General features: G+C 38.5%; 1 pseudogene; it reads left to right on the forward strand.

The window, feature by feature from the left end:
- Window positions 1-40,056: 40,056 nt before the first annotated feature.
- Window positions 40,057-41,180, forward strand: LOC118654696 (annotated as a pseudogene).
- The last annotated feature ends 30,909 nt before the right edge of the window (window positions 41,181-72,089 follow it).

The raw sequence follows: 72,089 nt of genomic DNA on the forward strand, positions 1-72,089 counted from the left end.
TACAATATCTGCAAATCAATAAACGTGATACATCACACAAACAAATAGAAAGAAAAAACCACATAGTCATATCAAGTGATGCGGAAAAAGCATTTGACAAAATCCAACACCCATTTCTGATAAAAACTCTCAGCAAGGTGGGAGTAGAAAGATCATATCTCAACACCATAAAAGCCATATATGACAAACCCACAGCCAACGTCATACTCAATGGACAAAAACTAAAACCATTTCCCTTAAGAACATGAAAAAGTCAGGGATGCCCACTCTCACCACTCCTGTTTGACATAGTACTGGAAGTATTAGCCATTGCTATTAGACAAGAAGAAGAAATAAAAAACATCCAAATTGGAAAAGAAGAAGTAAAACTCTCCTTATTCGCAGATGACATGATATTGTACATAAAAAAAAACCCTAAAAACTCCATCAAAAAGCTATTGGTCTTAATAAATTAATTCAGCAATGTAGCAGGAATCAAAATTAATGCCAAGAAATCTATGGCATTTCTATACACCAATAGTGAACTTACAGAAAAAGAGTCTAAAAAGCAATCACATTTACCATTGCACCAAAAAAATTAAGATACCTAGGAATAAAATTAACTAAAGAGGTAAAAGACCTCTACTCAGAAAAACTGCAAGACGTTGAAAAAAAGAGATCGAGGAAGACATAAACAGATGGAAGAACATACCATGTTCTTGGATTGGTAGAATCAGCATCATTAAAATGTCCATACTACCCATAGCAATCTATAAATTCAACTCACTTCCCATTAAAATACCAATGGCATATTTCACAGATCTAGAACGAGCTCTCCAAAAATTCATCTGGAATAAAAAAAGACCCCGAATAGCAGCAGCGATCTTGAGAAAGAAGAACAAAGTAGGTGGGATCTCAATACCAGATATCAAACTGTATTACAAAGCCACTGTTCTCAAAACTGCTAGGTACTGGCACAAGAACAGACATATATATCAATGGAATAGAATAGAGAACCCAGAAATCAACTGGAACCAATATGCGCAATTAATATTTGACAAAGGAGCAAGAATATACAATGGAGTCAAAACAGTCTCTTCAATAAATGGTGTTGGGTAAATTGGACAGATACTTGCAAAAAGATGAAACTAGACCACCAACTTACACCATACACAAAAATAAACTCAAAATGGATAACGGACTTAAACGTAAGAAGGGAAGCTATAAAATTAATAGAGGAATCCAAAGGCAACAAAATCTCAGATAATGCCCAAGAAATTTCATCACTGATACAGCTCCTTAGGACAATGGAAACTAAAGAGAAAATAAACAAATGGGACTACATAAAAAAGCGCTTTTTCACAGCAAAAGAAACCATCAACAAAACAACAGGAATGCCCACTGAATGGGAGAACATATTTGCCAATGTTATCACCGATAAGGGTTTATACTCCAAAATTTATAGGGAACTCATACAACTTAACAAAAGGAAGATAAACAATACAATAAAAAAAATGGGCAAAGGACCTAAATAGACACTTTTCAAAAGAGGACATTCAGAAAGCCAAGAGACATATGAAAACATGCTCAAAGTCACTAATCATCAGAGAAATGCAAATCAAAACTACAATGAGGTACCATTTCACACCTGTCAGAATGGCTATCATCAACAAATCAACAAACAATTGCTGGAGAGGATGTGGAGAAAAGGAACACTTGTGCACGGCTGATGGGAATGCAGACTGGTGCAGCCACTATGGAAGACAGTATGGAGTTTCCTCAAAAAGTTAAAAATGGAACTCCCATTTGACCCAGTGATCCCACTTCTAAGAATATATCCCAAGAAACCAGAAACTCCAATCAGAATGGATATATGCACCCCTATGTTCATAGCAGCACAATTTACCATAGCTAAGATCTGGAAACATCCTAAGTGCCCATCAACAGATAAATGGATTAGAAAACTGTGGTGCATCTACATGATGGAATACTATGCTGCTGTAAAAAAGAAGGAACTCTTACCATTTACAACAGAATGGTTGGAACTGGAGAGCATTATGCTAAGTAAAATAAGCCAGTCAATGAAGGAAAAACACCGCATGATCTCACTCATTTATGCATAATAAAGAACTGTATAACCTGATGAACAAAAGTAGATACAGAGGCAGAGCAACATCAAACAGCCTGTCAAACTACAGGGGGAAGGCCGGGGAGGGTGGTGGGGTTGGGTAAAAGATCAACTGAAAGACTTGTATGCACGCATATAAACATAACCTATTGACACAAGACACTGGGGACGTATGGGAGTCTAGGGGAAGGTAAAGAGGAGGAAAAAAAGGAGACATATATAATACTCTTTGTAATACTTTAAGCAATAAAACAATTAAAAAATGATTATAAAAAAAAACAAAAAAAAGTAAAAAGAGGAGAGAAATGTGAGTGCCAATAGTTATAAATTCATTGTTAGTAATGGCTTCATGGGAGTGATCACACTTGTGTTGAGTCTTGAAGTAGGGATGAAAGCTGTATAGGTATGGAAGAGGAAATGTTGCTCTAGGAAAAAGAAATGGTGGGAGCAAAGCTGCAAAGACAGGAATGACTATTATTTGTGTGTGGTGGGGTGTGGTGAAAAGGCCTAGATTAAGAAACCCATTGGTTATCCTTGAAGCAAATAATAGGAGATACATTTGGCAAAGAGGGGCCAAATTAAAATGGGTATTAGATGATACCCAGAGGATTTAGGCTTGAGAAACAAATGAAGGCCTTGTGATGATTCTCAGAGGGAAGGTGGTGAGTTGGACAAGATTAATCAAATAACTTACATGCAAAAATGCATAACCCATGACACAGACAATACTACAGGGAACACGCCATCTTGAGAAACAGAGCTGCTTGGGATTAGGATCCTGGCCTAAGCACCACCCAGTCTGAACTCAGATGCAAACTAGGACCCTGCAGCCATTGGGGCCAGAGACTTGTGACCACAGCTACAGACCCAAGACACCAAGAATCCAGACACCTCTGCGGCAGATTTCTGTAACAGAGCCCATCCCCCTCCACGCAAGCTCATGGGCAGTGCCATAGTAACTGATAGACACGCCCCTCCCACAGTGTGTGCTGCTGCAGAAATTTGAGCCTGAGAGTTTTTAGACACTGGGAATATGTTCCCCATAGCACCTCTGCAGGAAGTTGAGCCTAGGAGTGCTCAGACACTGGGAATTTGTTCCCCATAAGGCAATCGGGCGACCAACCCTGAAGCCCATGCAGGGTGGTAGTGCCACCAGACTTTGATTCTGGGCAAGCACACACTGAAGTCCCCCAAGCTGACCGGGACCCTGATTCAACAGGCAGGAGGTAGCACTAAGCACCAGTGACTTGACTCTGTTTTTTATCTTGCGCTCCTGGGATCCCTGATTCCCAGTGTATTCACACCAAGAGCCAGTAACTCCAATTCTTGGTGATGTGCATACGGGGACCCTGAAGCTCAGCGCGAGGCTGAGATACTGGATACTTAGGGAACTCCAACTCTTGGTACACGTTAGGGGGCTCTGATTTTCAACACACACCAAGGGGGTCTCTGTTTCAGCGTGGTGCAGGTGGGGTCCCTGATTCTAGGTGCGCACAAGAGGCCACACTGAGTGCTGGTAATGCTGCCTCTGGGAAAGCCTGGTTCCAACAAACCCATGACAGTCACATATCTTAGTGTCAGAGTTCTTCAGTGACACTGGGGTGGTGTGAAGCTCTCACTGCACATGGCTCAGGCCCACACAACTCGACGTTTGAACCATCAGGTGATAGTCAAAATGGGGAGACGACACAACCCCCAGAGGAAAGAAAATGAGGAGTTGGCAAGAGAGGAAATGAGTGAAATTGAAGCATGCAACATGACAGAAAAAGAATTCAGAGTAATGGTTGTACAATTCATTCACCGGATGGATGAGAAAATCAACAACCTATGCAAGAATCAGGGAGAAATGAAAAGTGATATAGCTACAATCAAAAACACAATGGAAGGTTTCAACAGTAGACTAGAAGAAGCAGAGGACCGGAATAGTGAGTTAGAAGATAAGGTAGAGAAACAAGCTCAATCTGAACAGCAACTGGAGAAAAAAAATTAAAAAGCAGGAGGAGAGCCTAAGGGAGCTTTGGGACAACATGAAAGGAAGTAACATGTGCATAATAGGGCTGCCAGAAGGACAAGAAGAGCAGCAAGGATTAGAAAATCTATTTGAAGAAATAATGACAAAAAACTTCCCAGATATGGGGGGGGGGGATAGTTACACAAGTACAGAGAGTCCCAAGCAAGATGGATCCCAAAAGACCCACACCAAGACATATCATAATTACAATGGCAAATCTTCATGACAAATAGAGCATCTTAAAGGCTACAAGAGAGAGACAGAGAATTACCTACAAAGGATCACCCATCAGATTATAAAATGATTTCTCAACAGAAACACATCAAGCTGGAAGGGAATGGAAAGAGGTATACAAAGTGTTGCAAAGCAAAGGACCGAATCCAAGAATACTCTATACAGCAAGACTATCAATCAAAATTGAAGGGGAAATTAGGAGCTTCTCAGACAAAAAAAGGCTAAGGGAGTTTATCACTACCAAGCCAGGAATGCAAGAAATTCTAAAGGGAATGCTGTAAAAGAAGAAATAAAAAGGCAAGAAAGAACACAGGCACAAAAATAGAAATGACTACAATCAAGTACCTTACAAGAATAACTTTAAACGTAAATGGAACTAGACCACCAAATTACACCATACACAAAAATAAACTCAAAAATGGATAAAGGACTTCAATGTACGACAGGAAACCATTAAAATTCTAGAAGAATCCAAAGGCAACAAAATCTCAGACATATGCGGAAGCAATCTCTTCACTGATACAGCTCCTAGGGCACTTGAAACTAAAGAGAAAATGAACAAATGGGACTACATCAAAATAAAAAGCTTCTGCACAGCAAAAGAAACCATCAACAAAACAACAAGAAAACCCACTGCGTGGGAAAACGTATTTGCCAATGTCATATCTGATAAGGGCCTAATCTCCAAAATTTATAGGGAACTCATACAACTTAACAAAAGGAAGATAAACAATCCAATCAAAAAATGGGCAAAGGACCTAAATAGACACCTTTCAAAAGAGGACATTCAGAAAGCCAAGAGACATATGAAAACATGCTCAAAGTCACTAATCATCCGAGAGATACAAATCAAAACAACAATGAGGTACCATCTCACACCTGTCAGACTGGCTATCATCAACAAATCAACAAATGACAAGTGCTGGAGAGGATGTGGAGTAAAAGGAACACTTGTGCACTGCTGGTGGGAATGCAGACTGGTGCAGCCACTATGGAAGACACTATGGAGTTTCCTCAAAAAACTACAAATGGAACTCCCATTTGACCCTGTGATCCCACTTCTAGGAATATATCCCAAGAAAACAGAAACACCAATCAGAAAGGATATATGCACCCCTATGTTCATAGAAACACAATTCACCATAGCTAAGATCTGGAAACAGCCTAAGTGCCCATCAGTAGATGAATGGATTAGAAAACTGTGGTACATCTACACGATGGAATACTATGCTGCTCTAAAAAGGAAGGAACTCTTACCATTTGCAATGGCATGGATGGAACTGGAGAGCATTATGCTAAGTGAAATAAGCCAGTCAATGAAGGAAAAATACCACATGATCTCACTCATTCATGGATAATAGAGACCATTATAAACTCTTGAACAATAATAGATACAGAGGCAGAGCTGCCTCAAACAGATTGTCAAACTGCAGGGGGAAGGCCGGGGAGGCTTGGGGGGCAGGAGGGAGGGGGGTAAGAAATCAACCAAAGGACTTGTATGCATGGATATAAGCATAACCAATGGACATAAGACACTGGGGGATAAGGGAGGCTAGGGCACTGTCAAGGGCAGGGGGGAAAAAGGACACATATGTAATACCCTTTGTAGTACTTTAAGCAATAAAAAAAACACGTAAATCGACTAAATGCTGCAATAAAAAGACATCGAGTGGCTGAATGGATAAAAAGACATGACCCATATATATGATGTCCACAAGATACCCATCTCAGAACAAGGGACACACAGAATGAAAGTGAAGGGATGGAAAAATATCTTTCAGGCAAATGGAAATGAAAAAAAGCTGGGGTAAAAATACTTATATCTGACAAAATCGACCTCAAATTGAAGGCCATAACAAGAGATAAGGAAGGCCACTTCATAATTCCTAAGCGATCAATACAACAGGAGGATATAACCCTGATAAACATATATGCACCCAATGCTGGCGCATCCAAATACATTAAAAAACTCCTGGAAGATATCAAGGGAGAGATTGACAACAACACAATCATAGTAGGGGACTTAAACACACCACTGACATCATTGGATAAATTCTCTAGACAAAAAATCAGCAAAGAAACAGCAATCCTAAATGTCTCACTAGATCGGATGGACTTAATTGACATCTTCAGAACATATCACCAGAAAGCCACGGAATATACGTTCTTCTGAAGTGCAAATGGGACATTTTCAAAAATAGCCACATATTGGGTCACAAGCAAAGTACCCCAAATTCAAGAAGATTGGAATCAAACCAAGCATCTTCTCAGACCTCAATGGCATACTATTAGAAATAAACTACAATAAAAACAATCCAAAAAAACTCAAACACTTGGAAGCTGAATAGCATGCTATTAAATAATGATTGAGTTACCAATGAGAACAAAGAAGGAATTAAAAACATCCTGGAAACTAATGACATTAAAAACACAACAATCCAAAATTTATGGGACACAATGCAAGCAGACCTGAGAGGGAAGTTTATAGCACTACAGGCCTACCTCAAAAAAACAAGAAAAAATGATAGTAAATCATCTACAACTCAAATAATTAGAAAGAGAGCAACAAGAAAAGCTCAGAGTGAGCAGAAGGAAGGAGATAATAAAGATTAGAGCAGAAATAAATGAAATAGAGAGCAAAAAAACAATACAAAAGATTAATGAAACCAAGAGGTGGTTTTTTGAAAGGGTAAACAGATTGATGAGCCTCTAGCCAGACTCACCAAGAAACAAAGAGAGAGGACCCAAATAAACAAAATCAGAACAATAGAGGCAAAATAACAGCAGACCCCACAGAAATACAAATGATTGTTAAAAAATACTATGGACAACTCGACTCCAACAAACTAGACAACCTGGAGGAAATGGACATATTATTAAAAAATTCAACCTTCCAAAAGTCAATCTGAAAGATTCCAAAAATCTCAGAAGGCCAATGAATATGGAAGAAATTGAAGCAGTTATCAAAAAGCTCTAGCAAACAAAAGCCCAGGGCCAGATGGCTTCACAGGGAGTTTAACGAAACATTCAAGGAAGAACTAAAACCTATCCTCCTCAGACTACTACAAAAAATTTAAGAGGAAGGAACACTTCCAAACTCATTCTATGAAGCCAACTTCACCCTAATACAAAAACCCGATAAAGACAACACAATGAAGGAGAATTATAGGCCAATATCCCTCATGAATATAGATGCCAAAATACTCAACATAATTCTAGCAAATCATTTCCAGCAAAACATCAGAAAGATCATACACCGTGACCAAGTAGCATTTATTCCGTGGATGCAAGAATGGTACAATATCCTCAAATCAATAAATGTGATACATCACATAAACAAATTGTGAGATAAAAATCACATAGTCGCCCTAACCGGTTTGGCTCAGTGGATAGAGCGTCGGCCTGTGGACTCAACGGTCCCAGGTTTGATTCCGGTCAAGACCATGTACCTTGGTTGTGGGCACATCCGCAGTGGGGAGTGTGCAGGAGGAAGCTGATTGATGTTTCTCTCTCATCGATGATTCTAACTCTCTATCCCTCTCCCTTCCTCTCTGTAAAAATCAATAAAATATATATATTTTTAACAATCACAAAGTCATATCAATTGATGCAGAAAAAGCATTTGATAAAATCCATCACCCTTTCTTGATAAAAACTCTCAGCAAGGTAGGAATTGAAGGATCATACCTTAATATAATAAAAACCATATATGGTAAACCCACAGCCAACATCACACTCAATGTTCAAAAACTAAAACCATTTCCCCTAAGAACAGGCACAAGACAGGGATGCCCACTCTCACCACCCACTCCTGTTCTACATAGTACTGGAAGTACTAGCCATTGTGATCAGACAAGAAGAAGAAATAAAAAGGATCCAAATTGGAAAAGAAGAAGTAAAACTGTCCTTATTTGCAGATGATATGATACTGTACAAAGAAAACCCTAAAGACTCCATCAAAAAAGTATTAGACTTAATAAACAAATTTGGAAATGTTGCAGGATACAAATTAATGCCAAGAAATCTATGGCATTTCTTTACACTAATAGTGAACTTACAGAAAGAGAAACTAAAAAAGGAATCTCATTTACCATCGCACCAAAAAATTAAGATACCTAGGATTACTTAACTAAGGAGGTAAAAGACCTATATGTGAAAAACTAGAGGACACTGGGAAAAAAAAGATAGAGGAAGACATAAACAGATGGAAGAACATACCATGTTCATGGATTGGTAGAATCAAGATCAGCAAAATGTCCATACTACCCAAAAAAATCTGCAGTTTCAATGCAATCCCTATTAAAATACCAATGGCATATTTCACAGATCTTGAACGAACGTTCCAAAATTTCACTTGGAATAAATAAAAGACCTTGAGTAGCTGCAGCAGTCCTGAGAAAGAAGAACAAAGTAGATGGGATCTCTATACCAGATATCAAGCTGTATTACAAAGCCACTGTTCTTAAAACAGCTTGGTACTGGCACAAGAACAGACATATATCAATGGAATAGAATAGAGAACCCAGAAATTGACCCAAACCACTATGCACAATTAATATTCGACAAAGGAGGCAAGAGCATACAATGGAGTCAAGGCAGTCTCTTCAATAAATGGTGTTAGGAAAATTTTACAGATACATGCAAAAAGATGAAACTAGACCACCAACTTACACTAGACACAAAAATAAACTCAAAATGGATAAAGGACTTAAACGTAAGATGGGAATCCATAAAATACTAGAGAAATCCATAGGCAGTGATATCACAGATATATGCCGAAGGAATTTCTTCACTGATACTGCTCCTAGGGCAATGGAAACTATAGAGAAAATAAACAAATGAGACTAAATCAAAATAAAAGGCTTTTGCACAGCAAAGGAAACCATCAACAAAACAACAAGAAAGCCCAATGCATGGGAGAATATATTTGTTAATGTTATCACCGATAAGGGTTCAATCTTCAGCATTTACAGGGAACTCATACCACTTAACAAAAGGAAGATGAACAATCCAATCAAAAAATGGGCAATGGACCTAAATAGACACTTTTCGAAAGAGGACATACAGAAGGCTGAAAGACATATGAAAATATGCTCAAAGTCACTAAGTATAGGAGAGATGAAAATCAAAGCAACAATACGGTATCATCTCACACCTGTCAGAATGGCTATCATCAACGAGTCAACAAATAACAGGTGTTGGAGAGGGTGTGGAGAAAATGGAACCCTTTTGCACTGCTGGTGGGAATGCAGACTGTTGCAGCCACTGTGGAGAACAGTATGGAGTTTCCTCAAAAAACTAAAAATGGAACTCCCATTTGACCCAGTGATCCCACTTCTAGGAATATAGACACCCAAGAAGCTAGAAACACCAATCAGAAAGGATATATGCATCCCTATGTTCCTAGCAGCACAATTCACCATAGCTAAGATTTGGAAGCAGCCTAAGTGCCCATCAGCAGATGAGTGGATTAAGAAACTGTGGTACATCTACACAATGGAACACTACTCTTGGATAAAAAAGAAGGAGTTCTTACCATTTGCAACAGCATGGATGGAAGTGGAGAGCATTATGCTAAGTGAAATTTGCCAGTCAGAGAAAGATTAATACCACATGATCTCACTCATTTGTGGAATATAGTGAACAACATAGGCTGATGAAAAGGGATAGATCCAGAGACAGAGAAACAGGGATAAGACTGTCAAACCTGAGGGAAAGTAGGGGAGTGTGGGGGTAGGGTGAGAGATCAACCAAAGGACTTGTATGCATGCATATAAGCCCAACAAATGAACACAGACAATAGGGGGGTGAGGGCATGAGTGTGTTGGGGGGGTTATGGGGGGAATGAGGTCATATATGTAATACCTTAATAAATAAAGAAATTAAAGATTGAAAAAAAGATACCCACCTCAGAATGAAACACACAGACTAAAAGTAAGTATATGGAAAATGATATTTCATACAAATGGAAGAGAAAAATAGCTGGGGTAGCAATACTTATATCGAACAGTATTGACTTTAAAACAAAGTCTATAGTAAGATCCAAAGAATGACACTACATAATAATAAATGGAGCACTCCAACAAGAGGATATAACCCTTGAAAACATTTCTGCACACAATTTAGGATAACTTAATATGTAAAGCAAATGTTGATGGACATAAAGGGAGAGACTGACAGTAATTAAATCATCTTAGGAAATCTTAACACATTGCGGACCAGTAGTTTTATTGCCAGCTTTACCCAGTGGCCAGATAAGTTTATATTGAATGAGTACAAAAGAAAAAAAAAGTTTTAGGACAGAACCTGGCTGGGGAACCTACACAGAACCTGGCAGGAGAACCAGCTATGTTGATCGACTGAATGCTGCCTCCGTGTCCTTCCTTCCTTCTTCTCTGACTCCTTCCATACCTTTAGGAACCCCTCTACCTGCTGGGGCAGGACCCCAACAGATGTCGCCTGAACAGGGACCCTTAGAGGGCACAGCTGACTCCTCCCCAGACACCGACACCACCATCAAGCACGGCCCTGATGGACCCTTTGATGTAGCCCTTCAACTCGCTGACGCTTCGGGAAGCCCATCGCCAATGACGCCGCCCACTAGCCAGATCAACAAGGACAACCAAACCACTGACTTGAGGAAAGCTGAAATCCCTTGACTGAAGAGGCTAGCAACCTTCTACAGGAACAAGGCTCCTTGTGCACTCCATCCACTATGTTTATAGCTATGCTCGCTATCATTGCTTGTCAGTCTTCTTCCGAGCCTTAAACAACCCAATCCGAGAGGTGGCCACTGATTTACATGAGCTATCATTTAAAAAATAAAAAAGGGGGAATTTGCCAGAAGCCTGTCCGTCCTTGCTGCTTGACACAGTCACTGCAGGTAAGAAACATCTGCACAGCATATGTTTCAAGGGACCTGGCATATATGGCATACTGTTCTTAATATGTTTGCTCCCCTTCTTGGCGCTTTGTGTTTTAACCAAGGTCACCTCTCTGAGAAAGGTTGTTTCCCAGGTAGGGATTTTTCCCTGAAGTTAGGGAGGGAATAAAACCCCTTAACTAAGTGCCAGGCGGGTAGTTAGTCACTTTAACTAGGAACAATCATGCTTAAGCTACATACTCTTTACTCCCTGGTATGGAGATAAGAAACGCCCTAACCTTTGGAATAGAAATTGATAGAATTAAAATCAACTGGTATAAATGCAGATGTAACAAGACAATAAAACACAGAACCTGGCTGGAGATCCTGGCTAGAGAACCTGGCGAGGCTGCTGATCAACTGAAAAAAAAAAAAGTTTTACATAAATGTTAAAGGCACACTTTAAAATTAAATACCTATTGCACTTGAAGTTATTTATTACATGTCCTTACAAGCTACTATCTTTTTAAAGTATGATACTTTGTAAAACACTGTGTAAAATGAAGCGAGAATTCTCGTAATCTGTTTGCAATGTATTAACACCCTATTGACATCAATGGATAGATTTTTCCAGACAGAAATCAACAAGAAAACTTTGGTCTTCAATGAGACACTAGATCAGATGGATTTAACTGATATCTTCAGGACATTTTACCACAAAGTCACTTAATATACATTCTGTTCAAGTGCACATGGCACATTTCCTAGGATAGAGCACATGTTAGAACATAAAAGAAATCTCAATGAATTTAAGAAAAATAATTTCAAGCATGTTCTCTGACCATAATTCTATGAAACTAGAAATCAATTACAAGAAGAAAACTGAAAAACACACAAATACATGGAGGTTAAATAATATGTTATTAAACAATGAATGAGTTAACAATGATATCAAGTAAGAAATCAAAGGTACCTCAAAACAAATAAAAATAAGTAATAACAACCCAAAGTTTATGGGACACAGCAAAAGGAGTACTAAAAGGTAAGTTCATAGCATTACAGAACTATCTGAGGAAACAAGAAAAAACTCAACTAACCAATCTAACTATATACTTACAGGAACTTAAAAAACAAAAACAAACAAACACAAAGTGAGTAGAAGGAAAGAAATAATAAAGATCAGAGCAGAAACAAATGAAATAGAGTCTAAAATAAATATAAAAGATCAATGAATACAATATTTGTTTCTTTGAAAAGATTAAAAAGGTTGATGAACCTTTAATCAGACTCATCAAGAAAAAAAGAGAGATGACCCAAATAAAGAAAATAGTCAACGAAAGAGGGAGTAACAATTGTCATTATAGAAATTCAAAGGATCGTAAGAAAATACTATGGACAACTATATACCAACAAATTGGACAATCTGCATGAAATGCACAAATTCCTAGAGATTGTATAAGCTCTCAAAACTAAATAAGGGAGAATCAGAGGATCCAAATAGAAAAAATTACATCTAGTAAAATTGAAAGAGTAATGATAAAATAAACCAATAACATTTAACAGTCCTGGAACAGATAGCTGCACAGGTGAATTTCACCAAACATTCAGATAAGAACTAAAACCAATCCTCAAACTTTCCCAAAAAATACAAGAGGAGAGAAGGCTTTCAAGCTTATTTAATGAGGCAAGCATTATACTAATTCCAAAACCATATAAAGAAACTACAAAGAAAGAAAATTATAGGCCAATACCACTGATAAACATAGATGCAAAAATTCTCAAAAATATTAGCAAACCAAATTCAGTAATATATTTCAAAGACTATACACCATGACTAAGTGGGATTTTTGTCTGGGAATGCAATATCTGCAAAGCAAAAATTGTCATAAACCAAATGAACAAAATGAAAGATAAAAACCACATGACCATATCAATATATACAAATAAAAACATTTGACAAAATCCAATATCCAGTTACAATAAAATCTCTCAGCAAAGTGGGGATAGAGATAACATACCTCAACATAATAAAGGCCATATAGGACAAACACCAATCATTATATTCAATGGGAAAAAAACTGAAAGCAGTTCCCTTAATATTTCTAACAAAACAGGGATGTCTGCTTTCACCAGTCTCACTCAACATAGTGCCAAAATCCTACCCACAGCAATCAGATAAAAGAAGAAATAACAAATAAATTGAAATTGTCATTATTTTCATATGACATAATACAGTATATAGTGAGCCCTAAAGATTCCACCAAAAATGTATTAGAAACAGATAAATGAATTCAGTAAAGTAGTAAGATACAAAATAAATATCCAGAAATCAGTTGCATTTCTATACACCAATAATAAACTAACAAAAAGGGAAACTGAGAAAACAATTCTATTCACATTGATTCAAAAAGAATAAAATACCTAGGAGTAAGTTTAACCAAGGATGTAAAAGACATGTCTGCAGAAAATTATAAGACATTGAAGACAGAAATTGAAGGAGATACACAAAAGTAGAAGCATATATTGTATTCATAAATAGGAAGAATTAACATAATTGAAATGTCCATACTATCCAAGGGAATCTATATATTCAATGCAATTTCTATCAGGATACCAAAGTAGTATCTCACAGAACAAGAAAAAATATTTCAAAAATTTACATGGAACCAAAAAAGAACCTGAATAGCAATATTTATCATGAGAATGAAGAACAAAGTTGTAAGAATCACACTACCTGATATCAAACTATACTACAAAGTGATAGTAATCAAAACAGCATGCAACTAACATAAAAACTGGTCAATGGACCAGAATAGAGAGCCCCAAAATAAACCCACCTCCTCATAATTAATTAATATTGACAAAGAAGGCAAAGTATACAATGAAGTAAAGATAGTCTATTCCATAAATGGATTTGGGAATATTGGACAGATAACTCCAAATAAATGAAAACATACCACCTTCTTACAAAATGCACAAGAAGCAGCACAAAATGGATTAAAGAGTTAAATGCAAGTTTCAAACCCATAAAAATCCTAGAAGGAAACATAAGCAGTAAAATATTGGCTATTTCTAGTAACAATACTTTTTTCTGATATATCTCCTCTGACCAAGGAAATAAAAGAAAAATAAACAAATGGGGTTATATCAAAGGAAAAAAAGTTTTTGCACAGCAAAGGAAACCACTAACAAAATTAAAAGACAACACACTTAATGGGAGAGCATATTTGCAATACATCTAATAAGGGGGTAATATCCAAAATTTATGAAGACCTCATAAAACTCAATAACAAAAAAATCCAGTTTAAAAATGGGCAAAGTAGAGATAAAAAATGGTGACAGAATAAGTGGATACTCCCAGGACCAAACTGAAACTACAACTAAAATACAAAAATAACAAACAAACAAAAAACTGCTTGAATAATCAAATAAAGTCTAGCTGGAGAGAACACTGATAACTAAGAACATAAATTGGAGACTGCATACAAGCTGGTAGGAAGTATGGAGGAGGGATAGGGCTGGGTAGCCTCACACAGAAAGCAGCTGAAGTTTCAGAGAGATATCTCAGGTGTGGGGAGTTCCGACTGAGAACTATGAGGTCTAAACCCCAAGTTGGGCCCAGCAGCAGAGAGCATCAGAAGTGAGAAAGGTGCCCACATAACATCTGGCTGTGAAAAGCATCAGGCTGGCTGTCAGACAGGAAGAGACTGCTGGAAATGCAGTCATCCTCTTAAAGGGGCACCATGCAAAATTTCATGCGCAGCCACTCACCTCGGGCTCTGGCAGAAGAAGGGCAGAGTGTAATGCAGCTGTGTGAGCAGAAGGCAGGATTGGAGCCTCTGGAGTTAGAGCTCAGAGGGTAGAGCCACCACGGTCCTTTGCTGAAGCATTCCGGCAAGTTGCAAAGGACATCCTCCTCAGGCAGATCTTGCTATCCAGGTGGTATTGCCTGGAGGGGAAGACAATTCCTGACCCTATAGGAAAATCCCTTATCCCACCCTGTGGAGTTTTTGAGGCCCAGTAAGAAACTTAGAATAACAATTAGCCTCCAGGCAAAAGCAATCGCCCCACCCTGTTGGAAAACCGCTCACACCACTTGTAGACTATCATCTTAGGCTACTCAAGACAAAATCCAATCAGTCTTCAGGCAAAGACTGGTTTCTGGAGGCTTTGAGTGTTTGCCTGATCTAATTAGCCAGAAACAGGGTTTGACACTGTCCTGCACTAGAAATTGGGAGGTGTCACAGATCTATCTAATGCATAGTCACAAACCCAAACTGGCATCAGAAATAGGTAGACGAAAACAACAACAACAACAACAAAACAACTCCCAAATGAAGGAACAAGAGAATTCTCCAGACTAAGAGCTAAAGGAAAAAGAGGTAAGAAATTTATCAGATATACTAGTAGAGTTCAGAATAATGATGGCAAAGATGCTTTACAGCATGTGAAAAGATATAGTAACTGTGAAGAATGACATAGCCCTAATAAAGAACACAGTGGAAGGAATACACAGCAGATTAGGGGAAGCTGAGGATTGGATCAGTGAATTAGAAGATAGGATAGAAAAAAAATCACACAATCAGAGAATCAAAAAGAAAAAAATCAAACAATTAAAAAACAGGACCGCTTAAAGGAGCTGTGGGACAACATGAAAGGTAACAATATTATCATAATAGGTGTATCAGAAGGAGAAGAAAGGGAGAAAGAGCTAGGGAATGTGTTTGAAGAAATAAAGGTATAAAACTTCCCTAACCTGATGAAGAAAATAGCCACACAAGGTCAGGAGGCACAGAGAGTCCCAAGCAAGAAGAATTTAAACAGGCCCATGCCCAAACACATCATAATTAAAATGCAAAAATTAAAGGCAAAGAGAGCATCTTAAAGGCAGGAAGAGAAAAGTAATTTGTTACCTACAAAGGAGCTAACATAAGGCTGTCAACTGATTTATCACCAGAAAATCTACAGGCCAGAAGGGAATGGCATGAAATACTCAAGGTAATGAAAAGAAAGGATCTTAATCCAAGATTACTATATTCAGCAAGGCTATTATTCAAAACAGATTATGAAGTAAAGAGCTTCCCAGAAAAAAAAAAGACTAAAGAAATTTATCACCACCAAACCAGCACTACAAGAAATGCTAAAGAGACTGTTGTAGAGTGGCCAGATTATTATAACTGGCCAGATTATTGTGACCACCCCATCAGTACTTCGTTGAGCCACCTTTTCCTTCAATACTGCAGTGGTTCTTCTTGGCATTGACTCCATGAGATGTTGAAAGGTTATGCGAGGAATCTGATACCATGCCTGATGAATAGCACTGTCCAGTTCTGTGAGATTTGATGGTTGTGGAACCAGCTGCCTGATGGCTCTTTTAATTTCGTCCCACAAATGCTCAATTGGATTGAGATCTGGTGATTTTGGAGGCCACCTAAGCAAGGTAAAGTCTCCCTCATGTTCTTGAAACAACTCCAGCTCCTCATGTTCTTGAAACAATACAACCACCATGGCATGGAACATTGTCTTTTTGGAAGAAGCCATCTCCATTGGGATATGCCATCAACATGATAGGATGAACTTGATCAGCAATGATACTTAAGAATGTTGTGCTATTCAGACGTGTATAATGGTCTGGCCCTCTAGCAACTTCAGGGCAAAATTATAGCTAATTTGCCTACAGATGTCAGATGATCATAATAATCTGGCCACTGAATGAATATATATATATATATATATATATATATATATATATATATATATATATATACAGAATTAAAATCCTAACAAATAAATACCTATCAATAATAACCTTAAATGTAAATGGATTAAATGCTACAATCAAAAGACAGGGTAGAGGAATAGATAAGAAAGCATGACCAAACTCTATGCTGTCTACAAGAGACCCACCTCAGAACAAAGGACTCACACAAGATGAGAATGAAAGGATGGAAAAAATGTTTCCATGAAAATGGAAACAACAACAAAAAAAGCTGGTGTAGCAATACTCATATCTGATAAAATAGCCTTCAAAACAAAGGTCATCAGTAGAGATAACCAAGCTCATTACATAATGCTAAATGGATCAATCTAAGAAGAGGATATAATACTGGTAAACATATATGCACCCAATATAGGAGCATGTAAATATATAAAAACTTCTAGAGGACTTTAAGGGAAAATTGACAACAATGCAGTCATAGTAAGGGACTTTAAAACCATGCTGACTTCAATGGATAGATATGGATAGATCTTCCAGACAAATAATTAACAAGGAAACAGTCTCTGTAAATGACATACTGGATCAGATGGATTTAATTGACATTTATAGAACATTTCATGACAAATCTGCAGAATAGACTTTCTTCTCAAGTGCACATGGGTCTTTCACAAACGTAGACCACATGTTAGGAAACAAACCAAGTCTCTACAAGTTCAAGAAGATTGAAATCATATCAAGCATTTTCTCAGATCACAATGGAATAAAATTAGAAATCAACTACAGTGAAAAAACTCAAAAACATGCAAACACATGGAGGCTAATTAGCATGTTATTATATCTATGAATATGCTACCAACAACATCAAGAAAGAAATAAAAAAACTTCCTGGAAACAAATGAAAATGAACACACAACAACCCAAAATCTCAGGGACACAACAAAAGCAGCCCTGTGAGAGAAGTTCATAGCACTACAGGCCTACCTCAAAAAATAACAAAAAAATAATAATAAACTCTCTATATATTTAAAGAGCCAGCGACCAAAATGCCGTAGCAACCAGAATGACTGGTCGCTATGATGCCCACTGCGGCCAGCGAACCAGCCTGATCGGGGATAGGGACCGCCAACCAACCTCCTGCAGCCCCCCCTCTCAGCTGGCCATGCCTCTGATCAGCCTCTCCCACCCCGATTGAGGGAAGGGCAGCTGGCCAACCCCCCCTGCAGCTCTCACCCCTGGCCAGCCCTGCCCTGATCAGGGCCCCTACCCCAATAGGGGGCGGGACCAGCCAGCCAACCTCCTGCAGCCTCTCCCCTGGCTGGCCCTATCCCTAATGCACCCCTAACACCCCAATTGGCCTGCAGCTGCTCCCCCTGGCCAGCCCTGCCCATGATTGACCCCCCCATTCTGATCAGGGTCAGGGCCAGCTGGCCAACCATCCATGGCCCCTCCTCCAGGCCGCTGGCCCCCGATCGGACCCTCAGACCCTATTCTGTGGCTGAGCCAGACAATCCACTGCCGACAGCCCCTCCCCATGACCAGCCCTGACCCTGATCAGCCCCCACCACCCTGATCGACTCATAGCTCCTCCCCCCAGCCATCTCCACCCCCGATCAGCTCCCCACACACCAATTGGGGGTGGGGCTGGCCAACCAACTTCCCATGTCCCCTCCTCCAGACACTGACCCCTGATCAGCCCCCCCCACCACATTCGGGGGCAGGGCTGGCTGGCCCAGAGCCCCTCCCCACAGTTGGCCCTACCTCCAATCGCCTCCCACCCCAATCGTGGGTGAGGCCCGCTAGTCAATAACCCTCTGCCCCTCCCCCCAGTCCACCCAGCCCTGATAAGTGCCCAATTGGGGCAGGCTGTCTGGCCAACCTCCTGCCATCTCCTCTTCCCAACAGGCCCGGCCCAATCTTCCCTCTTTGGGGCTGGGCTGGCAGGACCCCACCTGTGAATGAATTCATGCACTGGCCCTCTATTTAATAATAAAGAATTAGAAAGAGAAAAAAAGAAAAGTCCAGAGTAGGTAGAAGGAAAGAAATAATAAAGATTACAGTGGAAATAAATAATATAGATACTAAAAAAATAATAAAAAAATCAATGAAACTAAGAGCTGGTTAAAAATAAACAAGATTGATGAACCATTAGCCAGAATCATCAAGAGACAGAGAGGACCCAAGTAACTAAAATCAGAAAGAAAAGCAGTGAAGTAACCACTGACTCCACAGAAATACAAAGGATTGCAAGGAAATATTATGAACAACCATTTCCAACAATCTGAACAACATGCATGAAATGGAAAAATCCCTAGAAAAAATACAATCTCCCAAAACTGAATCAGGAAGAATCAGAAAACCTGAATAGGCAAGTAACAACTGAGGAAATAGAGGCAGTTAAAAAACAAACAAAGAGAGATGAAATAAAACTCCCAGCAAACAAAAATCCTGGTCCACATGGCTTCACAGGGGAGTTTTACCAAACATTCAAAGAAGAACACCTATACTTCTCAAACTATTACACAAAATCCAAGATGAAGGAACACTTTCAAGCTCTTTTTAGGAGGCCAGCATTGTCCTAATTACAAAACAGATAAAGACACTAAAAAAAAAAAAAAAAAAAAAAAAAAATTACAAGCTGATATCTCTGGGACACAACAACCCAAAATCTCTAACATATGCTAAAATCCTCAACAAAATGTTAACTAATCAAATACTACAATATATTAAAAAGATCATAAAATATTACCTAGTGGGATTTACTCCAGGGATGCAAGGCTGGTACAATAATCACAAAACAATAAACATGATACGGCACATAAACAAATTGAGAGAAAAAAATCACGTAGTCCTATCAATTGATGCAGGAAAGGCATTTAACAAATTCCAACACCCATTTTTTTGGTAAAAGCTCTCAGAAAAGTGGGAATAGATGGAATATATCTCAACATAATAAAGGCCATATATGGCAAACCTACAGCAAATATCATACTCAATGGGGGAAAAAACCCATTTCCCCTACGAACAGGAATACAACAGGGATGTCCACTTTTACCACTCTTACTCAACACAGTACTGGAAGTCCTAGCCACAGCTATCAGACAAAAAGAAGAAATAAAAGGCATCCAAATTGAAAAGGAGGAAGTAAAACTCCCATTATTCCCAGATGATGTGATATTGTACAAAGAAAACCCTAAAGACTGTAAAAAAAAAAAACCCCACTAGATTTAGTAAATTATTGTGTTAATGTAGCAAGATACAAAATCAAAGCCCTAAAATCGATGGCTTGTTGTTATACAAATAATGAGTTCTCAAAAGGAGAAACTAAATAAACAATGTAATTTACCATTGAAAAAAAAAACATTAAGATGCTTAGGAATAAACTTAACCAAGGAGGTAAAAGACTTTAACTCAGAAAACTATAAGATATTGAAAAAAAGAGACCGAGGAAGATATAAAGTAAGTGAAAGAATAGACCATGTTCATGGATTGATAGAATTAATGTCATTAAATTATCCATACTACCCAAAAACAATACACAGATTCAATAGAATCCATATTAAAAATAAAAACAGCATATTTCACAGATCTAGAACAAATACTTCAAAAATACATATTGAATCAAGAAAGATCCCAAATAGCTGCAGTAATCTTGAGAAAGATTAACAATGCTGGAGGAATCACAATATCAGACATCAAGTTATACTACAAAGCTACCATAATAAAAATAGCCTGGTACTGCCACAAAAACATGAGTATGGATCAATGGAATAGAATAGAGAACCCAGAAATTGACACAAGTCATTATGTTCAATTACTATTTGACAAAGAAGGCAAGAACATACAATGGAGTCAAGACAGTATCTTCAATAAATGGTTTTGAGAAAATTGGACAGATACATCCAAAAAAATGAAACTATACTACCAACTTACACCATACACAAGAATAAACTCAAAATGAATAAAAGACTTAAATGTAAGTCAGGAAACCATAAAAATCTTAGTAGAAACCATAGGCAGCAAAATCTCCAACAACTCTTGTAGGAAAAAAATTTATGAACACATATCCTAGGGCAAAGAAACTAAGGAGAAAATAAACAAATGGGATTATATAAAAATAAAAAGCTTCTGCTCATCAAAGGAAACCAGCAACAAAATGAAAAGGGAGACCACTGTATGAGAGAACATATTTGGCAATGATACCTTTGGTTCATATCCAAAATATATAAATAGCACATACAACTAAACAAAAGGAAAAAAAACCAATCCAATTAAAAAATGGGCAAAGGAACAAAATAAACACTTCTCCAAAATGGGCATACAGATGGCCAAGAGACATATGAAAAAGTGCTCAAAGTCACTGATCATCAGAGAAATGCAATTTAAAACCACAATGAGGTATCAACTCACACCTGTCAGAATGGCTACCATCAACATTTCATCAACACCACCAAAAAAAAAACAACCAAACAAAAAAACCCCAACAAGTACTGTTGAGCATGTGGTGAAAAAGGAACCCTAGTACACTGCTGATTGGAATGCAGACTGGTGCAGCCATTATGAAAATTCGTATGGATTTTCCTCAAAAAGTTATAAATGGAACTCCCATTTTATGTGATCTCACTTCTAGGAATATATCCTAAGAAACCCAAAACACCAATCATAAATAATGTATACAGCCCTATGTTCACAGCAGCACAATCTACAATAGCTAAGATCTGGAAATAGCCCAAGTACCCATCAGTAGATGAGTGGATAAAAACTCTGTGCTACATTTATACCATGTAATACTATGCACCAGTAAAAAGGAAGGGTCTTTTACCCTTGGGATGGCATGGAGGGACCTGGAGAGTATTATGCTAAGCAAAATAAGCTGGGGTAGTACTACTAATATTTGACAAAATAGATTTCAAAGTGAAGGCCATAACAAGAGATAATAAAGGCCAATTCATAAAACTGAAGGGATCAATACAACAAGAGGATATAACTCTGGTAAACATATATGTGTCCTATACATGAACATCCAAATACATAAAAAACTTCTGGACAATATCAGGGGAGAGATCAAGAGCAATAAAATCACAGTAGTGGACTTTACCATCACACTGGCATCACTGGATAGATCCTCTAGAGAAAAAATCAACAAGGAAACAGTGATCCTAAATGACACACTAAATCAGATGGAATTAATTTATGTTTTCAGAACAGTTCACCCCAAAGCTAAAGAATACATATTCTCCTCAAGTTCACATGGGACATTTTCAAACATAGACCACATGGTAGGACACAAACTAAGACTCTACAAGTTCAAAAAGATTGAAATCATATGAAGCATGTTCTCTGATCACTATGACATGAAATTAGAAATCAACTAAAATAAAAGCAATCAAAAACATTTGAACACATGGAAGCTAAATAGCATGTTATTAAACAATGAATGGGTTCCCAAAGAGATCAAAGAAAAATTTTTTTTAAATCCTAGAAACAACTGAAATTGAACACACAACAACTGAAAATCTATGGGACAGTGAAAGCAGTCCTGAGAGGGAAGTTCATAGCATTACAGGCTTACCTCAAAAAAAACAAGAAAAACACCCTTGCTTGTTTGGCTCAGTGGGAAAGTAATGGCCCATGGACTGAAGGGTTCAATTCTGGGAAAGGGCCTGTACCTAGGTTGCAGGCTCAATACCTGGCCCTGGTGGTGGCACGTGCGGGAGATAACCAATTGCTGTTTCTATTGCATTGATGTTTCCCTCTGTCTCTCTCCATCCCTTCTACTCTTTCTAAAAATTAATGGAAAAATATCCTTCAATGAGGATTAAAAAAAAATTAATAAGCCATCTTACCCTAGAAATTTAAAAAAAATAGAAAGAGAACAGCAATAAAAGCCCACTGTAAATAGAAGGGAAATAACAAAGATCAAAGTGGAAATAATTGACATAGAGACTATCATATTAATACAAAAGATCAATAAAACCAAGAGCTCATTCTTTGAAATGATAAACCTCTAGCCAGACTCATCAAGAAACAAAGAAAGAGGACCAAAAAATAAAAACAAAATCAGAAACAAGGGAGGTGAAGCTACAACTGACCCTACAGAAATACAAAGGATTGTAAAAAAAAAAAATGCTATGAACTATAGGTATTGCAACAAACTGGACAACCTGGACTAAATGGACGTATTCCTAGGAAAATACAATCTTCCAAAACTCAATCAGTAAGATTCAGAAAATCTGAATAAGCCCATAACTACCAATGAAATTGAAGCAATATAAAAAATAAATAAATAAAATAAAAACTCCCAGCAAACAAAAGCTCTAGTCTATATGGCTTCACAGGGCAGTTTTACCAAACATTCAAAGAAGAACTAGCACCTATCCTCCTCAAACTATTCTAAAAAGTTAAAAATGGAACTTCCATTTGACCCAGTGATCCCATTCTTAGGAACATATCCTAAGAATCCTGAAACACCAATCAGAAAGAATATATACAGCCTTATGTTAATTGCAGAACAATGTACAATAGCTAAGATTTGGAAGCAGCCCAAGTGTGCATCACCAGATGAGTGGATAAAAAGCTGTATTACATTTACACAATAGAATACTATGCAGCTGTAAAAAAGAAAGAATTCTTACCATTTGCAACAGCATGGGTGAACCTAGAGAATATTTTGCTAAGCAAAATAAGCCAGTCAGAAAAAGGTAAGTAACACATGATCTTACTCATATGTGGAATATAATGAACAAAATAAGCTGATGAATAAAATAGATCCAAAGATATAGAAGCATGGAACAGACTGATGAATTACAGTGGGAAGGCAGAGGTGGGGTGGGGTGAAGTGGGATGTGAAGGATTAACTAGAAACATATGAATATATGAATAGCCCATGGATACAGACAATAGCGTGGTGAAGGCTTGGGAAGGGCGGGTGTGGGGTACAGGATCACTGTGAAAAAAACAAAGGGGACATGTCTAATACATTCAACGATAAAGATAAATTAAAAAATAAATATCAAAGTGAATTTCCAATGACATTAGGAAAAAATAATAAACACAAGCATGGAGCTTCTGAACCCTATTTAAGGTTACTCTCTTGTCATGTCCAATGGCCATTGGTGAGTTCCTCTGTTTTTCCCACTCCTTTTGTGATCAAACTCCCAATCTAATCTGCCTTTCCTTCTAGGTTTAGTGGTTCTTCTTGGCAGACAGTTTTATCTGTAATCCAAATTTCCTAGTCCTTGGTTCAGTCTGCATTTCCACTTTGGAAGAATCCCTTTCCCAGTTTCAGTTTGCAGTCCTTGGAGTTCATTGATTTAATCCACACTGGTGGTACCAGGTGAAGTTTGATTAGATCTGACTTAAAAACAGACTGGGTTCAATTTAGTCTACAGTAGTGCTTAAATACCAGCTCTTTGTTTTTCTCTAGATTCAACATTAGAAACTTCTGGTGGCAGTTGCCATTCTCTGGTTGCTTGGAATCCATTCACAGTCTCCATTCTTTGGGAACTGATCATTCAATCCTATCCCTCTTTCCAGTTTGTAAGTTACAGCTGGTTTCCACAGTTCTTTGTACTCGGTTACTGTTGGCTTATGTCAATGTACACATGAGGTAAAGACTAACTCTAAAAGATAATATTGGAATCCAAAGACCTTAGATATTAGTTGATTCTAAGGAAACCCAAAGATCTAGCTAAAATACATGTGATTCATTATATCCAAAGATATGAGTGTGCCACACTCTAACACATCTTATTCTCTATTTACTAACTATAGTCTCAGAAGCTTCAGGTATCTAGAAAAATGGCAAAATTTTACTAAAAATGACCTAGAATCTAACAGTCATTATAAGATATGTGCCAATTAGATTAAATTTCTCAGTTAAGAAATACATTTTGAGACCAAGGTATTACAAGAAGAATAGGCAGAATGGGATGTTTACTTAATTGATACACAGAAACTTACAGAATGCTTCCAGATTCCAAACTAGGTTATATAAGATACTAGAAGCTTGGTGCACGAGATTTGTGCACTGGGTGGGGGGGGGCATCGCGCTTTCCACAGCCCAGCCTGCACCCTCTCGCCTGGGACCCCTCACTCCTTACCGCCCATCTGCTTGCTGCTCCTTACTTCTTGGCTCACTGCTCCTTAGCACTGCCATGGAGGCGGGAGAGGTGCCCACCACTGCTGCTGTGCTCACCAGCCATGAGCCCGGCTTCTGGCTGAGCGGGACTCTCCCTGTGGGAGCGCACTGACCACCAGGGAGCAGTGCCTGTGTTGAGTGTCTGTCCCCTGGTGGTCAGTGTGCATGATAGCAACCCATCATTCTAGTTGTTCCACTGTAATGGTCTCTTAGTATTTTATTATATAGACTAGAGGCCCAATGCATGAAATTTGTGCACAGCTTGGGGAGGGGGGGTGTCCCGGGACCGCGGGGCATGTGGCTTGTCCTTCTCCTGGGCCACAGGTACAGGTGCAGCCACTGGTGTCCAGAACAGCAGAGCACGTGGTTTGTCCCTCTCCTGGGCCACAGCCCCAGCCATTAGCACCTGGGACCATGGGGCAGGTGGCTTGTCCCTTTCCCAGGCCACAGGCACAGGCACAGCTGCTGGTACCTGGGACTGTGGGGTGGGCAGTCTGTCCTTCTCCCGGGCCGCAGCCTGGCTGGTCCCCATTCCTCTCTCCCCAGTGTTGAGTGTCTCAGCTGTTTTAGCATGACAGCATGAGGGTGTGATGACAATTTGCATATCAGCTCTTTATGTATTACTAGTGGTCCAGAGCACGAAATTTGTGCACATTAAATGGGAATTAATTCGAGGAAATATTTTAATATTGCTATTTGCCCTTTCTCTATAATAGAATTGTCAGAGATGAAAGAAAATTAGTAAAATGTATATGAAAATAATATATAAATGTATTAATAAATAAACAATAACATATGAAAACAACAAAAACATTATATAAAAACAACAAAAACATGATATAAAACAACATTGATACAAACAATAACTGATAAACAATGACTAATATCTCCTTGTATACCACATTAAGAGTGAAAACACTTTCAGAGTGCTTGACTAATTACCCTTGTGATGAAGTATTTAAAACTTTAACATCACATGCTCTTCAAACTCGAGAGAAAGCAACATATAACTGACCATATCTAAAAACGGGTTCAGGTAAGACCATTCCTACTCTGTCTAGAGTTTGTCCTTGTGATTTATTAATAGTCATCGCAAATGTTGGCATCATGGGAAACTGTCTTCAAATTAATTTAAATGGGAAGCCAATGTCAGACGGGGACAAATAAATTCTTGTAATCAGAACAACCTCTCCTTTTACAGATCCTGTTAATACTTCAGCTTCGATAATGTTAGGCCTCAATCTTTTGATAATAAATCTAGTACCATTACAAAGACCCCATTTACTATTAAGGTTTCTCAGTAGCATGATGATTGCACCCACTTTTAATTTTAATTTATGACATGGCATTACCGAAGGAGTAATACTATTAAGAAATTAAATGGGAAAATTTTCCTTTTCAGCATCATCTGTTGAATCAAAGGAATCATCACTCAAATATGTGTGAAAATCTCCATCGAGTATATCCAAGATTTTTTCATTTAACTTATAAATGTGCTCATTTTTAGGAAAAAGGACTGCAAGTTTAGATATATTTTAATATTATCTATGGATATAGTATTTCCAAAGGTAGCTTCAATAATAGATCCATTAGAAATCATTTCACAAGGGCTTTCAATAATATCCATTCGTAAATGAAAACTGCTATCAAGTTTGCCATCTCCAAGTTTACTAAACATTCACTATAAACATAATTCTCTGATCTCATATTTGTTTTAAGAGACAACTTTCTGAAACATCCCCAAACATTACAGTACTTTAAACTTGTTTGTACTACGGCTGAACACATAGCATTTGGCACAATACTGAGACATTGTCAAAAATCCCCTCCAAGAAAGAGAACTTTCCCACCAAATGTAACATTCAAATTCATAATTTCTCTTAATAATCTGTCTATGGCATTTATAGCATGACTGGATGCCATGGTGCATTCATAATAGTGAGAAGTTTGGCCTTTTAAAATGTTTTAGCAAATTCATTCTTTATATCAAGTCTAGAAATTGAAGTTTCATTTAACGGAATTGGTAATTTATATTGGGAATGAAAGGTTCTTCCACCAAGAAGTAAATGTGCAGCAATTCCTGTAGATGCTGTGGGTAAAATAGTACCACCAAGACCTCTAATATAATGTATTAAAACTTTATAAAGACATGTTTTTCCACTATCACCTGGAACATCCAAGAAAAAGCATTTGGGGTGTACAGTTTGATCTTCGATGGCTGAAGTTATAGTCTGAAAGGCTGCCAACTGTTCATCAATCAGAGAATTTATCAAAACCTCTGCCTGTTGTCACTCATACGATTAATCACATGTATTTGTACTCATTAATAAAAGATAGACAGGAGCAGCGGAGACCGCGCCATCTTGAGTGGCTGTTACTGGCATCCAGAGATTAGCTACTAACCTGGAAACAAGGGATCTCAAGCAGTGTGACTGCGTGAACTCAGACGAGCACTGCTTCTTCTCATGGAAAGCAGAGAGAGAATTACATAACCAAACACCTGGAGAAGAGAGATCATGGTGAAACAAAAAACCAACACACATATTAAAGAAAAACAGGCATAATCAGAAAAGGAGGTAAATGAAATGGAGGCAATGGAGGCAAGCAACCTGTCAGAGAAAGAATTCAGAGAAATGGCCATAAGGTGGATGAAAAGAATGGAAGACAAATTCAACAATATGTGTAGGAAACAAGAGGAAATGAAGAAAAACCAAGAAGAAATGAAAAATGACATCACTGCTATAAAGAAGTCAATAGAAAGCATCAACAGTAGACTAGAAGAAGCAGAGGACCGCAACAGCGAGCTAGAAGGCAAGGTAGGAAAAAATACCCAAACAGAACAGTTTCTAGAAAAAAAAAATTAAAAAGCAGGAGAAGAGCCTAAGAGAACTCTGGGATAACGCTAAACAAAACAACATCCGAATAATACGGGTGCCAGAAGGAGAGGAAACTGAGCAAGAAATAGAAAAGCTGTTTGAAAAAATAGTAACAGAAAATTTCCCTGATATAGGGAAGAAAAAACTCACACAAATCCAAGAAGCTGACAGAGTCCCAAACAAAATGAACCCTAAAAGAACAACGCCAAGGCACATAATAATTAAGTTGGCAAACACCAATGACAAAGCAAGAATCTTAAAAGCAGCCAGAGAGAGACAGAAAGTTACCTACAAAGGATCCCCCATCAGACTAGCGACCAATTTCTCAACAGAAACACATCAGGCAAGGAGGGAATGGAATGGAATATACAAAGTCATGCAAAGGAAGGTTCTGAATCCAAGAATACTGTACCCCGCGAGGCTATCAATCAAAATTGAAGGTCAAATCAGGAGCTTCACAGACAAAAAAGGTCTACGGGAGTTTATTACAACCAAGCCAGCAATGCAAGAAATGCTAAAGGGTCTGCTGTAAATAGAAAAAATAGGAAACAAGAAAGGAACGCAGTGGTAAAGAACAAAAATGGCGACTAACAAGTTTCTATCCATAATAACTTTAAATGTAAATGGATTAAATGCCCCAGTCAAAAGCATAGGGTAAATGAGTGGATAAGAAAACATGACCCATATATCTGCTGTCTACAAGAAACCTACCTCAGAAAAAAACATGCACACAGACTTATGGTGAAGGGATGGAAAAAGGTTTTTCAGGCCAATGGAAGTGAAAAAAAAAAAAAAAAGCTGGGGTAGCAATACTTACATCTGACGAATTAGATCTCAAAGTGAAGGACATAAAAAGAGATAAAGAAGGCCACTTCATAATACTAAAGGGAGCAGTCAAACAAGAGGAAATAAATCTGGTAAATATATATGCACCCAATATAGGAGCACCCAAATATGTAAGAAATCTTCTGGAGGAGATCAAGGGAGAGATTGACAGCAATACAATCATAGTAGGGGACCTTAACAACCAATTATCACCACTGGACAAATCCTCTAAACAGAAACTCAGCAAAGAAACATCAATCCTAAATGACTCACTAGATCAGATGGAATTAATTGACATCTTCAGAACATTTCACCCCAAAGCCACAGAATATACATTCTCCTCAAGTGCACATTTGTCATCTTCAAAGAGAGACCATATATTGGGTCACAAACAAAGTCTCTTCAAATTCAAGAAAATTGAAATCATATCAAGCATCTTCTCTGACAACAAAGGCATAAAACTGGAAATCAACTACAACAAAAACAATCCAGAAAAATCAAACACATGGAGACTAAATAGCATGCTATTAAACAACGACTGGGTTACCAGTGAGATCAAAGAAGAAATAAAAAACATCATGGCAACAAATGACAATGAAAACACAACAATCCAAAACCTATGGGACACAGCAAAAGCAGTCTTGAGAGGGAAGTTCATAGCTCTACAAGCCTACTGAAAGAAACAAGGAACAATGAGAATAAATAACCTAACTCTACAACTCGAAGAATTAGAAAGAGAGCAACAAAAAAAAGCCCACTGTAAGCAGAAGGAAGGAAATAACAAGATCAGAGCAGAGATAAATGACATAGAGACCAAAAAAAACAATACAAAAGATCAACAAAACCAAGAGCTGGTTCTTTGAAAGGATAAACAAGATTGATACACCTCTAGCTAGGCTCACCAAGAAACAAAGAGAGAGGACCCAAATAAACAAAATCAGAAATGAAAGAGGATAAATAACAACAGATCCCATAGAAATACAAAGGATTGTTAGAAAATACTATGAACAACTCTACTCCAACACACTAGACAACCTGGAGGAAATGGACATATTCCTAGAAAAATACAACCTTCCAAAACTTAATCAGGAAGAATCTAAAAATCTCAATAGGTCAATAACTATGGAGGAAATCGAAGCAGTAATCAAAAAGCTTCCAGCAAACAAAAGCCCGGGGCCAGACGGCTTCACAGGGGAGTTTTACCAAACATTCAAGGAAGACCTAAAACCTATCCTCCTCGGACTATGTCAAAAGATCCAAGAGGAAGGAACACTTTCAAGCTCATTCTATGAAGCCAGCATCACCCTAATACCAAAACCAGATAAAGACAATACAATGAAAGAGAATTATAGGCCAATATCCCTCATGAACATAGATGCCAAAATCCTCAACAAAATCCTAGCAAATCGGATCCAGCAGTACATCAAAAAGATCATACACCATGACCAAGTAGGATTTACCCAGGGATGCAAGGATGGTACAATATCCGCAAATCAATAAATGTGATACATCACATAAACAAATTGAGATAAAAAAAACCCACATAGTCATATCAATTGATGCGGAAAAAGCATTTGACAAAATCCAACACCCTTTCTTGATTAAAACTCTCAGCAAGATAGGATTTGAGGGATGATACCTCAACATAATAAAAGCCATATATGACAAACCCACAGCAAACATCATAATCAATGGGCAAAAACTAAAACCATTCCTCCTAAAAACAGGAACAAGACAGGGATGCCCCCTCTCACCACTCCTGTTCAACATAGTACTGGAAGTACTAGCTGTTGCGATCAGACAAGAAGAAGAAATAAAAGGCATCCAGATTGGAAAAGAAGAAGTAAAACTGTCCTTATTTGCAGATGACATGATACTGTACATAAAGAACCCTAAAGACTCCATCAAAAAATGATTAGAGTTAATAAATGAATTCGGCAATGTAGCAGGATACAAAATTAATGCTAAGAAATCCATGGCATTTCTTTACACCAATAGTGAACTTACAGAAAATGAAACTACAGAAGAAATCCCATTTACCATTGCACCAAAAAAATTAAAATACCTAGGAATAAACTTAACTAAAGAGGTAAACGACTTATATGCCAAAAACTACAGGACACTGAAAAAAGATATAGAGGAAGACATAAACAGATGGAAGAACATACCTTGTTCAAGGATTGGTAGAATCAACATCATCAAAATGTCCATACTACCCAAAGCAATCTATAGATTCAATGCAATCCCCATTAAATTACCAACGCCATATTTCACAAATCTAGAAGAACGTTCCAAAAATTCATCTGGAATAAAAAAAGACCCTGAATAGCTGAAGCAATCCTGAGAAAGAAGAACAAAGTAGGTGGTATCTCAATACCAGATATCAAACTGTATTACAAAGCCACTGTTCTTAAAACAGCTTGGTACTGGCACAAGAACAGACATATAGATCAATGGAATAGAATAGAGACCCCAGAAATCGACCCAAACCACTATGCCCAATTAATATTCAACAAAGGAGGCAAGAGCATACAATGGACTCAAGACAGTCTCTTCAATAAATGGTGTTGGGAAAATTGGACAGATACATGCAAAAAGATGAAACTAGACCACCAACTCACACCATACACAAAAATAAACTCAAAATGGATAAAAGACTTAAACGTAAGACAGGAAACCATAAAAATACTAGAGGAATCCACAGGCAGCGAAATTGCAAACATATGCCGAAGGAATTTCTTCTCTGATAATGCTCCTAGGGCAATGGAAACTAAAGAGAAAATAAACAAATGGGACTACATCAAAATAAAAAGCTTTTGCACAGCAAAGGAAACCATCAACAAAACAACAAGAAAGCCCAATGCATGGGAGAACATATTTGCCAATGATACCACCGATAAGGGTTTAATTTCCAACATTTACAGGGATCTCATGAAACTTAACAAAAGGAAGATAAACAATCCAATAAGAAAATGGGCAACGGACCTAGGTAGACACTTTTCGAAAGAGGACATACAGTAGGCCGAAAGACTTATGAAAACATGCTCAAAGTCACTAATTATAGGAGAGATGCAAATCAAAATGACAATGTGTTATCATCTCACACCTGTCAGAATGGCTATCATCAATAAATCAACAAACAACAAGTGTTGGAGAGGATGTGGATAAAAAGGAACCCTTCTGCACTGCTGGTGGGAATGCAGACTGTTGCAGCCACTGTGGAGAACAGTATGGAGCTTCCTCAAAAAACTAAAAATGGAACTCCCATTTGACCCAGTGATCCCACTACTAGGAATATATCCCAAGAAACCAGAAACGCCAATCAGAAAGGATATATGCACCCCTATGTTCAGAGCAGCATAATTCACCATATCTAAGATCTGGAAACAGCCTAAGTGCCCATCAGCTGATGAGTGGATTAGAAAACTGTGGTACATATACACAATGGAATACTATGCTGCGGTAAAAAAAAGGAACTCTTGCCTTTTGCAACAGCATGGATTGAACTGGAGAGCATTGTGCTAAGTGAAATAAGCCAGTCAGAGAAAGATAAATACCACATGATCTCACTCATTTGTGGATTATAGAGAACAACATAGACTGATGAAAAGGGACAGGTCCAAAGACTGAGAAAGAGTGATCAGGCTATCAATCCCCAGAAGGAAAGTAGGGGAGGGCGGGTGTAAGGGGAAGAGATCAACCGAAGGATTTGTATACATGTATATAAGCCAAACCAATGGACATGGACAACAGGGGGATGGGAGCATGATTGTGCGGGGTGGGGGGGGGGAGGTTGGGGGTTAATGGGAGGATCAGGACACATTTGTAATACCTTAACTAATAATAAAAAAATAATTAAAAAAATAAATAAAATAAAATACCCCCCCTCCAAGAAAAAAAAAAAAAAGACCAGAAGTTTGAAATGAGAACATTTCATTCCATGCAATGTGACTATCTCTTGAATTTTGTTAAGGGCATGCATTTCACAGTTCACACAGGCACCTTCCCTCCAGTGTAATTTCCAACAAAAATCTTCAATAAAATGAGATTTACTCTTATCTCATAATTTGTTTGCATCAGAAGGATATCCAAACATACATATATATGCAAAAAGTTGCTGTAGTTGTTTGGGTATATTAAGGATGATTGCATCATCAATTGTATCTTTCCAGATAGTGTCAATGATTAATAATCCTCGATGTTTAGCAGCTTCATGAAATGTATCATAAATTACACCTCCTTGAGTTTGTAGAGCATCAAAACTTATAGCACCCTTTAAATTCAGAAGCAAAAGTCTAAAGTAATATCGTTCTGGTTCTCTAAAGCTCACAGTGAAAAGTCTACCTAATACTTTATTCCAACGCTTTTGGAGTTTTGTCCACAAAGAATTATTAAACACACAATGCTATGGAATCTCCCAATAATAATAATTACACACATCAGAATCTTCTCTATTCAATAACAACCAAGCCATCAAAGTTGAGTTATGTCTTTTAGCCTTATCTATAACTTCAGCCAAATCATCAATATGAAAATACAAATGTTGTTCATTTGGCAAATGAATAGCTAATCTTGTGATTTCATGGGGTTGGTCATGCATTAACACTGCAGAAAGTCTCCAAACATCCTCAGGAGCGCTCACATACCTGGAGTCAATGAAAGTCCTATACTTCGTCATGATTGATAATATATTATTTTAGAAATTTGAATATTTGCACAATTGTGACCTTTATAGATGTATTTAAATAAATATTTGACACTTTTAGTCAATGCGCACACTTCAACATTTATATGACAGTTATATTCAAGGCACAAATACAGGTTATAAGGGACAATCCAAGTGTTATTGACAACTTTATTTCCAATAGACATGGTGCTACCAGATCTTCATTTGTATTTGGGATATCCACCAATATTTCCAGTGGTCGCATTTTGAAATTCGTTCAGATATCCCTTTGACCATTTTCCATTTTCCATACATGGACTATTTGGATTTTGTATTCCACATGGTCCATGTACCATATTTGATTTTACAATTTGAAAAAGTCGAGGACACTGGTCTTCATCCGGAATTTCTGCCTTAACTATACAGTCATGTCATCTTCTGTTCATTATTTGAGTTCACTATCTAATATCAATAATATGTGAGCATGAGGCCATCCACGTTTCTGAAATTCAATGACATGAATTTTAGCTATTACTTTGCCAAATAAATGGAATTTACATATATCATTTAAAAGAGCATTCAGCTTAATATTAAAAACTCTGGTTACCGAGTCAGGTCTGTTTTCAACTTTTTGCCAGCGTTGTAAATTGTTTGTAATATCTGCCCATTTGGGGTTGCATGTCATGGTTATGAATAAATTGGGCTTCCCATAGGTAGTTACAATTGACATAGCATCCTGATATCACTGCTGCATATTTCTGGGACTACCCTCAAAAATTGATGGAAGTATTATCATTTTACCAATCAGCACATTGTCATTTTCAGATTTAGATGTAAGATAATCCATCAAACCACTATATTTTTCAACTCTCAACTTAGATTCATTTGCTTTAATGAAATTTATCCAATTGGCTTCCATTTTTTAATATGAATCGACAATATACTATTGAGTTAATTTTCCTGTATTTAAAATAGGATTGAACATGTCCTGGACAGAGAGATGAAATCCATAATACTGCATTTGTGTGACTCGTGTCCTTACATTTTGTCTAATATTATTGTCACTTACACTGTCGTCTCTGAGTCTTAATGAATATCCATTCCCCAGCCTTTTTCACCAAGTGGGAAAAGAACAGGATATGTCTTTGCATCTAATGTAGGAAACAGGATACTGATTTGTTTCATTCTAGTGGCATTCAGATTATTGGGATCTGGTTTACAATGAATGAGCAAGTCCCTTCCAAAAGGAGGTTCTCCATCTTCATTTCTGAATATGACAGCAACCTCAGTTACACAGAGAGAATTATATCTACCTGGATCACTGTTATGATCGTATTTAATTGCCATTGTTACTTCCTTGGGAGCAATACCTTTTGCTGCTGCTTCATATTGGGCTTCCTTTTCTACCTCATGCAGCATCTTGTATGATTTTGTTAATTCACTTATTTCATGCATGAGGTTGTTGATGTTGGTCATGAGTCTTTCTGAGCAACCTTGGTTTTCTGGCATTGTTAATCTTTTACTCGTTGCTTCAGCCATGTCTAAAATATAGAGTTGAGCCCTGACTGGTTTGGCTCAGTCTTCAGTGTTGGCCTGCAGACTGAAGGGTCCCAGGTTCTATTCTGGTCAAGGGCATGAAGCTTGGTTGTGGGCACATCCCTAGTAGGGGGTGTGCAGGAGGCAGCTGATCAATGTTTCTCTCTCATCGATGTTTCTGTCAATCCCGCTCCCTTCCTCTTTGTAAAAAAATCAATAAAATATATTTAAAATATAGAGTTGAGCAAACTTCTGAGAAGCACCATCAGAAGGATGTAAAGTTCCAGTATGGTGATAAACCTGTCTGTGTATTCTGAAACTGTATGACCCATATCCTGATTCTGATGCAATATTTACACCCATTGAAGCAAAAGCAAAAGAACTATTTATCGAACAAATATTTTCCATGAAATTTTTACTGTCAGAATATTCATTTATCATTATTTTTTAAAAATATGCCAGGTATTCTGAGAAATGTATATCATTTGGACAAACTTTACGTTTGCTACAACATTGAGTAAATTTTCCATCAGATGGATTTTCATTGGAGAAATTTAGTGATAGGCAAAATTGACATGTAACAGTCATTCCACCACAACTATGTTTGATAATTGTATCCTCATTTACTTCATTTTCACTGTGAAGGCAGTTCCTACCAGTATTTGTAGTACTTGTCAATGGCTGTTCTTCAGACATAGTTTGATGACAATGCTGGCTTCTTTCAGCTTCGGAGGTACGGTGTGCCAATAGTTGGTCTTCAGATACATTGTATTGATGATGCCGGCTTCAGAGATACATTGTGCCAATAGTTGGTCTTCAGACATTTTCTGTTGACAATGCTGCTTTCTTTTGGCTTCAGAGGTACATTGTGACAATAGTTGGTCTTCAGACATTCTGAGGTCAAGGAAGGCGGGGGGAGGGACTGTTGGAATTAAGATCCCTCCTCCCTACTGTCAGGGTCAGAAGTGAGAGGGGGCAATTGGGGGGGTCTGGTGGGGAAAGAGACCAATTGGGGCTTTCTTTCACACGGCTTTAGGCAGCTGGCCCCACCCTGAGGCTGCCACTGCTTGCCATCTGTGCGGCACTGCCTCCACTCTGCCACAAGTAGCCTCCCTCTGCAGGCAAAAGGCATAGGGTGCCATTGCTTGGCTGGACTGGGCCTCCCTCTGAAGGGACACAGATTGCAGGCCCTGCCCACCCACCACAGTGTCACTGGCTGGTGACCTGGGCCTCCCCCTATGGGGCAATGGACCATGGGACCCCCAGATGGATGCCTTGCAGAGAGAGGCCCTTCCCATCTGTCCTGGGCTCTGCCATTCATTGCTTCCCACAGGGAGGCCCTGCCCACCCTTCTGGGGCTCTAGGGTCAATGGCAGAGCAAAGGGAGGCCCTGCCCTCCCAGCCAGGGCTCTGCGATGGGCCTCATCACCACCACAGGGAGGCCCTGCCAGGGCTCTGTGATCAATGCTGCCCAGAGGGAGGCCCTGCCAACCCGGCCATTGCTCTGTGATGGGCCCTCCCAGCCTTGGTGGCTTGCCTCGACCCTTGCAGCCATGGCTTTGTCCAGAGGACATCCCGAAGGTCATCTGGAAGACATCTGGTGTAATTAGCATATTATCCTTTATTAGTAGAGATATAGAAGATTGGTTACACATAGACACAGACAACAGTATGGTGATAGAAGGAAAAGTGGATGGTGGTAGGTGGAGGTGGGCAAAGAGGGGATGAATGGGGATGGAAAGAGACTGCTTTGGATGATGAGCATCCAATGCAGGGTGCAGGTGATGTTTTGTTGAGCTGTACACTTGAAACCTATATGATTTTTTGAACCAATGTCACCCCAATAAATTCAATAAAAGGAGACTATTAAAATTACCATTTAAAATAAAACTACTCAAAGCTGCAGACAAGCCTTTTCAGGTGTCTTTAACTCCTTAGTCAAAAATTACACTAAGGCCCAGCCTTGGTGGCTCACTAGTTGAGTATCGACCTATGAACCAGGAGGTCACAGTTTGATTCCAGGTCAGGGCACATGCCTGGGTTGCAGGCTCGAAACCCAGGGGTCATGCAGGAGGAGCTGATCAATTATTTTATTTCATCATTGATGCTTTACTTTTCTCCCCCTTCCTCTCTGAAATAGATAAAATATATATTTAAAAAAAAAAAAAAAAAAAAAAAAAACGACACCGAGAGCTCTAGTAAAAAAAATTCCTAAACCTATGGTGGAACCCAAAATATTTTTTGAACAATATAGAGTTGTTATCAGGGCTTATAACTGCAGGCTACCAAATCTTCATCAGCTTTTACACATTTTGGTAGGACTTGGGGAAACCCCTCTTCCCAAAAAAAAGATTCAGGAAGAAAATGGCAAAACCACAAGGATGATACTGAAGATCTTTGACTTGAAAGGGCTTGTAAGGTAGCAAGTAATTCTTAGAGTTTTACCTGTGACCATTGTTTGGTTTATTATTCTGTTGCAAACAAAAAGAAAAATCTGTGGTAGACTTTAGAGCCCATTTGGAAGCTCTCATTTTGACAATATGTGGGATTCCATACAATATTTATTTAAGGCAACTCAGACTGCTTTGTAAATTTATTATATTCTGAGATTAGTGATTTGATTTAAAGAATTCAGAAAATAAGATATGAGGACACAGGCCTGACTGAACTGGTGACGATAGCTGAGCACTTTGAAAGAATGCTGGAGCAAGACACAAAATAACACGAAGGTTTTGTACTTACCTAGGGGTCCATTATCAAAACACTGATCCAGAAATCCATGTCCCATTTGAAATCAACTGAAATGCTAAAAAAGGGATTGTTTTCACAGGACTTATGTAAATTTTTCAATATCAACTTAAGTGTCCCAAGTATGGACCCTTAACAGAGTTGACAGAACTCTGATGGATTTCCTGGTAAACTGCTACATTATTCCCTTAAAATAGCAAAAATAAATGAAAATGAAAATTAATAGAGTTTAATAACTTTATGATAAAATATTTGGTCAAATTGGAAACTGATATTGAGAGTCCAATAGTAATATTTTTTTACTTTCTGTACTAAGTAAACTAAAATGAAAATTGTACTCAGAGGGAAAAGTAAACAAACTGGATAACACGTAGTTGTAAAGACAGATCAGCCTATTTATTCCTGTGATTACAATCCAGTTCTTTGGGTAACTGGAAACAATTGTTTTTGTCTTGTAAATATTTAAGATCAAAAGGTGTGACTAGAAGTTCAAAGTTCATTTGACCTTTTTGCTAACCCCCCAAACCTTGCCTATCTCTCAGAATGATTGCAAATATTATAAATTATATGGACTTTGGTAATAGAATTGTCCTGCACTTAAATTTTTAAATTAAATGATGGGTAGTCATTAAATATCTAGATTATTTACAAATAAGGTAAAATATCAAAGCATTAATTACTGAACATAGGGTCATCTAGGCTTGATTTCCTGTTGCAGAAAAACTAAAGATAAATTTGAGTCTATTTTTCCACTCTGAGCAATTTTCTATTGAAAAGCACATGATTCTAGAACTTATAAAAAGTATACATCTGATAATTCACAAAATGCTAATGTAACAGTTCACAAATGCTAACCTCCTAGTTTTTAATAGAAATTAATGTTTTTAAGGATTCTAATTAATATATGTAATTAAAGTTACTAGAAATAATAAGGGAAAGAACTTTGTATGCAAGAAAAGTAGAATGTGGTTTTGATGGACAAAGGTATAAGGTGTGGAGGTACATTATTTTAAGGGAAACTGGAGTAATTTTGTCTAAACTAGAATTTCTGGTTATGATAGACAAACTAAATGTATAAAAAATTGAAGTGATAAAGAGAATTTTACATTTGTGGTCAAGTTTGCTAAAATTTGAATTGTTATAAGAGTTTAAAATAAGTTCTGATATAAATACAGTAAGGTAAAGTTAAAACTTGATTTTATTTCATTTCTTAAAAGGAAAAATTTATACAACCTCCTGCTGATACCTTGTTGTCTCATAGTAGTATGACCAGATTCTATAACTCTTTAATGCTTTATGCCAAAGCCTATAATCCATAGGTCAAATAATCTTTCCTGGATCCCAATTCAAAGGGTCCATTTGGTCACAATCTAGAACAGCCGTGGGCAAACTACGGCCCGCGGGCGGATCTGGCCCGTTCGGCTGTTCTATCCGGCCAGTGGAGCCGAAAGAGCTGAGGGTTCTCTTGCTCTCCCCTCCGCTCCTTCACCAGCAGCAGTGTTAACATGTATTAGTTCACACAAACACTCCATCCATGCTTTTGTTCCGGCCCTCATTTCCAGTTTAAGAACCCATTGTGGCCCTCGAGTCAAAAAGTTTTCCCACCCCTGATCTAGAATCTGGTAAATATTACTGATGAAGAAGAGAAGTATCTGACATCAATTAAGGTAGACTGCTTCTGCCCAAGATGCAAATGAAACTTCCTATTCCCATTTGACCCAGTGATCCCACTTCTAGGAATATATCCCAAGAAATCAGAAACACCAATCAGAAAGGATATATGCATCCCTATGTTCATAGCAGCACAATTCACCATAGCTAAGATCTGGAAACAGCCTAAGTGCCCATCTGTAGATGAATGGATTAGAAAAGTGTGGTACATCTACACAATGGAATACTATGCTGCTGTAAAAAAGGAATTCTTACCATTTGCAACAGCATGGATGGAACTGGAGAGCATTATGCTAAGTGAAATTACCCAGTCAATGAAGGAAAAATACCACATGATCTCACTCACTTATGGATAATAAAGACCATTATAAACTTAGGAACAAAAATAGATACAGAGGCAGAGCAGTCTCGAACAGACTGTCAGACTACAGCGGGAAGGCCGGGGAGGGTTGGGGGGCAGGAGGGGAGAGTAAGAGATCAACTGAAGGACTTGTATGCATGCATATAAGCATAACCAATGGACATAAGACACCGGGGGGTAGGGGAGGCCAGGGGATTGTCAAGGGTGGGAAAAAAGGAGACATATGTAATACTCTTTGTAATACTTTAAGCAATAAATCAATTAAAAAAAACAAAATAATACTATAAATAAAAAAATGCTGGCATGCCTAAGCCAATCAAAGTTGTTCAATACAATATCAATACAGAAGAATTATATTTCTACCTAAAGGAATTTATCCACATACTGTATTTCAGACATCTGTTGGTGAATCCCAGAGATCGCCGAGTCGTGGTTATTGAATCAGTACTATGTCCTTCCCACTTCAGAGAGACACTCACGTTCTCTTCAAGTATTTTGACGTTCTGTCTGCTTTGCTTGCTCCAAACCATGTAATGGCTCTTCTGACACTTGGGATAAACTCTGCTATGGTCCTGGATTGTGGATATAGAGAAAGCCTGATGTTACCTATATATGAGGAATCCCAGTACTAAATTGCTGGGGAGCACTCCCCCTAGGAGGAAAAGCTCTGCACAGGGAGTTGAAAACTCAACTATTGGAGCAATGTACTGTTGACACAGGTGCTGCTAAAGAACAGAACCTTCCCTCTGTGATGGGTTCAATCCCAGAAGGTGTCTTAGAGGACATTAAAGTGCACGCTTGCTTTGTAAGTGATCTGAAATGTGGACTAAAAATCCAAGCAGCAAAATTTAATATCGATGGGAATACTGAGCGTCCCTCACCACCCCCAAATGTTGACTACCCATTAGATGGAGAGTAGATTTTACATGTCCTTGGATCAATCAGGGATTCGGTTGTGGAAATTTTTTGAACAAGATAATGAAGAGAAATCCGTTGCAACTTTAATATTGGATTCCCTTATGCAGTGCCCAATAGACACCAGGAAGCAATTAGCAGAGAACTTGGTAATCATAGGCGGCACATCTATGTTGCCAGGATTTCTCCATAGATTGCTTGCAGAAATAAGGTATTTGGTAGAAAAACCAAAGTATAAGAAAACACTTGGCACCAAGACATTCCGTATTCATACTCCACCTGCAAAAGCTAATTGTGTGGCCTGGTTGGGAGGAGCTATTTTTGGAGCACTTCAAGACATACTGGGGAGCTGTTCTGTCTCAAAGAAATATTACAATCAGACAGGCCGTATTCCTGATTGGTGTTCTCTTAATAACCCACCTTTGGAAATGATGTTTGATGTCGGGAACACTCAGCCACCTCTGATGAAAAGAGCATTTTCCACTGAGAAATAAAAGTTTGAATAAATTCAACTTTGTTTCATTTCATCTATCAGACCAATTACAAGCAAATTGTACAAAGTATGCAAGACACTGTTAGAAACGACTTTTGTGGAAGTGAAAGCATTTCTGTAATTACTTTTCACATTATTTAATACTTTTAACTTTTGTTTTTCTTGTGTAGTGGTAAAATGGTAGCTGATGCTTATGAAATACGTTGTATTTATATCAATAAAATACAGTAAAGCAAAAAAAACCAAACAAACAAACAATAATTCTTTTATGTGATACTGCCAGCATAAAGTGAAGGGAGCTAAGAGTGGCCCCTAGCTGACAGACAGGAAGAAGACAGTTCTACAGTAGTTTTGCAACCACAAGAAACTAAATTATTCCAACAAGAATAAGCTTTTAAGGAAATTTTCCACAGAAACTTTAGATGTGAACTCAGCTTAGCTGCCACTTTGAATTCAGCTTTCTAGTACTCTGAACAGAGATCCCAGCTGCACAGTGCCCAGCCTTCTAACTTAAAGAACTTTGAGCTAATAAATGGGTGTGGTTTTAAGTCTCTAAGTTTATGATAATTTATTATATATAAACTAGAGGCCCAGTGGATGAAATCAATGCATAGGTATGGTCCCTAGGACTGGCCTGTGATCAGGGCCATCTACCCCGGCTGTTTGCATCTGGCCATGCCCCCCCCACTGCCACCCACCCCAGGTTCCCTGTTCACCATTGGGCAAAGCCTGCAGGCCAGGGGAAGAGACTGAGAGGTTGGCTGTTCCCACCCGCTCGCTGGCCCTGCTCCTTGCAGTGGGTTGCCCCCTGTGTGTGGGGCGACCAGCAGGGCAGGGGCCTTGGCCTGGTGCCACCTGCATCCACCACCACCCACCCCCGGTTCCCCATTCACATTTGGCGATCAGGGCTTGTGGGCTGGAGGCAGCTCCTGTGTTGAGCATCTGACCCCTGGTGGTCAGCACATCTTAGCAACCAGTCATTCACTGTTTGGTTGATTTGCATATTACCCTTTTATTATATAGGATAGAAAACTAATAGCTTTCAGTAAATTTTTGTAAAACAACACATTTATTTTGAGGATAATGGGAAATCATTAAATAATTAAAGTAGGGGAATGAAACAAACAAAAAAAATCATTTGAAAAAGTTTACTTTGGCTACTGTGTGGAAAAGGGATTAGAAAAAAGGCCAGAGAAAGGAAATTTTAATTTGTGCCATGGCTCTTGGAATAGAATCACTGTCCCTACATCTCTTTATGCATTATAGCTTTTTGCTTGAAAAATATACCAAGACTCATATTTATGCCCAATATATTTGTTGAATACCTACTGTGTTCCAGGCACTGAATTAAACAACTAAGACAAAAGGCTGAATAACTATGAACTCCACGTTATACTGGGGGTGACTGAAAACAAAACAATTGATACAAATCAAATCTTAAGTATCAATATAAAAGGAGTCCAAACAGGGAACAGCTAGGGTAAAAATCATAAGAAATATATTAGTTTGATGGGATTAAAGTATATTGTATTTATTTACCTATTTATTTAATTTAAGTTGTTTATTATTTAATGTATTATGTACGTCTCCTTTTTCCCCCATTGACCTCTCCCCGGCCGCTCCCAACCCCCAGCACATGCCCTCACTGTCCCCCATTTGTATCTATTGGCTATGCTCATATGCATGCATACAAGTCCTTTGGTTAATCTCTCACTCCCTCCCCCCTCCCATTTTCCATCATAGTTGGAGAGTCAATTTGATGCTTCTATGACTCTGGTTCTGTTTTGGTTCGTCAGTTTATGTTGTTCATTATATTCCACAAATGAATGAGATCATATGATATTTATCTTTCTCTGACTGGCTTATTTCGCTTAGCATGATGCTCTCCAGTTCCATCCATGCCATCACAAATGGTAAGAATTCCTTCTTTTTTACTGCAATGTAGTATTCCATTGAGTAGAATAACAGTTTTCTAATCCACTGATCTGCTGATTGGCACTTACGCTGTTTCCAAACCTTAGCTATAGTAAATGGTGCTGCTATGAAGATAGGAATGCATTTATCCTTTCTGACTGGTGTTTCTGGGTTCTTGGTATGTATTCCTAGAAATGGGATTAATGGGTCAAATGATGTTCCATTATTAATTTTTTGAGGAAACGCCATACTGTTTTCCACAGTGGCACCAGTCTGCATTCCCACCAGCAGTGCAAGAGGGTTCCTTTTTCTCCACATCCACTCCAGCACTTGTCATTTGTTGATGATAGCCATTCTGACAGGTGTGAGATGGTATATCATTGTTTTGATTTGCATCTCTCAGATGATTAGTGATTTTGAACATGTTTTCATGTCTCTTGGTCTTCTGTATGCCCTCTTTCAAAAGGTGTTTATTTAGGTCCTTTGCCCATTTTTTTGATTGGATTGTTTATCTTCCTTTTGTTAAGTTGTAGGTGTTCCCAGTAGATTTTTGAGATTAAATCCTTACTGGAGATAACATTGGCAAATATGTTCTCCCATGCAGTAGACTTTCTTGTTGTTTTGTTGATGGTTTCTTTTTCTGTGCAGAAGCTTTTTATTTTTATGTAGTCCCATTTGGTTATTTTCTCCTTAGTTTACATTGCCCTAGGAGTTGTATCAGTAAAGATATTGCTACAACAAATGTCTGCATTTTTTAAAATATATCTTATTGATTTTTCACAAAGAGTAAGGGAGAGGGACAGAGAGTTAGAAATATCGATGAGAGAGAAACATCGATCAGCCGCCTCCTGCACCCTCCCCCCCCTCCCCCCACTGGAGATGTTCCCACAACCAAGGCACATGCCCCTGACTGGAATCAAACCCAGGGCCCCTCAGTCTGAAGGCCGACACTCTGTCCACTGAGCCAAACCGGTCAGGGCAATGTCTGCAATTTTATGCTGATGTCTTCTTCTATGATTTTTATGGTTTCCCATATTATGTTCAAGTCCTTTATCCATTTTGAGTTTATTTTTTGTGTATGGTGTAAGTTTGTGGTCTAGTTTCATTTTTTTTGCATGTATCTGTCCAATTTTCCAATACCATTCATTGAAAAGACTGTCTTGACTCCAGAGTATGGTCTTGCCTCCTTTGTCAAATTATTAATTGAGCATAATGGCTTGGGTCGATTTCTGGGTTCTCTGTTCCAGTCCATTGGTCTATATATCTGTTCTTGTGCCGGTACCAGACATTTTTGAGAACAGTGACTTTGTAATATAGCTTGTGCCTGAAATATATTTTTTCAACCATTCACTTTTACTCTGTTTGAGTCCCTTGTTCTGAGGTGGGTCTTTTGTAGACAGCAAATATACGGGTCATGCATTCTTATCAATTCAGCCACTCTATATCATTTGATTGGAGCATTTAGTTCATTTCTGTTTAAAGTTATTATTGATAGGTACTTGTTTGTAACATTTTTTTAATTTTTTTTTGCCTGTTTTCTTTCTTCTCCCTTTTTAAATTTATTTTCTTCTTTTTCTACCAGTAGCTTTATCATTTCTTGCATTGCTGGCTTGGTAGTGTTAAACTACCTTAGCTTTTCTTTGTCTGTGAGGCTCCTTATTTCCCTTTCAATTTTGAATGATAGCCTTGCTGGATAGAGTATTATTAGATTCCTCCCCTTACTTTGCATCATTTTGTTTACTTTCTTCCATTCCTTTTTGGCCTGATGTGTTTATGTTGAGAAATCATTTGATAATCTAATGGGAGATCCCTTGTGGGTAACTTTCTGTCTCTTTCTTCCAGACTTTAAGATTCTCTTTGTCCTGAATGTTTGCTATTGTAATTATGACATACTTTGGTGTGGATCTTTTTGAGTTTATCATTTTTGGGAATTTCTGTGCTTGTGTGACTTTTTTATTCTGAAAATCCGGGAAGTTTTCTGATATTATTTCTTTGAATAGGTTTTCTAGTCCTTAACTCTTCTTCTTGTCATTCTCTCACCCCAATTATATGTATGTTGTGTTGTTTCATCTTGTCCAAAAGCTCCTGTAGGCTTTCCTCCATTTGATTTTTTTCAAAATCTTCTTTTTTTTTTTTCTTTCTCCTATTGCATTTCAGATTGTGTGTGCTTTGCTTCCTTATCTTCTGATTTGCTAATTCGGTCCTCTGCTTCTCCTAGTCTATATTGAAATCTTCCATAGTGTTTTTTTTTTTTTATTGTAGCTATATCACTCTTTATTTCTTCTTGATTCTTACATAAGTTGTTGATTTCTCTCATGCATCTGGTTTATGAACTGTATGATCCTTATTCTGAATTCTTTTTCTGACATATTGCATGCCTTTATTTCATTAAGTGCCTCTTCTGGAGATTTCGCCTTTTCTTTCCTTTGGGGGTCGTTCTTCTGTCTCCCCATTTTTGTTCTCACTGACAGATCTAGGTTTTGAATTGCACAGGCCCTGAGCCTGTAATGGAGAGCCTGGTGGCAGGTCATACAGTAGTGGGCAGTGGCTACTCCCCTCACAATTACAGGCAGTGGCTGCTCATTGGGCAGTTGTGAGTGACAGCTGCCCCTCTGGCACTTGCAGGTGGTGGCTGATCTCCACACAGTTGCCAGCTGCTCCCCAGGGCTCATGGTGTGGCTGCTGTCTTCTTGCTCATTTGGGGGAGGTGACTGATGACTCCTGTTGCATGTGCGGTTGCAGGGAGTGGCTGCTGGCTCCCCTCATGCTTGCAGTCACGGGAGGCATCTGCTAGCTCTCAGAGCACACATGGTCTCAGACAGTGGCTGCTGGCTCCCCGCACATGTGTATGGTCTCGGGCAGTGGCTGTTGGCTCCCTGAGTGGTCACAGGTGGTGTCTGCTGGTTCCCTGTGCAAGTGTGCAGTCTTGGGAATAGTCTGCTGGCTTAGTGAGCTCATGGGCAGTGGCTGCTGGCTCTCTCCTTCAAGATGGTGCAGCCTCTGTGGCAGAGCTAGTGTTCTGGGAGAGATTACAGCAGTAGCAGAGGCTTCCCAGGTATTTGAACCTGGTCTGCCAGCCCCTGAATGTCCTGTGAGGTCTATCTGTCCCTCCCTCAGACACACTCACACACACCACACATCCCCCCACTCTCTTTTCACCCCATTCACTCCTAAAGTACATTTTAAAAACTAATGTACTTTGTATATAGTGACTGAGAGGGAGAATAGTATGAGATGAAGTTGGAAATGTGTTCAGGATCCAGATTATATACACTCTTGTTGGGCATTATAAAAGTAGTTTGGGCCCTGACTGGTTTGGTTCAGTGGATAGAGCATTGGCCTACGGACTGAAGGATCCTGGGTTTGATTTTGGTCAAGGGCATGTACCTAGGTTGTGGGCACAACCCCAGTGAGGGGGGGTGGTGTGCAGTAGGCAGCTGATTGATGTTTTTAACTCTCTATCCCTCTCCCTTCCTCTCTGTAAAAAAATCAATAAAATATATTTTTTTATTTTTTTTAATTTTTTTTTATTTATTTTTTTTTCATGGAGTTATTTATTTATTTATTTATTTATTTATTTATTTATTTATTTATAAGCAATATGTCCCATTGCACTTCCATTACTCTTTTTTTTGTTTGTTTGTTTTATTTTTTTTATTTATTTTTTTTTTTGCTTAAAGTATTACAAAGGGTATTACATATGTGTTCATTTTATCCCCCAGCCCTAGACAGTCCCCTAGCCTCCCCTATCCCCCAATGTCTTATGTCCACTGGTTATGCTTATATGCATGCATACAAGTCCTTTAGTTGATCTCTTACTCCCCTACCTACTGCCCCGCAACCCTCCCCGGCCTTCCTGCTGCAGTTTGACAATCTGTTTGAGGCAGCTCTGCCTCTGTATCTATTATTGTTCAAAAGTTTATAATGGTCTCTATTATCCATGAATGAGTGAGATCATGTGGTATTTTTCCTTCATTGACTGGCTTATTTCACTTAGCATAATGCTCTCCAGTTCCATCCATGACGTTGCAAATGGTAAGAGTTCCTTCTTTTTAGAGCAGCATAGTATTCCATCGTGTAGATGTACCACAGTTTTCTAATCCATTCATCTACTGATGGGCATGTAAGCTGTTTCCAGATCTTAGCTATGGTGAATTGTGCTGCTATGAACATAGGGGTGCATATATCCTTTCTGATTGGTGTTTCTGGTTTCTTGGGATATATTCCTAGAAGTGGGATCACAGGGTCAAATGGGAGTTCCATTTTCAGTTTTTTAAGGAAACTCCATAGTGTCTTCCATAGTGGCTGCACCAGTCTGCATTCCCACCAGCAGTGCACAAGTGTTCCTTTTTCTCCACATCCTCTCCAGCACTTGTCGTTTGTTGATTTGTTGATGATAGCCAGTCTGACAGGTGTGAGATGGTACCTCATTGTTGTTTTGATTTGCATCTCTCGGATGATTAGTGACTTTGAGCATGTTTTCATATGTCTCTTGGCTTTCTGAATGTCCTCTTTTGAAAGGTGTCTATTTAGGTCCTTTACCCATTTTTTGATTGGATTGTTTATCTTCCTTTTGTTAAGTTGTATGAGTTCCCTATAAATTTTGGAGATTAGGCCCTTATCAGATATGACATTGGCAAATATGTTTTCCCACACAGTGGGTTTTCTCGTTGTTTTGTTGATGGTTTCTTTTGCTGTGCAGAAGCTTTTTATTTTGATGTAGTCCCATTTGTTCATTTTCTCTTTCGTTTCAAGTGCCCTAGGAGCTGTATCAGTGAAGAAATTGCTTCGGCATATGTCTGAGATTTTGTTGCCTTTGGATTCTTCTAGAATTTTTATGGTTTCCTGTCGTACATTTAAGTCCTTTAAACATTTTGAGTTTATTTTTGTGTATGGTGTAAGTTGGTGGTCTAGTTTCATTTTATTGCATATATCTGTCCAATTTTCCCAACACCATTTATTGAAGAGACTATCTTGGCTCCATTGTATGTTCTTGCCTCCTTTGTCAAATATTAATTGAGCATATTAGTTCGGGCCGATTTCTGGGCTCTCTACTCTATTCCATTGATCTATATGCCTATTCTTGTGCCAGTACCAGGCAGTTTTGAGAACAGTGGCTTTGTAATACAACTTGATATCTGGTATTGAGATCCCACCTACTTTGGTCTTTTTCAGGATTCCTGCAGCTATTCGGGGTCTTTTTTATTCCAGATGAATTTTTGGAGAGTTCGTTCTAGATATCTGAAGTATGCCGTTGGTATTTTAATGGGAAGTGCGTTGAATTTATAAATTGCTTTGGGTAGTATGGACATTTTAATGATGTTGATTCTACCAATCCATGAACATGGTATGTTCTTCCATCTGTTTATGTCTTCCTCTATATCTTTTTTCAACGTCCTGTAGTTTTCTGAGTAGAGGTCTTTTCCCTCTTTAGTTAAGTTTATTCCTAGGTAGCTTAATTTTTTTGGTGCGATGGTAAACAGGATTGTTTTTATAATCTCTCTTTCTGAAAGTTCACTATTGGTGTATAGAAATGCCTTGGATTTCTTAGGGTTAATTTTGTATCCTGCTACATTGCCAAATTCATGTATTAAGTCCAGTAGCTTTTTGATGGAGTCTCTAGGGTTTTGTATGTATAATATCATGTCGTCTGCAAATAAGGACAGTTTTACTTCCTCTTTTCCAATTTGGATGCCTATTATTTCTTCTTCTTGCCGAATTGCAATGGCTAACACTTCCAGTACTATGTTGAACAGGAGTGGTGAGAGGGGGCATGCCTGTCTTGTTCCTGTTCTTAGGGGAAATGGTGTTAATTTTTTGTCCATAGAGTATGATGTTGGCTGTGGGCCTGTCATATATGGCTTTTATTATATTGAGGTATGATCCTTCTACTCCCACCTTGCTGAGAGCTTTTATCAAAAATGGGTGTTGAATTTTGTCAAATGCTTTTTCTGCATCAATTGATATGACCATGTGGTTTTTTTCTTTCAATTTGTTTATGTGATGTATCACGTTTATTGATCTGCGGATATTGTACCATCCTTGCATCCCTGGGATAAATCCTACTTGGTCATGGTGTATGATCTTTCTGATGTACTGCTGGATCCGATTTGCTAAGATTTTGTTGAGTATTTTGGCATCTATGTTCATGAGGGATATTGGCCTGTAATTCTCTTTCATTGTGTTGTCTTTACCTGGTTTTGGTATTAGGGTGATGCTGGCTTCATAGAATGAGCTTGGAAGTGTTCCTTCCTCTTGAATTTTTTGTAGTAGTCTGAGGAGGATAGGTTTTAGTTCTTCCTTGAATGTTTGGTAAAACTCCCCTGTGAAGCCGTCTGGTCCTGGGCTTTTGTTTGATGAAAGCTTTTTGATGACTGCTTCAATTTCTTCCATAGTTATTGGAGTATTGAGATTTTTAGATTCTTCCTGATTGAGTTTTGGAATGTTGTATTTTTCTAGGAATTTGTCCATTTCCTCCCGGTTGTCTAGTTTGTTGGAGTAGAGCTGTCCATAGTATTTTTTAACAATCATTTGTATTTCTGTGGGGTCTGTTGTTATTTCGCCTCTATCGTTTCTGATTTGTTATTTGGGTCCTCTCTCTTTGCTTCTTGGTGAGTCTGGCTAGAGGTTTGTCAATCTTGTTTATCCTTTCAAAGAACCAGCTCTTGGTGTCATTGATTTTCTGTACTGATTTTTGGTCTCTATGTCATTTATTTCTGCTCTAATCTTTATTATCTCCTTCCTTCTGCTCACTCTGGGGTTTTCTTGTTGCTCTCTTTCTAATTCTTTGAGTTGTAGAGTTAGATGATTTACTACCATTTTTTCTTGTTTTTTGAGATAGGCCTGTAGAGCTATAAACTTCCCTCTCAGTACTGCTTTCATTGTGTCCCATAGGTTTTGGATTGTTGTGTTTTCATTGTCATTAGTTTCCAGGATGTTTCGAATTTCGTCTTTGATTTCATTGGTAACCCAATCAATATTTAATAGCATGCTATTCAGCTTCCAGGTGTTTGAGTATTTTGGGTTGTTTTTATTGTAGTTTATTTCTAATATTATGCCATCGTGGTCTGCGAAGACGCTTTTTATGATTTCAATTTTCTTGAATTTGGGGATACTTTGCTTTTGACCCAATATATGGTCTATTTTTGAATATGTCTTATGAGCATTTGAGTAGAATGTATATTCCCTGGCTTTCGGGTGAAGTGTTCTGAAGATGTCTATTAAGTCCATCTGATCTAGTGAGTCATTTAGGATTGCTGTATCTTTGCTGATTGTTTGTCTAGAGGACTTATCCAGTGCTGTCAGTGGTGTATTAAAGTCCCCTACTATGATTGTATTGTTGTCGATCTCTCCGTTGATATCTTCCAGGAGCTTTTTTATGAATTTGGGTGCTCCTGCATTGGGTGCATATATGTTTACCAGGGTTATATCTTCTTGTTGTATTGATCCCTTTAGTATTATGAAGTGGCCTTCCTTATCTCTTGTTATGGCCTTCATTTTGAGGTCTATTTTGTCCGATATAAGTATTGCTACCCCAGCTTTCTTTTCCTTTTCATTTGCCTGAAAGATATTTTTCCATCCTTTCACTTTCAGTCTGTGTGAGTCCCTTCTAATGAGGTGGGTTTCCTGTAGACAGCAGATGTATGGGTCATGTTTTTTTATCCATTCAGCCACTCGATGTCTTTTGTTTGGAGCATTTAGTCCGTTTAGGTTTAAAGTTATTATTGAAATGTACTTGTTTGTAGCCATTTCTGTTTTTGTGTGGCTGTTTTCTTTCTGAGCTTTTTATTTCTTATTTTTATACCAGTCCCTTTAGCATTCCTTGCATTGCTGGCTTGGTGGTGATAAACTCCCTTAGCCTTTTTTTTGTCTGTGAAGCTTCTTATTTCCCCTTCAAGTTTGAATGATAGCCTTGCTGGATAGAGTATTCTTGGATTCAGTCCTTTGCTTTGCATCACTTTGTAAATTTCCGTCCATTCTTTTCTGGCCTGATGTGTTTCTGTTGAGAAATCATTTGACAATCTAATGGGAGATCCCTTGTATGTAACTTTCCGTCTCTCTCTTGCAGCCTGTAAGATTCTCTCTTTGTCCTGAACATTTGCCATGGTAATTATGATGTGTGTTGGTGTGGGTCTTTTCGGGTTCACCTTGTTTGGGACTCTCTGGGCTTGTGTGACTTTTTTCTTCTCCACCTCAGGGAAGTTTTCTGATATTATTTCTTCTAATAGGTTTTCTAATCCTTGTTCATCCTTCTGTTGTTCTGGCACCCCTATTATTCATATGTTGTTTCAATTCACCTTGTCCCATAGCTCCCTTAGGCTCTCCTCCTGTCTTTTCATTTTTTTCTCCAATTGCAGTACATTTTGGGTGTGTTTTGCTTCCTTGTCTTCTAATTCACTAATTCGGTCCTCCGCTTCTCCTAGTCTACTGTTGATACTTTCAATGGAGTTTTTCATTGCAGCTATATCACTCTTCATTTCTTCTTGGGTCTTACTTAAGTTGTTGATTTTTTCATCTGTTTCTTCTAGCTTCTTCCATATGTTATCGATTTTTTCATCTGTTTCTTCTTGCTTCTTGCAGAGGTTGTCGATTTTTTCCTCCATCCAGTTTATGCACTCTAGGACCCTTATTCTGAATTCTTTTTCTGTCATGTTGCATGCCTCTGTATTACTTAGCTGCTTTTCTGGAGATTCCTCCTTCTCTTTCCTTTGGGGGTTTCTTTGTCTACCCATGTTTGATCTCACTGACATATCTAGACGTTGAGTCATTCAGTGGCTGCTCCCTGGGTGGCAGTGACTCCTTGGTCTGCGGTTGCTCTTCGGGCGGTTGCGGTAGCAGCTGCTCTTCAGTTGGCAGCAGCTCCTCTGGTGGGTGCTATTCACAGCTGTCGTGGCTCTTCTGACTGGTGGGGTGAGGTTTCACGTACAGCTGCTGTTCCTCAGCAGAGGGTGTGGTGCTCAGGAGGTTGCTGTTGCTTGGATCTGCTGCGTTGATTTAAAGGCACAAAATACAACACAACAAGGCACCATGTACCAGGCACTATACACAAATATATTCACGATATTAATAACCCCAAATAAAGGTGACCACCTGAATTAAGAGAATTAGGGGATAAGGAAGAAGGAAGAGAAAAAGATAAAAGAGAAAAAAGAAAAGAAAAGTAGGGACCAAGAAAAGGAGTGCAAAAATGAAATTGGGAAAAAGGACGGGGGAAAATAAAAGCGAGAAAAGAAAAAAAAAGAGCTAAAAGAGAGAATGAAGTGGAAGAGGGGAAGAGACTTTTTTATATGAGGAGAATACTCCTATAGAACAGCCATTAATCCCAACAAATTCCAGTAACAGCTCCCTGGAGATGAATGCAAACTAGAAACAACCAATAATATAACGATGAAAATAGAATGGAGAACACTAATCCCAAAATAAAATAAAGAGAAAATAAATGGCACTTTAAAAAAAAATGGTAAAATGGTAGCAGTAATAATACTGGTTAAAAATAAGAAGGTAGTAATTAAAAGAGTAAAATCAGGTGATGGAAAAAAGAAGAAAAAAAAAGAAGAAAAGAAAAAAAAAGAAAAAAAATTGGTTTCTTAGTTAAAAGGTTCTTCTATTCTTCAGTGTGGCTCGCCTTAGACCTGCCAGGTATTCAGGAGAGTGTTGGGTTTCCCTGCAATACACTGTTCCTCTGTGTTGTAAACCACAGTCCTTATTTTAAAGCAGGCCGCATTTGTTTCCCAGACTGCCTTATTTTGTGTTTAGCAAAGAGTCAGTTTGTGGGTCAGCCTCTGGGTGGCAGTGTTCTGGGGTTGGCCTCTGAGGCTATAGGGCCGCTCTGTCCAGTGGAAGTTCACTGCCCAGAGCTGGCTGCGTAATAGTTACCGGTGCTGTGTTGTTGCTGGGATTGAAAATCCCTCTATAGGCCAGACCCTGTTAACTCCCAGGGACTGATCAGGTTATTTTAATCCTTGATCTCCTACAGGGTGGAATCTGGGTGTGGCTGTGCTCCTTGCCTGGGGGCTGGGGGGAGGAGTCTCACTCTCCAGAGAGAATGGCTGCCCCAGTCCTGGGCTCAGGGGTGTCTCAGCACTCAATTCACTGCCACCTCTCCCGGCCCCCCTTCTCTCCTCAGTCTCTCCCCAGATTCCACTCCTCCGCACACTCTCCCTCTCTTCAGCACAGGTGAGTGTCTGTATCCGAAATGTCCCATGAACAGGATTCAGTGAAAACAAACAAACAAACGCCGGCCGCGGAAACGGGGAAGGCTTGGCTTCTGTAAGCTTCTTCTCTTACCGGGACTGCATGGTCTGGTCAGCTCTTCAGGCTGCCCCCTTTAGGCTCAGTCCTCCGTGATCACAGAACCCAGCTCTCAATTCCCCCGGCGGAGCCAGGAATCCCGCGGTTCTCCTCCGCCCCCCCCCCCTTCAAGGGCTGTGCCTGTCCCAGGGGACGCGGCTGTCTGCCACGCTGTCTCCCTCGGACTCTCTGGGCTCAGAGGTCTGGCAAACTTTCCTGCCCAAATCCCTGTTTTTTTTTACCTTTCCAGGGGAGTTCTGCTCTTCCTGGCTGCAAACCGTCTCACCAGCTGAGCAATTTCGCCAATTCGGGGTGGATGTTACTAGTTTCAGCTGCTCACTCCATTTGCTCCGGGACACGACCTGGGACGCGTCTGCCTATATCGCCGCCATCTTCAGTCTCCCCAATAAAATATATTTTTTTAAAAAGTAGTTTGGGTAGGAGGTGGGATTCCAAAAAAAGGATATGTATATGTGAAATATAATAATGTATTTGAATGGCAAAAAGTATGTTGTGTATGGAACATATAGCTAAAAGCCAAAGGTGAAATAAGCCTAGTTCACTGTCCTTTATAAAAGATAGACATGTTCTGATTAGAAGACAACATCCTTGATTGGTACAATGTTTTTTTCCAGTGAAGATACAGTGGCACAGAGGCATTCCGAAAAGACCATAGTTTGCAGGAAGTATCATGAGAAGGTTTAAAGTTAAAGCTAAAAGCAGAGCCCATTGATTGAGAATGCTGCTCAGGCTCTCAGGGGACTGGGATTAAAAGATTCTTCTCCTCACTATTTTGAAAAAGATCTTGGTATAATAAGCAATGCTCAGGCACCAGGAGGTCCCTGAAGACTAAGATTTTTAAGAAAGCTGGGATGACATCAGCAGGCTTGCCACTGAAAAATCTAGTCAGAATTATTTTTGTAGAGGCCAACTTGACAGGCTTGATACCCTTTTCTTCTACAATATAACTTACTTTTTGTACAAAATTAACCTCTCAAACACATCTTCCATTTGCAAATATGTTTTCCTTTCTTATAAGTTGCAGGTTAGGAGGTATATATTGCTCATCTCTGGTCTCTCCCTTCACCCAATTCTCTGTGACAGGCCCAGTGCTAATAAAGTAATGTCAGATATTTTTCTTCTATAACCAAAATAATAAAATTTTCCCTTACCCTGAGATTTGCTCTAAGAGACAAAGGAAGCTCTGTTTTCCCTTTGTATCAGAGATGGTCACACAATCCTAGGTCAAAGGTTTATAAATGATTTTCTCTCATAAAGATTCCTGAGAAAATAAGAACCCCATGTTCCCTGACCTTCATTCCCCCTTAGAAAATGACTCCAGGTCTTTTGAAACCTTGACATAATCTTTAGTAGCTCTTCTTGTTGGGCTGGAGGCTTAAATTCACTCCTGAGAGTAGATATGGGAGGTTGAATCTGAAAGCAACACAGAAGGGCCGAAGACTAAAGAAAACAGCAAAGAAATAACAAGAAAAGTCCAGCTGGAATAGAGTAGCAGTCTGGAGTGAGATTGCTGGCTGAGACTATCGGAAGCAAAATGACCAGAACATACTAGTACAGCATGAATTCATTCTTAAACAATAACAGAAATAACCCGAGGGGAAGAATCTGGTAAGAGATGTGATTTCCTGTGGTAATTGATATGAAGACCATTTGAGCTTAAAAGAAAGTGAAATTGCTAAACTAGAGGGAGAGAGAAAAAGAGAAAGAGGGGGAGAGAGAGAGAGAGAGAGAGAGAGAGAGAGAGAGAGAGAGAGAGGAAGAAGAAGAAGAAGAAGAAGAAGAAGAAGAAGAAGAAGAAGAAGAAGAAGAAGAAGAAGAAGAAGAAAAAAGATAAAGTACACTGAAGTCATGTCTTTCTTACCTCCTGATAACAATCCATCAACCCATGAAGTAGGTAAGGAAACTGGAGTTCAAAGTGTTCACAAACTTATCTGAGGCCCAAAGCTATGTAGCACCAAATTTTAGGCTAGGTTTTGAACCCAGGCCTATCTGACTTAAAAACACATTTTTGTTGTTCCACTATATCAGACTATAATAGCTACAGATAAATCTAAAATGTCTATGATTTTGGCAGAGGAGCATAGGCTAATGTGGAAACTGATCATTGCCTTGGAGCCTGAAGAGGCAGCAACTTTAGTGTTGCTCTTATTAACATCTGAAAGGATTTGGGCTATTTTTCACATTAGTCACCAGATGATTTATATTCCTTTGCCATGTTTATATGATATCTTTTCCATAAAGGGCTCATATTAAACTTATTCTAGACTCACCTCTATTGAAAACAAAGTAAGGTCACTGTAAAAACAACTAGACTTTTTAAAAGGTAATGATAAGAAGATATCCTATTTTGCTTCAGGATAAAGCTTTAGAATATGGTAAGATTTTCTGCTTCCCCTCACCCAACCACAGTAATGGGTCCCAGATAAATATCATTTCTGATTTATAATGAAAAGAGAAAGAAGACAATTAAAATTTCTTTATTTTTATTATTTTTTAATTGTTTTATTCTTTAAAGTATTACAAAGAGTATTATATATGTCTCCTTTTTTTTCTCCCCTTGACCCTCCCCTAGCCTCCCATTCCCCCCAGTGTCTTGTGTCCATTGGTTATGGATATATGCATGCATACAAGCCCTTTGGTTGATCTCGTATCCCCCGCTCCCACCCCACAACCCTCCGCAGCCTTCCCCCTGTAGTTTGACAGTCTGTTCGATGTTGCTCTGCTTCTGTATCTATTTTTGCTCGTCAGTTTATAATGGTCTTAATTATTAATAAATGAGTGAGATCATGTGGTATTTTTCTTTCATTGACTGGCTTATTTCACTTAGCATAATGCTCTCCAGTTCCATCCATGCTGTCGCAAATGGTAAGAATTCCTTCTTTTTTACAGCAGCATAGTATTCCATCAAGTAGATGTACCACACTATTCTAATCCATTTATCTGCTGATGGGCACTTAGGCTGTTTCCAGATCTTAGCAATGGTGAATTGTGCTGCTATGAACATAGGGATGAATATATTCTTTCTGATTGGTGTTTCTGATTTCTTGGGATATATTCCTAGAAGTGGGATCACTGGGTCAAATGGGAGTTCCATTTTTAATTTGTTAAGGAAACTCCATACTGTCTTCCATAGTGGCTGCACCAGTCTTCATTCCCACCAGCAGTGCAAGAGGGTTCCTTTTCCTCCACATCCTCTCCAGCACTTGTTGTTTGTTGATTTGGTGATGATAGCCATTCTGACAGGTGTGAGATGATACCTCATTGTCGTTTTGATTTGCATTTCTCTGATGATTAGTGACTTTGAGCATGTTTTCATATGTCTCCTGGCTTTCTGAACGTCCTCTTTTGAAAAGTGTGTATTTAGGTCCTTTGCCCAATTTTGACTGGATTGTTTATCATCCTTTTGTCAAGTTGTATGAGTTCCCTATAAATGTTGGAGATTAAGCCATTATCAGTGATAACATTGGCAAATACGTTCTCCCATGCAGTGGGCTTTCTTGTTGTTTTGTTGATGATTTCTTTTGTTTTGCAGAAGCTTTTTATTTTGATGTAGTCCCATTTGTTCATTTTCTCTTTAGTTTCCAATGCGTTAAGAGCTGTATCACTGAAGAAATTGCTTCGGCATATGTCTGAGATTCTGTTGCCTTTGGATTCCTCTAGTATTTTTATGGTTTCCCGTCTTACATTTAAGTCCTTTATCCATTTTGAGTTTATTTTTGTGTATGGTGTAAGTGGGTGGTCTAGTTTCATTTTTTTGTATGTATATGTCCAATTTTCCCAAAACCATATATTGATGGGACTGTCTTGACTCCATTGTATGTTCTCGCCTCCTTTGTCAAATATTAATTGAGGATATTGGTTCAGGTCAATTTCTGGGCTCTCTATTCTATTCCATTGATCTATATGTTTGTTCTTGTTCCAGTACCAGGCGGTTTTGAGAACAGTGGCTTTGTAATACAGCTTGATACATGGTATTGAGATCCCACCTACTTTGTTCTTTTTTCTCAGGATTGCTGAAGGTATTCAGGGTCCTTTTATTTCCAGATGAATTTTTGGAGAGTTCATTCTAGATCTGTGAAATATGCTGTTGGTATTTTAAGGGGAAGTGCTTTGAATTTATAGATTGCTTTGGGTAGTATGGACATTTTAATAATGTTGATTATACCAACCCAAGAACATGGTACGTGCTTCCATCTGTTTATGTCTTCCTAGATCTCTTTTTTCAACGTCCTGTATTTCTCTGAGTAGAGATCTTTTACCACTTTAGTTAAGTTTATTCCTACGTATCTTAGTTTTATTTGGTGGAATGGTAAATGAGATTGCTTTTTTAGTCTGTTTTTCTATAGGTACACTATTGGTGTATAGAAATGCCATAGATTTCTTGGCATTAATTTTGTATCCTGCTACATTTCCAAATTCATTTATTAAGTCTAATAGTTTTTTGATGGAGTCTTTAGGGTTTTTTATGTATAATATCATGTAATCTGCATATAAGGACAGTTTTACTTCTTCTTTACCAACTTGGATGCCTTTTATTTCTTCTTCTTGTCTAATTGCAATGGCTAATATTTCCAGTGCTATGTCGAAATGGAGTGGTGAGAGTGGGCATCCCTGTCTTGTTCCTGTACTTAGGGGAAATGGTTTTAGTTTTTTCCCATTGAGTATGATGTTAGTTGTGGGTTTGTCATATATGGCTTTTATTTTGTTGAGGTATGATCCTTCTATTCCCACCTTGCTGAGAGTTTGTATCAGATATGGGTGTTGGATTTTGTCAAATGTTTTTTCTGCATCAATTGATATGACCGTGTGTTTTTTTTCTTTCAATTTGTTTATGTGATATATCACATTTATTGGTTTGTGGATATTGTACCATCCTTGCACCCCTGGGATAAATCCTACTTGGTCATAGTGTATGATCTTTCTGATGTACTACTGGATCCGATTTGCTAGGATTTTGTTGAGGTTTTTGGCATCTATGTTCATGAATGATATTGGCCTGTAATTCTCTTTCATTGTGTTGTCTTTATCTGGTTTTGGTATTAGGGTGATGCTGGCTTCATAGAATGAGCTTGGTAGTGTTCCTTCCTCTTGAATTTTTTGTAGTAGTCTGAGGAGGATAGGTTTTATTTCTTCCTTGAATGTTTGGTAAAACTCCCCTGTGAAGCCGTCTGGTCTTGGGCTTTTGTTTGCTGGAAGCTTTTTGATGACTGCTTCAATTTCTTCCGTAGTTATTGGTCTATTGAGATTTTTAGTTTCTTCCTGATTGAGTTTTGGAAGGTTGTATTTTTCTAGGAATTTGTCCATTTACTCCAATTTGCCTAGTTTGTTAGAGTAAAGTTGTCCAAAGTATTTTTTAACCATCATTTGTATTTCTGTGGGGTCTGTTGTTATTTCGCCTCTATCGTTTCTGATTTTGTTTATTTGGGTCCTCTCTCTTTGCTTCTTGGTGAGCCTGACTAGAGGTTTATCAATCTTGTTTATCCTTTCGAAGAACCAGCTCTTGTTTCCGTTGATTTTATGTATTGTTCTTTTGGTGTCTATGTCATTTATTTCTGCTCTGATCTTTATTATCTCCTTCCTTCTGCTCACTCTGGGGTTTTCTTGTTGCTCTCTTTCTAATCCTTTGAGATGTAGAGTTAGATGATTTTCTACCATTTTTTCTTGTTTTTTTTGAGGTAGGCCTGTAGAGCTATAAACTTCCCTCTCAGGACTGCTTTCATTGTGTCCCATAGGTTTTGGATTGTTGTGTTTTCATTGTCATTAGTTTCCAGGATGTTTTTAATTTCTTCTTTGATCTCATTGGTAACCAAATCAATATTTAAAAACATGCTATTCAGCTTCCAGGTGTTTTAGTAATTTGGGTTTTTTTAATTGTAGTTCATTTCTAATATTATGCCATTGTGGTCTTAGAAGATGCTTGGTATGATTTCAATCTTCTTTAATTTGGGGAGAATTTGCTTGTGACCCAATATTTAGTCTAATTTTGAAAATGTCCCGTGTGCCCTTGAGAAGAACATATATTTCGTGGCTTCGTGGTGAAATGTTCTGAAGATGTCAAATAAGTCCATCTGATCCAGTGAGTCATTTTGGATTGCTGTTTCTTTGCTGATTGTTTGTCTAGAGGATTTATCCAGTGATGCCAATGGTATATTAAAGTCCCCTACTATGATTGTATTGTTGTCGATCTCTCCCATGATATCTTCCAGGAGGTTTATTTTTATGTATTTGGGTGCTCCTGCATTGGGTGCATACATATTTATCAGGGTTATATCTTCTTGTTTTATTGAGCCCTTTAGTATTATGAAGTGGCCTTCCTTATCTCTTGTTATGGCCTTCACTTTGATGTCTATATTGTCTGATATAAGTATTGCTACCCCAGCTTTTTTTATTTTCATTTCCATTTGCCTAAAATATATTTTTCCATCCCTTCACTTTCAGTCTGTGTGAGTCCCTTATTCTGAGGTGGGTCTCTGGTAGACATCAAATATATGGGTCATGTTGTTTTATTCATTCAGGCACTAGATGTCTTTTGATTGGAGCATTTAGTTCTTTTATGTTTAAAGTTATTATTGAAAGGTACTTGTTTGTAGCCATTTCTATTTTTTGTGGCTGTTTTCTTTCTTAGCTCTTTATTTCTCATTTTTACACTAGTTCCTTTAGCATTTCTTGCATTTCTGGCTTGGTGGTGATAAACTTACTTAACCTTTTTTTTTTTTGTCTGTGAAGCTTCTAATTTCCCCTTCAATTTTGAATGATAGCCTTGCTGGATAGAGTATTCTTGGATTCAGTCCTTTGCTTTGCATCACTTTGTAAATTTCCGTCCATTCTTTTCTGGCCTGATGTGTTTCTGTTGAGAAATCATTTGATAATCTAATGGGAGATCCCTTGTATGTAACTTTCCGTCTCTCTCTTGGAGCCTGTAAGATTCTCTCTTTGTCCTGAACATTTGCCATGGTAATTATGATGTGTGTTGGTGTGGGTCTTTTCGGGTTCACCTTGTTTGGGACTCTCTGGGCTTGTGTGATTGTTTTTCTTTCCCACCTTAAGGAAGTTTTCTGATATTATTTCTTCTAATAGGTTTTCTAACCCTTGTTCCTCTTTCTGTTTTCTGGCACCCCTATTATTCATATGTTGTTTCGTTTCACCTTGTCCCATAGCTCCCTTAGGCTCTCCTCCTGTTTTTTAATTTTTTTATTCAATTGTAGCTCAGTTTGGGTATGTTTTATTTCCCTGTCCTCTAATTCGCTAATTCGGTCCTCCACTTCTCCTAGCCTATTGTTGAAACTTTCCATGGTGTTTTTTTATTGCAGCTATATCACTCTTCATTTCTTCTTGGTTCTTACAGAAGTTATTGATTTTTTCATTTATTTCTTTTTGCTTCTTACATAAGTTGTTAATTTTTTCATCCATTTCTTCTTCATTCTTCCTAAGTTGTTGATTTTTTCCTCCATCCGGTTTATGCACTCTAGGACCCTTAATCTGAATTATTTTTCTCACAAGTCGCATGCCTCTGTTTCACTTAGCTGCTTTTCTGGTGAGTCCTCTTCTTCTTTCCTTTGGGGTTTCTTTGTCTACCCATGTTTGATCTCACCGACAGATCTAGATGTTGAGCCGTTCCGGGGCTGCTCCTTGGGTGGCTGTGGCCCCTCGGGCTGCGGTTGCTCCTCTAGTGGTTGTGGTAGCAATTGCTCCTGAGTTGGCAGCAGCTCCTCTGGTGGGTGCTGTTCACAGCTGTAGTAGCTCCTTTGGGTGGTGGGGGGAGGCTTCTCACACAGCTGCTGTTCCTCAGACAGAGAGTGTACTGATCACAAGGCTGCTGTTGCTTGGATAGACATTTAAAATTTCTAAGGCTACCTGATCAAACACATTCTTATAAGGGAACATCTAAAATTATTTAAAAGGAGATTATTTGGCCCTCTCTGGCTTAGCTCAGTGGATAGAGCATCAGCCTGCAGACTGAAGGGTCCCAGGTTTGATTCTGACCAAGGGCACATGCCTAGGTTGCGGCTCAATCCTCAGTGGGGGGTGTGCAGGAGGCAGCCGACCAATGATTCTATCTCATCATTGATGTTCCTATCTGTCATTCTCTCTTCCATCTGAAATCAATAAAGAAATATATTTTTTTAAAAAAAGGAGATTGTTGAATGACACTTGGGCTGCCTTATTTAGGGCCTTCTCTTCAGTTTGCAGAGAACTGCCTGGCACATGATAGTAACATTTATTGTACAAATATTATAATAAATATTGGTTCCTGTTCTGCATATAATGACATTGGATGTCACCACTCCATTTTAATAAGTAAAAAGTAGAATAGACTGAAAAATCAACAACTCTCCTTGGATCTGTAAGGGAGTGGAGGATGCAAGACAAACTGCTGCTACTTATATTAGGCAGACAGATAGGATAATACAGATAGTCATGGTTTGCCAAAGCAGAGACTCATAAGCAAAAATCACAGAAATCATTGCAAATGTAGAAAAACCTGAATTATAATAGACAAATTGCTGGATGCTTAACATGGTCAAATTTCAGAGTAAAAACTCCTGGAGGATCCAGTTGTGGGAAGGGGACCACAATTTTGTGAAATTTACTTTCAGGATCTCATCCAGGTTTTCACAGTAAATATTGGGAAGAGAAGGCTCCATCACCTCAGCTGTAAAAAACAGTGAGGACTGTGGCTGAATGACACAGAGCCTGCTGGAGATCCAGGCAGTTCCTCTTAAAAGGCTGGCACATGAACTTACATGGTCAGCTCCCTCTGAGTTCCAGCACTGGGGCTGCTTAAGAGGGAGCCAGGGACATACAGGGAGGAACTGAATTATCTGGCATCAGAGCAAGAACTCGGGGGCAGCTTTCTCCCAGGCAGGGATACATTCAAGGACTATTGTTCCTACTCTGAGACCTGCCTTCCCACAGAGCTGACTGGCATCAATATCTGAGTTTCCATTAGCTTTGCTCACACTGATTGCTCTGCCCTGGCAATTTTCTGAGACCTCAACCCATCCAATTTAAAACCCTTTCAAAGCTGTTTGAAGCACCTTTTCCATATGAATGGCCTGTCCTGGCTCAAGCTTCAGACATTCCTAAAATCTCTTAAACAAGCAGCAGCTGGCATCAGCATGCTCAATACCTATCAATAAGAGGCCAAAGACCTGGCACTAGCAACAGCGTGCCTTGCTTCACAGCTTGACCTCACCTGGGCAATTCCAATACCAACACAAGTAGCTGCCATCTTCAGATAGCTCTGTAGCTCCTGCCAGATGGCCCCAGGCAGTGACTGATTTTGCACCTCCTAGGAGTGCCCAGAGCTAGTGAACCCAATGGACTGCTTCAGACCATACTAGATTAAAACTCTACACATCCTTGAGTGACACACTCAAGGGGCAGACTCAGTGAGCATCAAAGGCCAGCTGAAGCAAGTCCTGCTCCTTAGGGCACAGGGGTTCTTCCACTGTAGTTGAAGTGGTCCTTACAGCCAATTGGCCTGGAGGTCAATTCCTCCCAGTGACACCAACAGCACAACAAGACTATGCACACAGCCCACACAGGGGGCACCTAGAGCACTCAGCTCAGATGACAGTACAGGTTGAACCACTGGGCCCTACAGGACAACTATTACACAAGACCACTCTAACAATTCCAGGAAACACAGTAGCTCTACCTAATACATAGAAACATATATGGCTTTATTATGTTCAGGTTTGATCGCTCTATTCCAACTTTACTGAGAGTTTCTTTTGGAAAGGGTGTTGAGTTTTATCAAATGTTTTTTTCACCATATCATTTGATGGAGAAAAAGCATTTGATAAAATTCAACACCCTTTTCTGCAGAATGACTTTGTCTTCCAATTTATTTATGTGGTATATCATATATTGATTTGCTAATATTGTACCAGCCTTCCATCCTAGGAATAAATACCGTTTGGTCATGTTGTATGATCTTTTTAATGTATTGCTGGATTCCATTTGCAAATACTTTGCTGAGGATTTTAGCATCTATGTCTGTCAGGAATATCGGCCTAAAATTCTCTTTCTTTGTCATGTCTTTATCTGGTTTTAGAATTAGGCTAATGCTAGCCTTGTAAAAAGAATAGTTTGAGGAGGCTAGGTGTTAGTTTGTCTTTGAATGCTTGGTGAAACTTGCCTGTGAAGCTGTCTAGACCAGGGCTTTTGTTTGCTAGTTTTGTTTGTTTGTTTGTTTTTACTATTGCTTCAATTTCTTCAGTAGTTATTGGCCTCTTCAGGTTTCCTCATTGTTTCTGATTCAGTTTTGGAAGATTGTATTTTTCTAGGAATATGTCCATTTCATCCAGGTTGTCTGGCTTGTTGGAATGTATTTGCTCATAATATTTGTTTTATGATCCTTTGTATTTCTGTGGGATCAGTTGATACTTCACCTCTTTTGTTTCTGAATTTGTTTATTTGTGTCCTCTCTCTATGTTATTTGATGATTTTGAATAGAGGTACATCAGTCTTGTTTATCTTTTCAAAGAACCAGTTCTTGGTTTTTTCAAACTTTTGTGAGTTTTTTTGTTTTGTTTTTTTTTAGTTTCTACATCATTTATATCCACTCTGATCTTTATTATTTTCTTCTACTTACTGTGGGCTTTTTTGGTTGTTGTTCTCTTTCTAATTCTTTAATTTGTGGGGTTAGATAGTTTATTAGAAGTTTTTTTTCTTGTTTTTTTGAGTTAGGCCTGTAATTCCATGAATTTCCCTCTCAGGACTTCTTTCACTGTATCCCATAAATTCTGTGTTGGTGTGTTTTCATTTTCATTTGTTTCCCGTATGTTTTTTATTCCTTCCCTGATCACTTTGGTCATCCATTAATTGTTTAATAACATGCTATTTAGCCTCCATGTGTTTGAATGTTTTTGAGTGTTTTCAGTCTAGTTGATTTATAATTTCATGCCATTGTGATGTGAGAATATACTTGATATAATTTCAATTTTTTGAATAGGAAAATAGAGGAGAAAGCAGATAGGCCCAAAATAAGAAAAAGATAAAAGATTAGAAAGCAGGAGGAAAGAAAAAAAAAATAGATCAAGTTGGAAAAAGGAAGATGAAAATTAGACATATGAATGAAACAATAGAGACTAGAATAATAACAAATCAATTAAGCAGATAAAGAAAATAAATAAAATAGAAAAGGAAATGAAAGAGAAAAATAAAAAGTGAAAAGTAAAGAAAAAAGAGAATGTGAACAAGTGAAGTGACCTTCATTTCAGCAGTGTTTAGTGCCCCATGGGAGCTTCCTTTGGATCCTACTCTTGCAATGACAGGAGCTGACTGTGTTTTATGCAAATTCTTGGCTTCCCACTAGGTACTTAGGCGCTAAACACTGTCAGAAATGGTCTTCCTTTGGCTTTTGCAACTTGTTTGAAGCTCCAAGTGATCCACAGTTTGTGTCTGTTTCCACAGGATTTGGCTGCAAGCACAAAGGACCAATATGCCCTCAAAATCAGATTTTTTAGCAGCATGGTACCCAGGGCTGGGTCAATAAATTTTTCCTGGTTCCCTGCACTTCATGTTTCTCTCCCTTTTCTTGATAGTCATCTGTCATTCTTAATCATGCAAAATTTTGTTGCTGAAAGGGCTTTAGGCTGGAGAGGTGCTGTTCATATTTCAGGGAATGTGGTTGGTGTGTTTCCCTATACCAGAGCTACTCCTCTATGAGTGGCCCAAAATATTACTCTGAATTCAGATAAGCAGAGATCCTTGAATACAATCCAATAGGGTCATCTAGAAACCTGGAGTTTCTATCAGCTTTTAAATGCTAGGAAAGTACCACACAGGTTCCCAGGATGATAAAGTGGAAGGCCACTCCCCAAATCCAGTCACTGATGCTCCCTGAGACTGTTCAAACCCTCAGGCTTGGTCTATGCTTTTGTTTCCTCTAAAAATGTAAAAATGCAGGGTGTGGCAGGCAGGGATCCTGAGCATTAGGCAGGCTGTATCACCTAGGATGGATAATGGGAGTAGCTAGCTCCTCTCAGGAAAAATGTCCACTTTGGTTTGGGGACATATGACCCAAATTCAGGACCCCTGGCTACTGCTTTTTCACATCTCTTCACAAAGTTTACAATTCAACCTCGCTTTAGGCAAATAAAGTTCACACTTCCTTCCCTGAACCAAAGTCTCATGTGAGTAAATGTGAATGAAAACTCCTTTGCTCTGGGTTTAAAAAAGTAAAACAAATAAATAAATAAAGCTATGGCTCTCTCTCCAACCCACTCCTGACTACTGGTGCCAGGCTCTGCCACAGCCAGCAGCCCTGTCAACTTTCATGGCTGGATGTTAAATGTGCTGCAGTTCTTGGCTCTGGTACTCCAGGTTGTGGGGCCCATCCTTGGTTTCCAGGCTCTATCTTATGAGGGAACAAACCCTCCTAAAGCAGCGAGATCCCTCCTTCTCACTTAGCCTGCCATCTTGCTGCTCCAGAAAGCTTGGACCTCTCCTTTTGTGAAGTAGACCTTCCTACTAGTCTCCAGGTGATTTTTTGTCCTACATAGTTATAAGTCTGCTCCTAAGCTTGACCTCAGTTGATACTTCCGGTTGTATGTTCCCCACTTAATTTTATTTCCAATCTGGCCCGGGGAATAGGTGCAAGAAAGGTCTGCCTAATTTGGCCACCATTTTTTCCTTTTCAGACACATTATAATTAAAATGCCAGATACATTACAAAGAGCCCCAACATGGCGGTTGGCAGGACAGCAGTGAGGGTAGACAGTGTGAGTAAGTAAGGGAGGAGAGGGGAGTGTACAGACATGTGGTGTGTGTGTGTGTGTGTGTGTGTGTGTGTGTGTGTGTGTATGGTACAGTTGCATCTTGCAGGAGTCTCAGGTACTGGTGGATCAGACTCTTCTAGACAAAGAGCCCCTGCTACCCCCATAGGCACTTCATGGGCAGGCATATCTCCAGCACAGAATCCATGCCATCTTGAAGGGGGGAGCAGTGGAAGCTTGGAGTACAGCTTCACCACTATCCAGACTTGCCTTGTACACTACCCAGAACCTGCACAGTGAGCTGCATGCCAGCATGGATTTGCAAGGGACCTGAGCTGTGGGTTCCAGGACCGCCCAGTGATTCATGGACATCAATAAGGTTGCCCAGTACCAGAAAAAGACAGTGACTCACATTCACCTGCACTATAGTAGCTTCCAGGAGACCCAGTATATATAGATATACTAAGCAACTAGATTCAACAACATCAGAGCAAAATCCAACAAGCCCCAACCTCACTGCCAGCAAGTCAGAGGGGAGATCCTTCCCATGAACATGAGTTCAATAAAATGGGGCAGAAAAACACACCCATCATATTCTCTGATAGATAAGCTGTACCTTCCCTTCCTAAAGCCCTGTCAGAAACAGAGTTTTGAGTGACTAAGATTGACAGATGTCTGACAGGCAAACGTGGGCAGAGATGATACCCAGGGAGCAAGGTAAACATTGCTGAACCAGACCTGAGTCCCATGCGGCTAACAAGAATACTTTACAGGCCAGATGGACTCCTCCTGCTTGAGGCCAAGACTTGTGGAGACAGACACAAATGGTGTATCAGTGGATCGGTGGGTGGCCTAGAGCAGCAAGCAACAGTTCCACAAAAATTTGCATAAAGTCAGGGATGACCCACATAGTAAAGCAACCAGTGAGGAGAATACATCCATGAATAGTACAGTAACATTCAAGACCCAACTGCCTTAGAAGAATACAAATAATTCAAGTAAGAGGCTTTCCTAGAACACCCAACCCAGGAGATCTGAGCAACTACAACAGTGGGTTGCACAAAACATCAATTACATAGGACAATGCCCCAAAAAGATGTGCTGCATAGCAGCTTGATTAAGACATAGAAACAAATATTAAGGGACAGCAAAAATGAGGAAACAAAGAAACAATAACCCCCCCCCCCAAAAAAAAAGAAAAGGAAGGATTACCAGAAAAGGAACTAAATGAAATGGAGGCAAGTCATTTGTCAGATAAAGAATTCAAAGTTATAGATATAAGGATACTCAAACATCTGACTGAGAATTGCAAGCAACTCAATGAGAATTATAAGTAGCTGAATGAGAAATGCACCAACATGGATAAGAATCAAGAGGAAATGCATAATGACATAGCTGCAATAAAGAACACAATGGAAGGTTTCAACAGTAGACTAGAAGAAGCTGTGGACCTAATCATTGAGTTAGAAGACAAGGTAGGAAAACCCCCAATCAAAGCAACAATTGGAAAAATTATTAAAAAGCAGGAGGAGAGTTTAAGGGAGCTTTGGGGCAACATGAAATGAAACCACATCTACATAATAGGGGTGCAAGAAAGAGAATAAGCTCAACAAAGAATAGAAAGCCTGTTTGAAGAAATAATGACAGAAAACTTCCTTGACTTGGGGAAGAAAAAAGTCACGTAAGTCCAGGAAGCAGAGTCCCAGGCAAGATGATCCCAAAAATAGCCACACAAAGACACATAATAATTAAAATGACACACATTAAAGACAAAGAAAGAATTTTAAAGGCTGCAAGAGAAAGACAGAAAGTTACGTACAAGGGACCTTCCATTCGACTATCAAATGATTTCTCAACAGAAAACACATCAGGCCAGAAGGGCGTGGCATGAAGTATATAAGTAATGAGAAGCAAGGAGTTGCATCAAAGAATACTCTATCCAGCAAGGCTGTCATTCAAAATTGGTGGTGAAATCAGGAATTTCGCAGACAAAAAAATGGCTAAGGGAGTTTATTACCACCAAACCATCAATGCAAGAAATCCTAAAGGAATGGCTACAAGAAGAAGAAATACAGACATAAAAAGTAAAAATGACAGCAAAAAAGTATTAATCAACTATAACCCTAAATGTAAGTGGATTAAGTATTCCAATCAAAATACATAAGGTGGACAAATGTATAAGAAAACATGACTCATATATATGCTGTCTACAGGAGACCCACCTCAGAACAAAGGACTCACACAGACTGAAAGTGAAGGGATGGGAAAAAATATGTTCAGTCAAATAAATTGGGAAAAAAAGCTATGGTAACAATACTTATATCTGAAAAAAATAGGCCTAAAAGTGAAGGCTATAACAAGAGAAAATGAATGCCACTTCATAATACTAAAGGGATGGATAAAACAAAAGGCTATAACTCTGATAAACATATATGCACCCAACACAGGAGCAGCCAAATACATTAAAAATAAATAAATAAATAAACAAACAAACAAACTTCTGGAAGATATCAAGGAAGAGAGCCATGGCAATACAATCATAGTAGGGACTTTAATATCACACTGACAGCACTGGATAAGTTTTCTAGTCATAAAATCAATAATGAAACTGCAATCCTAAATGACTCACTAGATCGGATGGAACTAATATACATCTTTAGAACATTTCCCCACAAAGCTATAAAATATACATTCTTCACAAGTGAATATGGGACATTTTCAAAGACCACATGTTAGGACACAGTGGAATCTCTACAAATTCAAGAAGATTGAAATAGTATCAACCATCTCCTCATATCACAATGGCATAAAATGAGAAATCAACTACAATCAAAGCTATAAAAGCAATAAAACACATGGAGGGTAGATAGCATGCTATTAAACAATGAATATGTTACCAAAGAGATCAATGAAGAAATAAAATAATCCTGTAAACAAATGATTATGAAAAAAGAACAATCCAAAATCTATGGGACACAGTAAAAGAAGTCCTGAGAGGAAAGTTCATAGCAGTGCAGGCCTACCTCAAAAAAACAAACAAACAAACAAACAAAAAAACTTTTAATAGACAATGTAGTGTTACAACTTAAGAAATTATTAAAAGATAAACAAGGTAAGCCCAGCGTAAATAGAATGAAGGAAATAATAAAGTTCAGAGAGTAAATAAATGACATGGAGACCAAAAACAAATAAACAACAACAACAAAAATTAAAAAAAATCAATAAAACCAAGAGCTGGTTCTTTGAAAACATAAACAAGATTGATGAAACTCTAGCCATACTCACCAAGAAACAAAGAGAAAGGACCCAAATAAACAAAATCAGAAAGGAAAGACAAAGTAACAACTACCCACACAGAAATACAAAGGATTGTAAAAAAAAATGCTATGAACTACTGTGCAGCTGTTTTGTGGGGCTACTTTGAAGAACTGCTTTGAGTGATGGCTCCTATAGTAGCAATGGCTGCTTGTTCTACAATAAATTCTCTCCTATATGACTCAGACTTCTTATGTCTTCTCCCTCTAATACCTGGCGTCCAAGAACCAGTGTTCCCAAAGTTGGTATAGTAGGGCAGCATTAAGGAGGAAGTTGCTCCCAGAGATACTTAGAAAGAAACTTAACCAAGAGGGTAAAAGACCTGTACTCAGAAAATTACAGGATATTGAAAAAAAAGAGATAAAGGAAAATATACACAAGTGGAGAAATATATGGGATTCAAGGATTAGTAGAATCAACATTGTTAAAATGTCTATACTACACAAAGCAGTCTATATATACTGTGCATCCCCTATTAAAATACTAATAGTATATTTCACAGATCTGGAACAAACTCTCCAAAATTTATATAGAATAAAAGAAGATCCCGAATAGCCACAGCAATCCTGAGAAAGAACAAAGTTGGAAGGATCACAATACCAGATATCAAGCTATATTACAAAGCCACTGTTATCAAAACTGTCTAGTACTGGTACAAGAACAGACACATAGACCAATGGAACAAAACAGAGAACTCAGAAATCAACCCAGAAATTATGCTCAACTAATATTTGACAAAGGAGCCAAGAGCATATAATGGAGTCAAAACAGTTTCTTTAATAAATGGTGTTGGGAAAATTGGATAGATACATGCAAAAAAAAAAAAATGAAACTAGACCACCAACTTACACTATACACAAAAATAAACTCAAAACGGATAAAAGACTTAAAAGTAAGACAGGAAACCATAAAAATCTTTGAAGAATCCATAGGCAGCAAAATATCAGACATATCTTGTAGCAATATCTTTACCAATACAGCTCCTAAGACAGTGGAAACTAAGGAGGAAATACACAGATGGGACTACATCAAAATAAAAAGCTTCTGCACAGCAAAAGAAACCACCAACAAAACAAGAGAGCTCACTGAATATTTGCCAATGTTACATCCAATAAGGGTTTACTATCCAAAATTTATAGGGAACTCATACAACTTAAAAGGAAAATAAACAATTCAATCAAAAAATGGGCAAAAGACCTAAATAGATACTGTTTGAAAGTGGACATACAGAAGGTCAAGAGACATATGAAAAAAATGCTCAAAGTCATTAATCATCTGAGAGATGCAAATTAAAATGGCAATGAGGTACCATCTCACAACTGTCAGAATGGCTATCATCAACAAACAACATGTGTTGGTGAGGATGTGGAGAAAAGGGAACCCTGATGGGAATGCAGACTGGTGCAGCCACTGTGAAAAACAGTATGGAGTTTCCTGAAAAAGTTAAAAATGGAACTCCCATTTGACTCAGTACTCCCATTTTTAGGAATATATCCCAAGAAATCAGAAATACCAATCAGAAAGAATATATGTATGCATCCCTATGCTCATAGCAGCACAATTTACAATAGCTAAGATTTGGAAACAGCATAAGTGCCCAACAGTATATGAGTGGATTAAAAAACATTGGTACATCTACACAATGGAATACTACACTGCTATAAAAAGGATATATCTCTTACCATTTTCAATAGCATGGACAGACCTGGTGAACATTATGCTAAACAAAATAAGCCAGTCTGAGAAAGATAAATATCACATGATCTCATTCATTTGTGGAATATAATGAATAACATAAACCAATAAAGTAAAATAGATGCAGAGATATAGAAACATCTAACAGACAGTTGAGTCTCAGAGGGAATGCAGGGGAGGGTTGCATGGGAGGTAAGAGGTCAACCAAAGGACTTATATGCATGCATATAAGCATAACCAAAGGACAGCAACAGTAGGGGGGCACGGACATGTGCTGGGGTTGGCACAAGTGGCCAGGGAGAGGTCAATGAGAGAAAAAGGAAATATTTGTAATACTGTCATCAATAAAGAATTTAAAAATATAAAAAAATTATATAGAATCATAAAAGTTCCTGAATAGCTGCAGCAATCTTGAGAAAGAACAAAGTTGGAGAGATCACATTACCAGTTTTCAAGTTATAGTAAAAAAAAACCCACTATGCCCAAACAGCCTGGTACTGGAATAAGAACAGGCATATAGACCAATGGAATAGAACGGAGAACCCCAAAATTGACCCAAGCCATTATGCACAATTAATATTTGACAAAGTAGGAAAGATCATAGTATGGAGTCAAGACCGTCTCTTCAATAAATGATATTGGAAAAATTGGACAGATAAATGAAAAAAAAATAAACTAGACCACCAACTTACACCATACACAAAAATAAACTCAAAATGGATAAAAGACTTAAATGTAAGATGTGAAGCCATAAAAAATCCTAAAAGAAATCATTGGCAGCAAAATCTCAGATATTTCTCATAGCAATATGATTATGGACACATCCCTTAGGAGAATGGAAACTAAGGAGAAAATAAATAAATGTGACTACATCAAAATAAAAATAATTTTCGCAACAAAAGAAACCATCAACAAAATAACAAGAGAGCCCACTGCATGGGAGAACATGTTTGCTAATGATCCATCCA

Source organism: Myotis myotis, unplaced genomic scaffold, assembly GCF_014108235.1.
Source record: "Myotis myotis isolate mMyoMyo1 unplaced genomic scaffold, mMyoMyo1.p scaffold_m19_p_4, whole genome shotgun sequence".
Lineage (NCBI taxonomy): Eukaryota > Metazoa > Chordata > Mammalia > Chiroptera > Vespertilionidae > Myotis > Myotis myotis.